The sequence below is a fragment of the Bidens hawaiensis genome, unplaced genomic scaffold (assembly GCF_021521415.1).
Source record: "Bidens hawaiensis isolate Kalapana, Puna unplaced genomic scaffold, B.hawaiensis_p1.1 tig00028457_1, whole genome shotgun sequence".
Lineage (NCBI taxonomy): Eukaryota > Viridiplantae > Streptophyta > Magnoliopsida > Asterales > Asteraceae > Bidens > Bidens hawaiensis.
This window is the reverse complement of record NW_027494639.1, coordinates 80,342-150,479: the sequence shown is the minus strand read 5'-3', so window position 1 is coordinate 150,479 and position 70,138 is coordinate 80,342. Positions and strand designations below refer to the sequence as shown.

The window sequence follows — 70,138 nt, the reverse complement described above, 5'->3', positions numbered from 1 at the left end:
ACACGCGAAAGCAATAAATGAACACGAGGATTTAACGGTCTAAACTGACCTACGTCCACGGGTGGCAACTAGATATTCTTTATTGAGTGACAATGATTACAAGTACATAATGTTGTTTATATAGAGACTGAACTAGGGTTAGTAAATTATTATGCAAGAAATCTAAACCGGGCCGGGCTTCGTTCTGGCCACCCTACACCCATCTGCCCTTTGGACCTCAAATAATAAATCGGGCCAACAAAAGGTCTACGAAACCCAACAATCTCCCACTCGGAGGCCTTGAGGACTCTCGTCTGCACTCCTGATTGTACTTCTGTAATCTGAACATTAAACTTCTTCTAGTTGCCACCGCCTTCTCATCAATGAACCTGAAGGCCCGTTAAAGCTCCCCGGAGCTCCAACACGTTAGTCACGGCTAAAACTGCCCCTGACCCGTTCTCTGTCCCTACCGGCTCCTACTGTAACGAACTACCGGATCCTGAGATAACCTGAGAACAAACACTCTCCATAATCAGCAAGTAATTCACTGGAGAGACTTTTACAGCTGGAAATCTGGTTTTCTTAATCCACTGTCGAACTGGAATTGTAACTGAAACACGGCCTGTGCTCCCACTGTCACGATGTCCCCCAACTAATTTAACCTTCCTAGCTCGTTCATCCTGAATCTTCACTTTGGCTCTAGGTTTGTTACTTGCAAAACAAACCTTCTTCTGCCCACGAGATTCTGTGAACCGGATTTTGTCTTTCACCAAAACTGGATCCACTCCTTTCGGTGACATGCCGACCATATACAATGAACCCATTTTCTTGCCACGAGCAACCACGAGATTCCCTTTGACTACTTTCCACTGCCCATTCCCGAACTTAACATCGTGCCCCTGGTCATCCAACTGCCCAACTGAAATCAAACGTTTCTTCAAACTTGGAATAACCCTCATGTATTTCAAAGTCCAAGAACTACCGGCTGAAGTTATCAAATCAACATCTCCCATACCCGTAACCTCTAGAATATCATCGTTCGCAAGTCGAACCTTTCCAAAATCCCCAAACTTTAGATTCTTCATCGTTTCACTACAGTGAGTGGCATGAAACGATGCACCAGAATCCATCACCCAAGCATCAACATTACTCTCAACACTGCAAACCAAAGCCTCATCACTACTGACTCCGTCATCTGTGTCGTCTTCTGTAACGTTCACCTCTTTCTTACCATTCGGACATTGATTCCCGAAGTGTCCCTTCTCTTTACAACCCCAGCATTCAATATCTTTACGAGTCTTAGACTGACTCCTCTTCCTGCTCCCACTGCCTAGCTGTTTTCCCCTACCTCTACCTTCTGTGACTACCATATTGCCTGATGATTCACCTGAACTTCTGCGTCTTGAATCTTCTCCCAAAATCAGGTCCCGAATCCCATCAAAAGTAATCTTTGTAGACGAACTACAAACCGCAGTCACTGTTTGCGATCAATTGTCGGGTAAAGAGGACAATAACAATAGGCCTTGAACTTCACCATCAAACTTAATGTCAACTGACACTAAGCGGGACAGGATCGAATTAAGATTATTGATATGCGTTGTAACTGACCCACCATCTTTCATTCTAGTTGTCACTAGCTCTCGGATAAGATAGACCTTATTCACTGCCGAAGGCTTCTCATACATGTTAGATAGTGCTTCCATCATACCACGTGCTGTGGTTTCTTTCATGATGTTAAACGCCACATCTTCCGACAACGACAAAGTAATACAAGCCCTAGCTTTCTTGTCTAACTTCTTCCAATCTGCTTCTGACATCTTTTCTGGTTTTTCATCCTTAAGCACCACATCTAAGTCTTTCTGACAAAGTAACGCTTCAATCTGCATCTTCCACCAACCAAATTTCTGTCCATCAAACTTCTGTATCGAAACATTTCCGTCTTCTGTCATGACAATGACTAAAACGGAAACCTGGATAACAAACAGAGACAGACACAACAATGGCACGGGCCTGAACTTAACAGCTGTTCTACTGAACTCTGTTAAATAATCAACCTATTTAAAACCGCAGCGGTATGATGAACGGTAAATCGGAAACTTAAACTTTAAACTAAAACGATAAAACCTGACAAACGCGGTTGGCACTTGTTACCCGTTTCTTTAAACGATTTCTTCTGATTTGATGACTGTTCTCCAACTAAAATAGGATCTTGATTAGCGCGTTCCCGGCTCGTAATTCGCCAAAAGTTACTCGACTCAAAATTATTTCGGTGCTAAACAAACCCAAGACCTTGGACCACACAACTTCAACCAAATTGGGTATATGGCCCTTGTATCCAGCCCACTAAATTAAAAGAAAAAACAATATGGGCTACTGCCCTTTGATTCACGAGGCCCAAAAGAAAATGAAGAAACACTTGCTCTGGTCCATTCATTTTAATTTGTAGCACAAAAACTAGGTCTTCTTGTTCACGCCTTTCTCACCAAAAAAAATTTCTCTGCCGCAAACTTTCAGCCGACGACCAATTATTCCACGGTGACTGAAATCTACGTTTGACCCGACAACTAAACAACAATACACGGTAGTAATGCGCTGGTAAGTTGTTTTTGAAAAATAAACAGAACCTGAAAACGGCTGAGACAAAATTAGTGTTGCGACGATGGTTGTCTGCCAACGAACACTCTGCTTTCGTCGGCGACCGAACGGTTCAACGTGTTCTTCGTGTAATCTCGAACCTAAGCTCTTGATACCACTTGTTAGGATTAAATGCACACACGAACTGAACACACACGCGAAAGCAATAAACGAACACGAGGATTTAACGTGGTTCGGTCTAAACTGACCTACGTCCACGGGTGGCAACTAGATATTCTTTATTGAGTGACAATGATTACAAGTGCATAATGTTGTTTATATAGAGACTGAACTAGGGTTAGTAAATTATTATGCAAGAAATCTAAACCGGGTCGGGCTTCGGTCTGGCCACCCTACACCCATATGCCCTTTGGACCTCAAATAATAAATCGGGCCAACAAAAGGCTACGAAACCCAACAACCACTGCTCTCTTACATTGTGATCTAATGACTCGTCATATTTTGTCAGTTAGGGTTTCAAGATGACGGTAGTTGCAGGGAGGTGGGAATGGGGAAATAGAAGACTGATATAGTGTTTATGAATGAAGAAGACGACGACACCAACGGCTTCCCCCACTGCAACTCCGACAGCCTCACCTTCGTTGCCTTTTTCTACAAGATCCACATCATCGTTGACAAAAGCTCTGCGTAGCGTCTCCACCAGCTCCTCGTACTTCTCTCGCTCCGTCTTTCACCTGTTACACCCCAAGCTACGGCGGAATATGCCGGGCACGACTTAGATTATTTAGTAGCTCAAAAGACACTATTATAAAGTGGCAAAAACTATTTAATTTATTGACAGTATTCAAGTACACATTTACATTAAATATATAATCAACAATCATACAAAAATCTTTTTAATTATAACCTAAAGCCAAACTAAATAATCTTTTCAAACTTCCAAATCTTCAACTAGCAAACTTGCAGCATGCGTAAAAATAGATATATTTGTCAATAAAAATGTCGACTGAGCAAAACACAAGATTTAATAAATAATAGTAAAAGACAATTATTATGCAGATGCGGTATTAAAAACAATTAATTAAACAAATAATAAAATAAGTCTTTTCACCATGACACTACATCGATCAAGATACTCGAACGACGTATGATCATACTTAATGAGCATACAGATCAGGATGAGGATGATGTCACTAAACAATCAATAAATAAACACCTAGACAATTAAGCATATAACAATTAATCATGCAATACACATAAAGGCATAAAATAGAATTGTGGTTGAGGAAAACATTTATCATAAATCATGAGGTTGTGGTACACATGTTACCCCCAAAACAAATAGAAAACAACGTGAATTACTCACCTTGATTTAGGCGAGAAAGGTTAAATAGAGAAGAAGATAAACAAGGTGACAAAACCAAACTTTAACGCCCAAAAATCCTAACACAAAATATTATGGAATTAAATAATGAGGAATTATAAATGGTTGACTAAAACTTGGGTTTTAATTGAAAAGCGAAATTTTTGTGTGTTTAAGCGAGTGTTCGGTTTGGGATGGGTCCGAATGTCGATATGAGATCAGATTCTGAACCGAAATCGCCAAATATAAGAATTATTATGAGATGAAGAAAAAACAGATTTGAAATACATTAGAATGTTAAATAAACAAAAATCCCCAAATTAAAGAAATAAGAAACCTAAAACGAATTTAATTCAATTGGATGTCAATATCCCTCAATTTATCAAATGTGAATGACGGCTTTTGATCCAAGGATGGTTTCGAACAACTTTTATGTACAAATTTACCGGGATTCGGAATAGCTTGGAGAATTGGAGAAGAGAATAGTTGACTTCCAAAAGTCAAAGTATGAAGAACACTTGATCTTGAGCACCAAACACGAAATTACAAGTGAATTGACTTGAGATTATGACTTAGCAGAAGACCAGGTTCGTTTATATAGGTGCAAATGCGCTTAGGGAACACAAAATCGTTTAATTAGAATATTAGGGTTTTATGACAAGTTGTGAAAAAAATCAATAATTAACGATTGGGGGCTAAAATTGAGGAACAAGTTAGAGTTTTTCAATGGAATATGCTTTAGGATAATCTAGATACGTTCCAATCATTCAAACAAAAAGATTCACGAAACCAGGTTGCCAAATTAACAGAAGCAGCCAAAAAACGAGTTTGCTGGTCTGAGCACCCATTGCATAGCATGACGGCTGTCAACTGAAAACCAATGTTTGATTTTGACATATTTGAACCCTAGACTTTATTTAAAAGTAATTATGACATGAAATTGTGTAACAATCGCAAATTCCGAAACCTAAAAATCGACCTGTTGTTGTTCATAAATTATTTATTAATCATTTTGGTCATTAATCTGAACACGCCACTCGATTTTAATTTCTTTATTTAATAAAAGCTTATAATAATCACATATGTGCAAAACCCAGCCTTAACATTTGTTTTTACCACTTCTGACTCCACAAACTTTGGACCAAATTGCAAAATTTTGAAATATATTTATATTTTTTTCTCCTTCTTTCGGCCGGCCACAAACAATCCCCCCCCCCCCCCCAATTTGATTTTGATCTATGAAGCAAGCTGTAATTTACGGAATTTGCCATATCTACACGTCGGTCGGTCAATTACGCGTCCAATTACCTGTTAATTATGTTAAACATCCAACTAGTGGACAACCAATTTGATGATTTACGAACCGTGGCTCTAAGGACCTCAAAACCCTATAAATACATGTTGTTAATTCAATTAACTCGTCATACACCATCTCTACATACCTCATAAATCGTTTAAGATCAAGAATTGTATCGTGTTCATACCGGAAGCGCTAACTTGCCATTCTCATTCAATCTGAATTCTTAACGGGTAGTTGTTAGATGTTTCTTGGTCAGAATTTTATGCTTAACGAAATCCCTCTGTTAATTTGGATTGACAGAGGGCAATCATGTTCAATTTTGGGATTTATCGAATTAGGGTTTGTTTATAAATTAGGGAATACTTTGTGTTGTGTATAAAATCAATTGTTTTCAACATATAACCATGTTAGCCACTGGCCCAGATGGCCAGTGCATTTCTTGTAAAAACTTTGACACAGCTAGGACACGTGTTCGAACCCCCTGGACCGGTTTTGGATGCTTTCCTTTTCCTTTAATTTTCTTTAGTTTAATGTCATTTAAACTAAAAATTAAATATTATTTTCACATGTCTCAATGAACCGAACACTATTTATATCTCAACATAAATCACCACTTAAACTTTTATTTATTTTTATCCTATTTAACTTAATATATTTTTTTACAAATGGTTTTTCCTTGTCTAAACGAACCGATCACCATTAAACTTTTAAAAACAAGTTTTTCGTTTAACATATAATATATAATATTAGATTCGCATTTTATTTAAAAATCCTAAATGGTTTGTAACAGTATTTAAAATTTCTTACGCTTTTAATACAAACTTTATGATCTATCCCAATTCCCAAATCCGTTATAAACCCTTGCAATCATGTCTTGTTTCGTTTATGTTGTTAGGTTAATTATTTAATCATACTTTTATAATTAGAGCTTATCGTTGAGACTCCTCGTGGAACTAACTAACTTATATTCGCCGTAAGCGTTACCATCTTCTCGTTACCACCTGCATTATTTTAAAGGTGAGTAATCACATCCTTTTTCACTATTTTTGGGGCATTATGCGTATCAAACTAATATTACACTATTATACTCAAACAAAATTCCATTAATTGTGTGGTTGTGATATTGCTCGATTAATTGCTATGCGAATTGTGTGTTTAAAGCTTTATGGTTGGTTGGTATCGCATCCTCATCCTCACATTATGATCATACATCGTCCGAGTTGACATGTCCGAATCTAGTGGCATGTTCGAAAAGACACATTTGTTTATTTGTTGCGAACTTATTCGAGTAAACATGTCCGAATCTAGTGGCATGTTGAAAAGACACATCTATTTGTTTATGTTAATTGATGCTATTCACTAACGAAAGGAATTGTTTTATTTCTCAATATTATTATTATTATTATTATTACACCAAACTGTGAATTACTCGCTCAATATATGTTGTTGACAAATTATTTTTACGCATATTGTAGGTTGTTGTTTCAGATGATTTGAAGTGAAGAACTTAGATCAGACTTAGGATAATTAATAAGAATAAATCAATTGTTGTAATTTCTTTTGTTTTAAATACTTTGTGTAATTTGATATGAATGAAATAAATTAGATATTGACACTTATTATTATTTTAGTGTGTTCCCCGGCATGTTCCGCCGCTAGGTTGGGGTGTGACAAATTGAGTTTATGAAATATTCCAACAAATTAAATGAACTTGATTTGATAAAAAAACATAAACAAATACGAATGAAAATCCAAAAATTTAAACGGGTCAGGTTTCGGGGTTCAGAAATTGACAAATGTCACATCACCCACCTCTCCGACTGATTCAACCCAACTCGTCACCTTGCTCTGGTACCTTGAACAGAGTCACGGTCACTGGGTCTGTAGTCATGGTTCTTTTAGCCACTGCGTTTGTTTTCTAGAGTTGTGCTCCGGTTAGGGTTTGTGGATTTTGGGAAGTGATAATATTCTTTATGGTGTGGGGTGAGTGGTGGCGGTGGTGGTCGGTTGACAGCGATGGCAGTGATGGATGATGGTGGTAGGCTAGGGTTTGGCAAAGATGGTGAAAGGGGAAGAAGATATTATATTTTAAAAATAATTAGAATTACAAGACTATCCTCATGTATCTTGCATATGATCGGATATATGGGGAAAAATTAATAGGGTTATGACTAAAGTTCAAATGTGTAACATTTAGAAACATCAAACACATTTCAGTCAACTTTGAAGATAAAGGATAATCCTGAAACTTGATATAAGCATAAAGAACAATCCTTGTAATTATGTCTTCTTTTTATCAAACTTGCTTCTCATCCATATGAAAGTAGCCCATATGGTAGAGGCGTAAACCTCTTAAATTATACGTAATGGTTAATGTCTCTTAAGGGACATTTCCGTCACATAATCATCTTTCTTTTAGTAAAAAACTTGTGTAGCGTTATTGTCTGTTAATGCCCCTTCAAATATTACCAATTCCAGACACGTAGGCTTTTATTATAAAAAGCTATTGCCCCTATAACATCTGATAATGCCCGGGGTTATGATGTAGGAATTTTTTATATGATTCTATAATGCCCCATTACAAATGGTCTTAGATGAGAGGTCTTGGGTTCAATATCAATCAAGTAGAAAAATTATTGAAATTTAGAAGCGAGTAGGACAAGAAATTTGTCATTAAAAAAAAACTATCAAACTAGCTTCTCGTGTAAACAACCATAAAAATTTATATAATGTTCTTAGAAATAAATGTTTTATAAAATTTATTAAGCTGCCTTTTTTTTAGAATGACCAAGGGATAAAAATTTGTTGACAATTAAGAGATTATTTGATGATTAAAAGATATATATTTTTATATACATCTTATGATATTATAAATGACTTATTGTGTCTACGTTTCTATCGATGTTGTTAGGCTCGGACGGGACTCGAATCACCTAAACAATCAATCTGATTGAATATATTTGAGCTTATGGGTCGCTCTATTGAACCGAATTGGATAGATGGTTTTACCGGATTTTCAAATTTTATATTTATTTGTTCTTTTTTATTCCAAAATTTTATTTGTTGTTAATTTACCACTTCAACTTTCATAATTTATATTATATCAAACTCTAACTTGTTAACAATGCAAATCCACACCATAATATAATTTAGTTTTATATTTTGGTCTAAATTAAATTCATAAACCTTAGCTTTTAACTTATTTATTATTGTGACCCAATTTTTTTTAAATCAGATTCAATATCCGGTCTGGTTCTGAATAATATTTTGTATGAACCTGTTGACCAAAGGATTGGTTTCCACCGAATTTGATTTATCTTTGATTCAGATTTACGTTGCTTTCAAATATTAGATTCGTGATGGATGTTAAAAGAGTGTAATACGTGGTGCTTCAACAGTCAACAATAGCCATTCGTCTTGTAACAAGATTCGTGTGCATAATATACAACCTATATCATCTAGTGACACGTGGACATGTGTTTGTGTTTGCCTTGATGAGTTATTCTATTATGAGTCATAATAGAATTGACAAATGTTTTATTTATTTAGGAAAAATAAATGAAAAGAATATTATTGTTACTTTAATTATACTTTAATTAAATCACATTTAGGAGGGTGATGGAAATGATGGAGTAGGATTTAAGGGTCAAATAGATATCACTTTGAGTGTAGGTGTTTGGCATGTGATGGTTGGAGTCATTTTCAAGAAAGATGAATAGAGTAGAGTGTTTTTGAATTTTAATTAATTTAAACATTTAATAAAATTATAAATAATCAGGGCTATTGAAATTAGATTATCTAGCTTAGCTCTATAACCTTTTCTTGTTTTGTTAGGTTATTTAAGTTTAAACCACACTCAAGTTTAAGTGTATCCGGATTCGTTTATACCAAATGAAAAAAAAATAGTTAAAGATGAAATAATTTTAAATTTTTATTATTCAAAGTAAATGTTTTATTTTATAAAATAGAAATAAAAGATAGCGCACCTTTTATCTTCGGTCTAACAGTATCATGACCTTAAATAACACATTTTATCTTTTCAAATGGTAAAAATGATAAGAGTTCAAGTTTCATGAAAAACTTAATTTTGTAAGGGATTAAGTGTTAAAAAAAAAGCTTGAGTTGAAATAGAAAATACAATCTGTTTATTTATTTATTTAGTGACGAATATTTATAAAAGTTAAATTACAACAAACTAACATCTGAACCCTCTCACGACCACGTTCCTTTTTATACCGAACTAGAATTGACACCCGTCCGTTGCGGCGACGGGTGTAAAACCGTTATTTACATGTTCATTTCATTTGAAAACATGAAATCACCACCATTGCCATCACTTAACATCCCCTTTTTCGCGGCGAGTAACTTTCGTGAACCATTATAAAACCCTCTGCGTTGAGGCAAGGGCTTAAATTGTTCCAAGTATCACCAATGCCACACCACCGCCATTGACCACCAACACTGGAAGGGTTCGTATAAAGAGAAATAAATAAAAGAAACTAAACGTAGAAAGCAATAACTATGTTAAAGTAAAATCGAACGAAAAGTAAATGTAAAAGCGGTGAACCAAGCACGTGAAACACATAATGTCATACCCAAACCTAAGGCGGAAATGCCGGGGCGTGATCCGATTGCTCACAGCTCAAAGATACTATCATAAATGTAAATAACAATCTCTAATTAATTATTTCGTTCAAATAATACACACAATAATTAAATACAACCAAACAATTCAAATAAATAAATACAATCACTTAAATCAAGTTTGTCCTCAATATAACCCTAAGGTCTTTCTAAGTGTCCATCCTTCAACTCAGACAACCTGCATATGCGTAGAAAATGGAGTTTTGTCAACAAATATGTTGAGTGAGATGATCACCAATTTTGACACCACAAATAGTTATATAATAAATAAATAATAAATGATAAGTGTTAAATGCGCAAACCAATCGATGTGGTAATAATCAATCAAACATTAACAAACCAAAATCAAGTATATTCGTGTGCTAATGAATCGTTGCCAAGCGAATCGGGCATTAATTACAATGACTAAATTATCGGTTTACCTTTGCCAAGCGAATCGAGCTCCGGTTACTAAGACGGTCGTATGATCATACTAATGAGAACCCTATACAAAAGGGGATATGTTGGACCTCTCCAAAACGTTATCAAGTAAACAATTAAACATGTAGCAATTAGCAAATAGCATTCAACTGATATTCACACAATAATTATGTTTGCGATTTTTGAGTATATATATAGAATAGAAAATATGAGTAAGTACGCATATATCCCCAAAACATTTGAAAACAGTGTATAAAAAGGGGAATGATCAAACTCACCTGATCGATTAAGCCTAACGGGAATAATTACAACCAGAAAGCGATAATCACGATCTTCGAGAATTACCGACAATAATCCTAATTAAATGATATTACGAGTGAATTATAATAATATAATATGCATAACGAATTTAAGATTTCGATGTGATTTGAGTTACAATTATGATTGGTATATTATGGATTGAAGGATTGACATCTACTAATTATTGTTATTATTGAGTTATAAAAATCATTGTTTGTTATAAAATCGGGTTTACGAATAATTAGTTTAAATAAATATAAGTTAAGATATTGTATAACGATAAACGTTTATTTATCATAAAATTTATATTCTTGTAAATTTTAACGAAGATTTAATGATATAAATATAGATAATGCGTTCAATACGTTTGTTATAATCATATGTATATATATAATAAATAAGTTTATAAAAGCGTTCAACGACAAGAAACCTCCGTATTGGCGTTAGATATTAATAAAATAATTGTTGGTTCTTTAATAATAATGTATATTATTTATAATATATATATAGGGGATGGATCATGCGAGAAGTGATATTAGAGCGAGAAGCGCGAGAAATGAATCTCAACCATTCAATACGCAAATCAATGGCTTAAAACACAAGATGGCATTATTGTAAATACTTTGAATATTTGACCAGATATTTTAAGCTTAAAAGGGTAAAGTCGTCAGAATGGTGTAGAGTTAAAATAGCTAACTTATGCAAACCCTTGTTTCACTCCCAAATCTCTTGACATAACTCTGCATGAAATTCGACTTTCCATATGAGATTGATACACATGTGCATATTGATATAGATACGTACCTACATGTTGATATGCGTACATACACCTGTGCATATTGAGGTAGATACCTACATCATGTATGAAAAGAATAAATTGATATAGTAAGCGTATGAAGAGAATGTACATGTGTAGGTACCTACATCATGTATGAAGAGAACATATTGATGTAGGTAGCTACACATGTACCTACATGTTGATGTAGGTACACACGTACCTACATAATGTATGAAGAGAATAGTAAGTGTTTTGATTTTCATGTACATGTGAACGATATATCCTTTGTCTTGTAGTATATATTGATGTAGGTACCTACACACATTATCAAAATCAGTTACCACTTCAATAATAATAATAATTAGCCATTTTTAGAATAAAATGATTTTAGATAAAATAGATTCCAATGATTCAAATTTCATATGAAATAGAAAATAATAATAATAGTTTGTAACTTACCATTTGCTAGTAACTTATCATTAATTATTAAACCATTAATGGGTATAAGTTACAAAACAAAATACTTTATATGTCACTAATATACACTTGCAAATAAATAATTAGAAAATAAAAAATAAATTATGTGATTGGTTAGAATCTCTTCTCGCACTTCTCGCTATAAGAAACACGTCTGAAATTAACCTAATCCTATATATATATATATATTTATGTGTGTGTGTGTGTATACGAAAACTTGTAACGAGATTATTTGACACGAAGCGTTACTTTATGATGTCGGTTTAATAAAATATCTTTTATTGAGTATTTAATACTAATTATAATATATTATAAATCATGAAAAAAAATTATAAAAATAACCCAAAAATTTCGGTGGCTGAGAATCGAACCCGCGACCTCAGCCGGCCGGACCTTGAACACACACAACCTAGCCAACTATGCTAGGTTGTCAGTTGATTATGGAATGAAAACAATCTTTTATATACAAAAGCTTATATAAACCCAATTTGATTATAAACCCTAACCACTCAATTGATTAATCCGATCATCTTTCGTTCAATTAGTGTTGGGTTATTGTTAAACGCATCAAAACGAACAAAACCATATAATTAATTACCTATATTGTTGATTAAACACGGGTTAAATTTGAGTTGTCAGGGCCGATGAACAAGACGATGAACAGGCAACACCAAGATTCAAGGATCCAATTAACCATAGGGGTTCGACTTGCGCTGGTATTAGAGAGGTGCAGACGTGATGAATTGCATTATGATCGAGTCTAGAGTATATAATCGATTATAGGGTTAGTTGGTTCATAAATATATCAAATACACGTTAGATTTGATCCTGTTTCCTAATTGGTTACGACGGTTAGGCTGATATTGGTAAGTACAATTACAAAATTGATTCAATTCCTAGTTTAGATCGTTAATTTAGGCTCAAGTAACCTAAACGGGTCACAGTTAGGGTTAAATGGGTATATGGGTCATGGGTTAATGGGTTACGGGTTTGGTTAAATCCGGGATGTTACAGTCTCCCCTACTTTAGGGAATTTCGTCCCGAAATTAAGGAAAACCAACACATCATCATTTTAAAAATAAATTAAACTTTTAACGAAAATTTCATAACATAGAACTTATAATAACCAAAGCAACGCTTCGAATGGCAATCAGATAAGGGCACTTATATATAGGATGTACAAGCGGCGTATCCACCATATTCTTATCATATCATCATTCGTACCGTTACTCAAATTACTTTCGGTTCTAAATCATGACACACAATTGTACGTATTATGCTTTCCATGCGAGGACTTTGGTAATTACGTGTCGACCCATAATTACTTAGATCGTCAGATGGTCCGTATAATCCATTCAATCATGTGGGTTATAAAACGTTTTAAATAAAAATTTTAAGATAAAGCAATTGTTTTGATAATTCTAAATATAATTTCAAATTATAATTAATAGATGTTCGAGTTGAATTAATAAAACCGTGAGATTTTAAAAACCTCCTTTTCTTTTAAAAAGTACAATTTTGAAAATTGAAGATAACAGATTTGGTGATTTAGATGTTATTATGATAATTGAGATTAAGGAAATAAGATGAAGGTACAAGATCCTAATAGATTAACTTCGATAAAGAAATTTTATTCAGGGGATGAATTACGTAAAGATTTAATTTATAACAAATAGTTAATGGCATGCAGAGTCCTTAAATATCGTATTCTTTAGGAATGAAGTTCTTAAGATCGAGAATATAAGTTTATTTGGCGAGTCGAGTTTAGTCAGTTGAGAACCTATGAGATCCAAATAGAAGTTAATATAAAATTATAGCCTTTCAAGTTTGTGATTTTGAGATGAGATTAATTCGATTAAGATATTCTAAAATGTTATAATAGTTAATAATTTAAATATCAATGATAATGCAAAAATGTACGTATTTGAATCAAATTGTTATTAGATTAAATTGAGAAACGGGTATTCCCGAATCACTGAGATAGTCCTATTTCAATTAAACCTTTAAAAGTATATAAAATATAAGGTAGATAATTAAATTAGATTAAATTGGGAATTAGTGGATTTTTCCTTTTTCATAAAATCGTTATAAGTATTAGGAAGTAAGTAATTTGAATTATCAATAATGAAAATTTGAGTAAATAATAAATTCTAAATTAAAGTGAAGCATATAATAAGTTGAGATAAATGCGAGGCTAGAGATGCATGAACCACCATGACTATTCTAACAACTACGAATTTATCAACACTTTCAAAAATCAAAGTAGGGAGTGGAAATATTTATGATGAAGGTTAAATCAAAAGGTCTATTTAATAATAAAAGTTAAATTAATTAATGGAAATTTTTAATTTAAAAATAGAAATTAAATTTAGAGAATACATAATTAAGTTTAATTAATAATAATAAAATTTACAATAATTGAATCCTAATAATAAAGATTTACAAAGTGGAAAATAAGTTGTGAAAATCATCATTACATTGAGAAAAACAAGAGATAATAAAATATTTATAGTTTAGAGTTGAGGATAGGGATTTAAATGTATTTAGAAATTTTATAGTTTGAGGATATGGATATAATTAAGAAAACACAATTTAAATAATATTTTAACGAATATGAGTTAGTATAAGATTTCTTGTTCGAGGTATATTAGTTTTGTCGAGGTTGACGGTCGTTTTGGTTAACGGAATACAACAGCAAATTCTTCTTCGATTCTAGTAGTCGAACAACAATCACGAAAAGCAGGTGAACGGCGTTGATTACAATGATTTCCTAGGGAAGACGTTCTACGAGGATCAAGGATGAAATTTTAATGAAATGATGGGTAAGTTGTGGGAATGAGTTGATATGAAATAATGGGGATGCGTATGTATATGTATTAGTATTAGTGAAGACTCGATGACGAGTCAAGAATTAAAATAATTTGTATAATTTTCTTGAGATATTTAATTTAGTAAATAATGTTTACAAAAATTCAAAGGTAAAAATGTTATTGGGTTGGGCTTTCCATGGGCTTCCCATGGTAGCTCAAAAACTCAATTTAAATCACGAAACATGTTTAATTAGTTGGCCTCCCATGAGCTTTTCATGGCAATTTGAATGGCCAAACTAAATAAAGCGACATAAATCTTGTGAATTAGGCCTCCCATGAGCGTTCCATGACAATTTATTGGCCTAATTAAAATAACGAGTACTAAACAATTGAGTTGGTCAGCCCATGAGCGTGTACATGACATTTAACTGACCCAACTAATTAACGAATTATTGAATCAATGGAGTTGTTCGGACCATAAGCGTTACATGGCATTTAACCGACTCAACTAAATATCGAATCAACGAATCAAATATAAGTAGTTGGTGTATCTCGGGAACCACCCCGGACGATACGTTTCAAACCAAAAATCGAATCGAAAATGGTTTTAGAAATGAATAGTTGGAGTGCCCATGGATTTCCATGGATTTTTTCACCCAACTAAGCATTTAAAATAATTTAAAACAAAAAATTGAAAGTATAACCGTTTAGTCGGTTATGTTTACCACGTAACCGTTCAGCCCATTACGGGTACCACTTAAAGTTATATGGTTGTACGAGATTTGTCATACCAACATGCTTCAAGGTGAAAGAGCAAAACATAGGAATTCTTAAGGAATTTCCCATAATAAAATATAATCTACCAAAAATTAAGATGATTTAAAAATATTTTGAAAGTTGAGGCATAACTTCGGAATTTGTGTAACATAAATAGAAGTAAAAGAAGACATGTACACTTCAAAATGATCTGTATATGTGTAAACTAATATAAACAATATAATAATAATAATACAATCAGACAACTTTGTTACGTAAACATGCAAGCAAATAAATAATCAACAATCATGATAACCTATATGGAAGAGAAACCCTTGATTGGACAAATGCATTCACCACCATTGACTTTTTCAACCTACCTTACTAGTATCCTTCCCACATCAAATTTTGCAGACAGGAAATGATATGTGTTGGAGCATCTCTAAATAATTGCATCTTTGTCAAAGATATTTTATAAAAGCCAAGACTTGCTTCATCTTGCCTCACAACATTCCTTTAAACACCTGTTTTTCTTCAAGTCTGTGATCTACATGACAACCATGTTACCACCTCCGACCAAACCCCTTACTTGCACTTAACCCAAAACAAACTCTACTACTCGTCACCTCCATTACGCGCCACCACTCAAAGGCCACCAGAAATATTAATCATTCCCTCGCCACTACCGAAACATTTTCCGACGAATATATTCTCAACTCCAGAGGCCAAGGAATGTAAAGCCAAACACATCTTCTGTTCGTCTCCACCCTTACCATTGTCCACAGCGCGCCACTACCACCGGAGTGACCATCACTGCAGCGCCGCCAAACCAAGCACCGACTATTCCATAAGTAGTCCTCAAAGCCTTTCGAATCTTGGTGTAGAATGCTAAACTTATGATCTATGAATCTATGATTTGCAAAAGTTAGTGTTTTTAAGTTTCTTTTTTTAGGGAACCTGCAACCAAAATTTAAAATTTAGGAGGGTGGAACTTTGAAAAAAAAATGATTAATAATTAACTACTTACTTAAGAATAATTAAGACTTAGGTTGCTAGTAACATATGTAAATAAAAACGAGGTTCAGAGGTCGTCAGTTATTGTAGCTCTGTTTTTGTTATTTTGCTTTGCATATGGTCCACTTTCATAATGCATCAAGTATATATAGTGTAATAGTTAAATAATTCAAAAGGGATATGTATATTTTTTTTACTAACTTAGCATTTAAATCGTTTGTTCGAATATATGCTCAGATCCACTAAAGTTATAAACATAAAGCATTTAAATCGTTTGTTCAAATATATGCTCATATTCACTAAAGTTATAAATATAATAATCATGTTCTAAATCCACTGTACTAACACTTTTAAAACAAACTTATAATAATGTTCTACAAAACTAACAACAATATATAATAACATATGTTATACAGTACCGAAGCTTACAAAGAAAATTTAATAAGACACTTAAATAAATTTAGAGCTTATAAATGTTAAGCCTTTACAAATATTTTATTATTACTCATTAATAAAACAATAGTAATAATAATTATTATAATATACAATGAAAAAAAATGTTATATCTCATCAAATATAAATTACTTGTAGGTTATCACGACCCCTAAAAGAAACAAGTCTAACAAAATTGTGAATTGTTATTCAAGGTACGGATCCTAAACCCCCCTCCTTATCATTGCTATATTATATCCGTTTGTTATAAACCCTGTTGTTATTATATCTATAAACCTTTGGAACTCCTGGCGTTCTTTGGCAACTCGAATCATTTGGCCGTCCGTTCGATTCATGTTCTGATTATGATTTGTTATTTGACTTAATAGCATGCGATAGAATTATTGCTACATTGTACTCATTATTGCATGTTTCGATGATAATGATATGATTAGGTATTTGCTTTAACGCTTCGAGAGCGTGCTTTTGGATATGTTGTAGTATTGTTTCACTTGTTATATTCTGTTACCCTGAGCATGTTCCTACTTGTGGGGTGACCACAAGCACGACATTGCGGCATCGATGGCGTGGCACCGGCCGTGACGGTGAGCCTAAATCACGGCGTCTCCTTAGTACTTGTGAGGTACATGAGGCCATTAGGAGGCGTATGGACTGGTCCTAGGATATATGCATATGATTATGGAGGATGGTGTGTGATGCCCACGCTCCATTGCACGTTCGACACATAGGGTCAGCAGCTCTATGTGTATGTTTGTAAGTAATAAATTAAGAATTCGGCTCACTGGTACATCCATATGATTTACTTTATTGGTTAGCTTTACTGTGTGTCGTATCATCTTATGTTATGTTTTTGTTTGATTCTTGTTAACTCATTATTATTGTTAATTGTGCCATTTTATCCGTACTAGGCATTTGGCTCATCCCGTAAATCCTTTTTCTTTAGCAGGTTCACAGGTTACTCTGGGCGGGGTGTGAAGAGAGAAAAAGAAAAAAAGAAAATTGAGCACTAGGACTTTTGGATGACGTTTATTTATGTAATAAATAATTAAACCTAGGGCTTTGTAATGACGTTTAACTTATGGAATTATGTCTTATGTTTTGATATCTATGGTAGTGACACGTCACCCTTTCGGGGTGGGGTGTTACATATATAGAATAGAAAATATGAGAAAGTACGCATATGTTCCCAAAACATTTGAAAACAGTGTATAAAAAGGGGAATGATCAAACTCACCTAATCGATTAAGCTAAACGGTAATGATTACAACCAGAGAGCGATAATCACGATCTTCGAGAATTACCGACAAAAATCCTAATTAAATGATATTACGAGTGAATTATAATGATATAATATGCATAATGAATTTAAGATTTCGATATGATTTGAGTTACAATTATGATTGGTATATTATGGATTAACGATTGACATCTACTAATTATTGTTATTATTGAATTATAAAAATCATTGTTTGTTATAAAATCGGGTTTACGAATAATAAGTTTAAATAAATATAAGTGAAGATATTTTATAACGATAAACGTTTATTTATCATAAAATTTATATTCTTGTAAATTTTAACGAAGATTTAATGATATAAATATAGATAATGCGTTCAATACGTTTGTTATAATCATATGTATATATATATAATAAATAAGTTTATAAAAGCGTTCAACGACAAGAAACCTCCGTATTGGCGTTAGATATTAAAATAATTGTTGGTTCTTTAATAATAATGTATACCTCCGTATTGGCGTTAGATATTAATAAAATAATTGTTGGTTCTTTAATAATAATGTATGTTATTTATAATATATATATATATGTGTGTGTGTATATATATATATACACGAAAACTTGTAACGAGACTATCTGACACGAAACGTTACTTTATGATGTCGGTTTAATAAAATATCTTTTATTGAGTATTTAATACTAATTATAATAAATCATGAAAACAAATTATAAATAACAAATTATAAAAATAACCCAAAATTTTCGGTGGCTGAGAATCGAACCCGCGTCCTCAGCGGGCCCGACCTTGAACACACACACACTAGCCAACTGTGCTAGGTTGTCAGTTGATTGGGGAATGAAAACAATCTTATATATACAAAAGCTTATATAAACCCAATTTGATTATAAACCCTAACCACTCAATTGATTAATCCGATCATCTTTCGTTCAATTAGTCATATGACAGTCCAAATATTTTATATAATTTAGTCATAAGATTATTTGGGTAGTAGAACTTGTGAAATCATGATTTTATTTGCATGAGTATTGACAAGTGACGCTATGATAATATATTGGAGAGTATAATTATTGTCACGGGTGTAACGTGGTGGGGTTAAATCACAGTTATGTGATAAATATGCCATGGGTGTAACATGGTGGGAGTTAAATCACCATAGTGTGATAATTATTGTCACATGTGTAACGTGGTGGGGGAATAAATCACTATTATGCAATAAAAGTAAATATAATTTTTAAATAATAAATTGCCATGAGGAGAGAATATGGTGGTTGATTGGTGGTTAAAATTCTGATGTGAAAAACATTATTATATTTTGATAAATGAACTCACTTAGCTTTGCTAGTATTATCGTAAATAATGTTTTTCAGGTAAATCACCGGTACATGAATAGAAAAGTTTGGTTAAGCCTCGATACGTTGAAAGATCGAACATTATGTTTATAACCCATGTTTGGATGTATAAATTATGGGTTAGTTAAATAAATTTGATGATGTAACTTACTCAACGTATCGGATTTATATATAATGTGAATTTTGAATATATTTGTTGTGTCACATTATTTTAATAAAATGCTTCCGTTGTTTGAAAAATCTGGGACCGATTTGGAATATATTATTAAAATAATAATATAAAAAGAACGTTTCAAAATAGGGTGTTACAGTTTTAGCTCTCAAAATTTTGACCAAAATGTAATACGAATAATTTGTAAAAGATGAAAAGTATAACAATAATTAAATTAATCTAGGACCCGTGGGTTGCGGCAGAGCCCATTAAACGGGAAAAATATGTGTAAAAATGTTGAACCACACACTCACGTTGCTGCGTTTTAGCTCTCAAAATTTTGATCAAAATGTAATGCGAATAATCTGTAAAAGATGAAAAGTATAGGGACCAAAATTGAAGGTGAAAAGATGTTGAGCTTAAATTGTAAAAGATAAAAAAAGTCTTAAGGGTTAAAAAGTAAAATTAAACTAGTATGACGGGGAGCCTTGCAGCAGGTGTTAACATGTGTAACGCTCATTTTTCGGCAACTTTTATGTACAATAGTATAAAGCTAAGTAAAACGCCAATACATCACTCACTTCTTCAACACAAACAATACCCTGCTAGTGTATATTAAACCAGGCTTACAAAAAATCATCCTTCTCGAGCAACTTCAATACATTAGCATCATCATTATCCATAGAAATCACTATTGATCTAAACTCATACTATCTGTACAACTCACTTGTTGCTAGTGTGCACCATAGACACCATACGTTGCAACTGCACCATACATGCTTGGTGGTTGCATAGCATGCCCATATCCACCGTAAAACTGACCTCCATAGTACGCTATGTCCCACTAAAAATACAAATTATAATATATATATATATATGTAACACCCCAACCCGGAGCAGGCTGACGTGTCACTATTACAGATATCAAATCAACGCCACAATCCAAAATACAACAAAAATTAATGCAACCTATGTCGTATTATTAAACCAAATGAATTTACTCCTAAAAGTTTGAACTTCGTTATTCTCTCTCATCACTAATTTCCCAGAGTCCCGGATTACCTGAAAACAAAATAAGAAAAACAAAACAAGAAAACACGGCTGAGCCAAAAATTGCCCAGTAACGGAAAGAACAATAGTATAGGTAAGGACAGACGTAAGAGAATAAATATACGAACTTCAATTCAAACTCGAAACCAACCCTTTATACCTAAACATATACTTAATAAAATTCGGATGTATGATCCGACACTTGGCCAGAACATGGTCAAACGCATGCGGAAATATATCAGAACTATAACAAAAACACCCAGAGCCAGAAACATATAACTTGTAACATATAATGTGTGACGTGTAACATATAACGTGTAACATTTAACTGAACTATAATTAAATGCGAAACATAATCCGATACACGATCGGGACGTAATCTGAATATACTCAAATTTAATCAAATGCATATACACATATCAAAACGGACCAGAAATATAGCGAAACAAAATATAATTACTAAAATACACGACGATGATGTTAAAATAAATAGGTCGTGTAATACGGAAGCACCCAGAGCCTAAACAGAGGGGTACACAGCTAGCTAGTCCATGCACCAAAGAGACGGTGTGGGTGGCGTGCACACATTGTTCCATCTCAAACAGAAGTCAGGAGTCAGGAGTCGAAGCTAAGATCGATCTATACGCCTCTAAGTGGCCAAGGTACTACATGAGTAATTTCAGAGACGCCGTGAACTTTGATTACGCACTGTCACGATAAGTGCCATGTCAGGAGTCAGGAGTCAGGAGTCGGAGCTAAGATCGATCTATACGCCTCTAAGTGGCCAAGGTACTACATGAGTACTTTCAGAGACGCCGTGAACTTTGATTACGCACTGTCACGATAAGTGCCATGTCGTTGACGCCCCAACGACAAGTCAGAAATGCTCGGGTAACAGAGTACTGAACTAAAGTCGTATAACTAAAAGATATTTAAACAGGAACATGCAATAATGAATTCAAAATATATATAACCTATTGCATGCTATAAAATTAATATAACCATATCACACGAATAAACCGAACTAGATAACAAAAATCCGCACTACGAAGTGACGGACATCGAATATAAAATGGACTAGAACCCATACTATGAGTGAAGAAAAACAGAATCCGTACTACGAAGTAACGGAATATAAATAATACTAAGAGGAAACAAAGACGGAAACCGTACTACGAAGTAACAAATATATTAATACTAAGAAGAAACAAAAACAGAATCCGTACTGCGAAGTAACGGAATATAATTAATACTATGAGTGAAAGAAACCAGAAACCGTACTACGAAGTAACGGAATAGAGTTAATATACTATGACTAAAAGTAAACAGAAACCGTAGTACCAAGTAACAGAATATAATTAATACTAAGAGAAAACAAAAACAGAAACCGTACTACCAAGTAACAGAATATAATTAATACTAAGAGAAAACAAAAACAGAAACCGTACTACGAAGTAATGGAATATAAATAATACTAAGAGGAAACAAAAACAGAAACCGTACTACAAAGTAACAAAATATAATTTATACTATGAGTGATAGAAACCAGAATCCGTACCTTAGCTAATGATGAGCAAGCAAGTGAAGTCGAGTCACGCTAAGTTGTACTAACGCCTACATTTTATTTATTTTTCAATCAAATTTACTAAACTTTATTGGTTGCTGATTTTCCGGCGACAGGGCTTTTATAATCTTCACTATTTATTGTAGAAACTTATTGTCATGCTTGTTTTAGTAATTATTATCAAGAACCTTTAAGTTTCCAAAAGGTGACAACTTTACATATAATCAAAATTTTATTTAGCTTTGTTTATTCGTGTTTTGAAGTAATAAAAAGAACAATACATAAAGCTCCAATTCTCATTTAAAAAAAAAACAAACGACACTCTTTATTTAATTAAACAAACCCTTACTAAAACTCTTAAATTTGATCCAAAGTCAAAACGCAAAAGTACCTATTTTGGTGAATAACTGTTTAATTTATAGAAAATAAATAAATAAGCTTGATTGTTATTAAATAATAAAATCTTTAACATTCACAAGCATTCACACAGAACACCTACAAACACACACATCCACACAAAGTACACCTACAACCGCCCACATGCACTCTTCACCACACACACCATACAATATAAGCATGCATCACACACCTCACACACACAGCACACACATACGAGACTATATTCTTCGCGGAACCAAAACGAAACGAACCGCGGTCGCCAGAACAAATCAAAACGATGCTGAAATTTCTATCTTTAAAATCAAATCAAGCGGAGGTTATGATTCGGTACCTTAATATTACAACAAAACAGTTAAGAGTGCGAGACGAGCGATGGCGCACAAGTGCGGGGTGGCAGCTAGCTCAGGCTGATGGCTAAGAAGGAGGAGTGCGACGGTGGTGGTTCATCGACCTCAAATGGTGGCACAGGACAACAGGTGGTTAGAAACAGCGGCGGTAGTGGTTGTGACTGGCGGCAACCTCCCGTAGTGGCGTGACAAGCGGCGGCGGCAGGAGATGGTGGCCGTGCAGTGGCGGTAGAGGTTATGGTTGGCTGTGTCAATATGGCAGGGAGGAAGGAACGGATTTTATATGTATTTAAACGGTTGGCTAATCCCAAAACTCGCTTTAATTGTTTTTTTAATAGGATTAGAATTAAGTTACGGATGAAACTCGTTTTCCTCGGAAGTTATAGCGGAAGAGATAATGCTAATGCATGGTTTTCAAATCAACTTTCAAGATATAGCAAAATTCACCCTTATCATTGTTTCATAATTTATTTCCACATTTACTTAGCAAACATTTTACTTTAGTGTTTGTTTTAAGTAACTTTTTACTTTTGGTTATTATTACTCATGTGTATGTTAAAATAGTATTTATGTTAAAAAGTTTAGCTTATATTTCATTAACGTTCTACCCATTTACGAGATACTAACACTTTTAATTAATGATGTACTTGGAGGTGATAAGACTAGTTCAAAAATTATATCTTGAAATTTTAGGATTAGGTGTGCTTATTATCTATCTATTTATTTAAATTGTTTATTTATATGAGTTTGCAACGATATACTACAATAATAATATTCAAATTCTACTTAATGGTATCTTTACTCAAATCATAAGTGATAATATATATATATGTATATATATATATATATATATATATATCGTTAACAAGTTAACCCACGTATATATATTATCTTACCTCTAATACCATTTGATTACATATCAAATTTGAGTTCCCAACGAAATTCTAAATTCAATACAATTTCCATTAAACCATAATCATTTAAATAATCATCTTATTTTATTATCATAAAATTTAGCTATTATAATTATTATCTGAAAAATTCGGATATTACAATATATATATATAATGACGGTGATCAGAAGAGAGAGACGTCGTCGGATGTAGAAGGAGAGAGAGGAGTTTCCGAGCATAAAATGTAGAGAAGAAAAATAGTGGTGTAGATGTGTAGACAGTGTAGTGCCAGCTGCCACTTACCCCTGGCACGTGTAACCTTTTTGTGTGAAGGTAGATTGTATAAGTATGGCAGCACAAAGTACAAATTATAAAGCCTTATATCAAGAAACAGTGTTTTAGTGTGTAGAGCAGAAGTTCAAAATTATAATATATGTGTATATATAATTATAAAAAAAAATGAAGTTAAAAGCAAGTACAATCAATTAAGCTTAAGTTACAGCTATGTATGCACTCTTAAGTTGCTAATTATATATAAACTATGAAAAAAAATCATTTAGATAGAAAACAAAGCAATCAAGTTTTAGCAATGTATGCCCGACTAATCAACATTCAAATATATTTTGACACAAACCTTACATTTTACGTTCTTATATAAGCAAGTTTTTTTTAATGGTACTTAAGGATATATATCAGTAAGATAAATTGCAGCGCAGACAATTAAACCACATCAAAATTGCAGCCTTAAAAACGTTAAACCATGCATACACGTTAAGCACAGTAATTCCCGTGTGAAATATAAAAAATTCTCCATTAGATTGTTATTAATTTTTTTTAATTAAGGAAATAAAACTTTTATCCGGATGGTTAATAAACTAATGAAAAGTATTCATTTTTAGCATGAAACAAAAAAACAATTGATTTGTTTAAAAGGAAAGTTGCTCAGTAACTCTAATGAACTTCAAAATATTTATACTTGTATTGGTAATTAAACAATGAAATAGTTTATATAAATTTGAGTGGTTTTTTTTTTTTTTTTTGACAAGAAAATTTCTATTAACACAGCCCAAAAAAAGGCAAAACCACACACAAACACCAATTACATAAACGTAAACCGACACCACGAATCCCAAGACAGGGAATACTTATCAAACCTATTAGAAAACCAGAAAAAACTTAGGGATTTAATCTCACTAATTAAATCACCCACCCTAACAATTTTACGATCAAAAACACAATCATTCCTAGCTTTCCATATTCGCCAACAGCTGACAATCACAATACCTTGAAAAGCAGATTTAGCATATCCTTTAAGCCCAACATAATTATGCACCTCCATCAGATCCTCCATGGAGAAGGCAAAAAAATTATTAATACCACACCATGACGCAATAGCTTGCCAAATAATCGAAGCCACATAACAAGACGTGAACATATGCTCAACTGACTCGTCACCAGACTCGCATAAAACACAATTCGAGCGCCCCACCGAAATCTTCCTATACGATAACGCGTCAACAGTCGGAATTTTACCCAAAACAGCTCTCCAAGCGAAAATATTACATCTAACCGGAACCCATCTACACCACCGAAACGACCCCGAGCCACAGAAACCACTCTGGGCCCGAATAAGATTTTTAACTGTTCCGACAGAAAAACCACTAGACCCACCACCGACCCACCTCCAATAATCCTCTCCATCCGGAAACACCATCGGTGTAATAGAAGCTTCCATACTGCCAATTTCATCCAACACTATCGAATTCCTCTCACCATCTATCCAACTCCAATCAAACACCAAACCATTCGGCCCTTTAAAAACCCGATCCGAAACCAAACAATTTTTGAACCTTTCAAATTTAAAAGCATTACAATATACGTCCTTTAAGGGCACTGACGTCATCCAAGGATCCAACCAAAATTGAATCGTATCCCCCGAACGAACTTCTCCCTTAAAGAAATTCCGAAAAGGAACATTTCCGACTGAAAGCTTATTCACCTGTTTAGCTATATTAGCCCACACCCCATTACCCAACCTACCAATTGGTAACCCAACCCACCCAACCGACGACCTATGAATAGCGCAAATAACCCTCTTCCAAAGACCATTTTCACTCTTATACCTCCACAGCCAATTACTTATCAAAGCAACACTGGAAACACCAGTACTACAAATACCAAGACCCCCTTCCTTTATCGGCACCGCAACTCTCTCCCACGCAACCCAATGAATTTTCTTAGACTCCACCGAGCCTCCCCAAAGAAACTTCTTATACAACGAATCGATCTTCTTAATAACCGCTTTAGGAACAACATAGAGAGACATATAATACACCGGTAAACTCGAAAGAACCGACTTAATAAGCGTAACCCTACCTCCAATCGATAAAGTTTTCACCTTCCAAGAATCCAACCTATTATGAATGATCTCCACCACAGGATTCCAACTAACAATCCGATTCATATTCGCCCCAACTTTGAGCCCTAAATACTCAAACGGAAACTCACCTTTCCTACACCCAATAACGTTCGCCATGCACCCTATCTCTTCATCCTCCACACCCACACCAAACAAAGACGATTTAGCCACGTTAATTTTCAACCCGGAACATAAATAAAAACACCTCAACACTCTAATAACACACTTAATATTATCAATAGACCACTCCCCCAAAATCATGGCATCGTCCGCATAAAACAAATGAGAAAGAACCGGCCCATTGTTAGGAAGTTTTGAGTGGTACTCGGTCCAATCATCAAAACTAATATCTTTTAATATATGTGTAGAAAAAAAAATATTTTTAAGGTGTTTATAAAGATAAAAAAAAGATTGCATCATGTACAATCTATAGTCCACAAACTAAAGTACAATATAGTAAGCATAATGTAAAAGACTACATGCACAATATAAAGTTTATACGAACTTTGTAAGACATCTTTTTTTTTTAAATTTGTAATATATATAATATAATATACAACTAATTAAATCAAGAAAAGAATGAATATATGCGTGTCGGTATCAAATTCCACTTCCTTCTAGAGACGTTACGTTCTTTTAGTTTTTTAATCGGCTAGAGTATGACTCATTAACGAAAAAACCTGTACTTAAAGTTTCAAATAAAAAAGCTTATAATCATACTAATTATTATATTAGCATTATTATTTTATAATCTCGAATGAGTTCTCCTAGAGAAAGTTTAGATAACATATTATAAAAAAAATATGCTCGATGCCTGGATCAATAATGTACCTTTAGCTAGATTAAACTAAGAAAGTTTATAAACCATATTGTTAATATTCTATATAATTTTTCAAGGGTAATTCATTAATATTCAAAAAATCAAACTCTAAAAAATCAAAATATAATTTTTATAGCAGCAACTATATATTTACCGATTGTTTTGGCCCAAACTGTAAAATCAGAATATTTTTTAAAACATCAAGAGCCAAAAATAAATTACCATGGGGTCCATAATCCTTAAATTTTATTCAATAGTATGGTTTATATAATAATTTCATATTAATAGTATGGTTTATATAATAATTTCATATTAAGTGATGTCTCTTATAGATAAAAGAAAAACACAAAAGTACCAGATATAATCCCACTTATAGTAAAGATATTAGCAACAGTGACACTCTCACTCAAGAGGAAAATAATACTTTTATTTGGATTATTTTCGAATTCAGAAATGTTTATTATTAAAAAAATCAATAAATCATTCCTAAATTGAGTCTTAAAATCATCTTCAATTCTTCATCTATGGTCACTTCTAAGTTGTATCTAGGCAAAACAAATGCAATTATCAAAGTTTGATGGGCCATATGAACGTTTATTATTAAAACACGTTTGGTTAGTTTGGGTCCAAGGATTCTTCTAATGGGCTTATTATATCATGTTTGATTATTTTGGTCTCACTACTAATGGAGTAATGGGTCATTGTAGGCTGAACTTAAAAAGGAACAAAAAGTCAGTCGGGTCAAGATGAGCTACCTAAAGGCCTAAAACCATTTCGCTAACTACTCATCTTCTTATTATGAGATGGGCTTTTGAATGTTGAGTCTATCCTTTTAACAAAAAAACAAACACACAAGCCATTTCGCTAACGTTTCGTCGGTAGTGTAAAATTTTTTTTTTGTCGTTTTCATGTTTCATTACCACTGAAAAAAGATAACGTTACCCCTATGTATTTTAAGCTCAACCAATTTAATATTTAAACTCAACAAAAGACCACTTAAATTATAAAGCTCAAACCAAAAAAACCCAATAACCCAAATAATCCTTTTAAGTTTAACAAAAAAAAAAGGCAGGATACTGTGAATACAGGCACACTCTCTGTCTCTCTAGACTCTGCTCGCCACACACCACCAGTTCACCACGGATGCCGCCACCTTCCGCCACCTCCACCTCCACCTCTATCCGCCACCAGCCACCTCCTGACCTCACTCGACCACTCCACCTCCGACCTCTCCTTTCCGGTAAGATTTCTTGTATTTAGGGATTTATGGTTATGTTTAAATGGGAGTTAATTTGGGATTTAGGGTTTATATTTAAATTGGAATTGATTATGTATTTAGGGTTATATTTAAATTGGAATTAATTAGGGATTTAGCCTTTAGTTTTATGTGTAAATTGGAATTTATATTAGGTTTTGGTTCAAATTTTACTTAGGGAACTTTGAAGATGAGTAAACAACCTTTTATTAAACGTCAAAGAAAAGAAAACGATGACATCGGTTTATCACCAAGTTTAAATATTCAAACTTCAAGTTCAAACATGTGCGACTCTTTTATTTTCTTATTTAATTAAATATTGTGTTTATCAATATTTTTGTTGAGTAAACTTTAAAACTACTCATTAACAATATGTGTTTGATCCGATCGAAAGATATCAATAAAATCATTGTATCAGTAAGTTAATAAGTTTGAATAATTCTCAATATCATAAGGCAAACAAGTTTAGGTTATTTTGATGCACCCAGTATAAACCAACTTGTTTTGATCCACTATTGCAACCGGGTTAACCGGGCGCCGGTACGCTTGCAACACGAAGCCGAGCCTGGGACGCGTCAAACGCGTAACTAGACACATGCACGAGCAAAACGCGTTACTGGGCTCCACTACGCGCGAAAGGTAATCAGGCCTCATAAACGCGAAACCGGTAAAACAAATTATTTTTCCTTAATGTACGTTTAAAAAAAAATTACGCTACCCTTTAAAGTAGTTTCTAGATCCGCCACTGCAACACTCTCACTCAAAAGGAAAATAATACTTTTATTTGGATTATATTCGAATTCAGGAATGTTTATTATTAAAAAATTCAATAAATCATTCCTAAATTGAATGTCTTAAAATCATCTTCAATTCTTCATCTATGGTCACTTCTAAGTTCTAAGTCCTATCTAGGCAAAACAAATGCAATTATCAAAGTTTGATGGGCCATATTGTAACATTTAGGATTTTCCAAACTCGTATTCGTTTACGATTAACCCGACCCGAATCATTTTTAGTTCTTTAATATTAATCAAAATCAAATATTTATAAGTAAATAAGTTTCTAAAATTAATTTTATACCCTTAAAGTTCTTAAAGTTATTTATTCTTGGTTTAAACTTTAAAATAGTCAATAATTAAACATTTCAGAAAGTTTAGGGACCAATATCGCCAAAAAACCAAAGTTCCTTCCTTAGCTAGCCGGAGCGCCGCTCGACCAGCCACCCTCTTGGCCACCGCGCGCCGCCATGGGTTATCTGCACATTTCATTTTGTCTTTGATCGTTTCCTAGTTCGTTTTTAGGCCGAAATCGTTTATTTTAGGCACGTTTGAGTGAATTAAGGACCAAGTAAACATCCTATAACTAAAATACATGTTAATATACTTAATCCCTTGTCCAAGAACGAAATCTACTGATTTTATAATTGATTTGATCATTAAAACTCGATTTGGTTTCCTAAACGGGCCAAAAAGCCCATAATGAGTTCGGTTTATGTTTTTCTATATAAACACATCATAATTCCCTGCTGTAAACCTTAATCTAACCCTAATACACCTCCTCCAGCCGTAACTAGCCTCTACCATCTCGTAAACCCTTCGGTTTTTGCATATTCGTTAAAGATTCAAGACTTGTTCGTTGACTTTGCAAACTCAAGGACATTTGACTTCCGTTTCTCATCATTCCTTTCACTTTCCGGGTAAGTTATAAACTGTAAAATCATTCATACATATTCCCTAGTCAATAACCTTCAATCAATTTCGGTGGTTGAAGGGTGCTGACTGGTCAATTGCTTTAAAACCAGATAAAGGGTAAAACAGTCAATAAGTTTGACTTTACGTTTTCTCACACTTCTGGTCGGATTCAACATTCGGTCCAGAAGACTTTTATTCTCGTAACATAATTTTAAGGCTACTGCCCAAAACCTGACTTCCGACTCACTGTTCGGATTCTAGTCAGTACCAGCTCGTTTAAACATTTAATTCAACATAACTAGAGGTCTACTCATCCATTTGGATTGATTCCAGCGAATTAAGTTCGTTTTTATTTATAGTTTCATATCACAAAGTTTCAGGTTCTGATCAGTTATCTCATTTGACGCGTATTGGACGACTCGATTATCCGTTGACTCGTTTATTCTTAATTATACTCACTTGCCTTTAATCTAAGGTGATTTTGATCATTCCCCTTTTTATACACTGTTTTTTGATGTTTTGGGAACATATGCGTACTTACTCATATTTTCTATTCTATATATATACTCAAAATCGCAAACATAATTATTGTGTGAATATCAGTTGAATGCTATTTGCTAATTGTTTCATTTTTAATTGTTTACTTGATAACGTTTCGGAGAGGTCCACCATATCCCCTTTTGTATAGGGTTCTCATTAGTATGATCATACAACCGTCTTAGTAACCGGAGCCCGATTCGCATGGCAAAGGTAAACCGACAATCTAGTCATTGTAATTAATGCCCGATTCGCTTGGCAACGATTCATTGGCACATGAATATACTTGATTTTGGTTTGTTAAGGTTTGATTGATTATTACCACATAGATTGGTTTGCGCATTTAACACTTATCATTTATTATATACTTACTATATAACTATTTGTTGTGTCAAAATTGGTGATCATCTCACTCAACATATTTGTTGACAAAACTCCATTTTCTACGCATATGCAGGTTGCCTGACTTGAAGGATGGACACTTAGAAAGACCTTAGGGTTATATTGAAGACAAACTTGAATTTAAGTGATTGTACTTATTTATTTGAATGGTTTTGTTGTATTTGATTATTGTGTGTATTTCTTGAATAAAATAATTAATTAGATATTGTCATTTATTATTATGATAGTATCTTCGAGCTGTGAGCAATCGGATCACGCCCTGTCATTTCCGCCTTAGGTTGGGGTGTGACACATATGAACGTTTATTATTAAAACACGTTTGGTTAGTTTGGGTCCAAGAATTCTTCTAATGGGCTTATTATAACATGTTTGATTATTTTGGTCTCACTACTAATGGGTCATTGTAGGCTGAACTTAAAAGGAACAAAAAGTCAGTCGGGTCAAGATGAGCTACCTAAAGGCCTAAAGCCATTTCGCTAACTACTCTTCTTGTTATGAGATGGGCTTTTGAATGTTGACTCTATCCTTTTAATAGAAAAATAAACACACAAGAAAATATTGGAAAGTGTCGATTTAACTTACGTCTTAACAATTACACGTTCCCAGTCCGTCCATCTCATTACTTCTTATATTAATTGTCAAATAGTTGTTATCAAGGGTTACCCTTGGTCCCGGCTTCAGTCTTTACTAACGCATAAAGTGCTCCAAAGGTAATAATCATAACAGAATACTCAAAATAACAAAAATAAAATATTTATATAATTTAATTTAAAGAAAACAGAAACAAAAAACCTTAACCATCGCATATAAAACTCCAAGCTTAATTTGTGGTAAATCACTTTAATATGGTTGTTATATAAGGTGAGATCTAGTATAAATAAAATTAACATACTAAACATATAAATAACTATAGTAATTACAGTTTTAAAAAAAATAAAATAGTGATGTAATAATAACTTTAGTTCAAAAGTTATAAAATATTAATAATTACTCTAGTTATTTATACACACGATTAGAGGTGGGCAAATAAACTGGTTAACTGAAGAACCGAACCGGTTTGAAACCGATTATGTAGAAACCAGTTCCGATTGAAACCGTAGGTTCGGAACCGGTTTGTAATTTTCTCCACCAAAACCGGTTAACCGAACCGAACCGGCCAAAACCCGAACCGAAACTGATCAAAACTAGAACCGAAACCGATCATAAACCGGTTTTGACTTTTATTAACAAAACCGAACCGGTTTTAACCTGAACCGGTTTTAAGTTTTAAACCGGTTTGTACACCTCTACCCACTATATTTAACTCAAAGAAAGAGTTTGAAATTTGTGGTTAAACTTGTGGACCCAAATCAGATTTAGAATCAAAAGATCCAACAAGGCATAATCCAAAGTAACATGTTTGGCTGTAATCGCTAGTTATGTTATGTTATGTTTCCTCCACCCAAATCCTATGGCAATCAGACAGAGCTCCAAAAAGTCTGGTGAAAGAAATAGTAACAGTAACGCTCAACATAATATAATATGTCAACGCTCACTACTTCTCTTCACCTCTTTCCCAATAATCCAATTTTACGCACAAAACTACATTTCCCATCGTTCTCCACAAGGATTTCATCAACCTCTTACCCAATTAACAGGTAGGTATATGAAGAAACACTAATCGACCCCGGGCAGATTATGGACAATCTGGGGGTTAAATAGATGTTTCCCACGAGGATTATGTCCGGCAAAGAAGGTTGTTCTTCAGGTGACCTGTAAAACAGACACCGTAAGCTCGTCACTGAGAAGGGGGGGGGGTTCCTCCTTGTGACCACCCTCCGGCGTGAGAATCAGACTAGATTGCTCTGAATATAAGTGTATATTAAGAGATTGCCAGAGAAGATAAGATGATAATACCGTTCCAAGGTGTTGGAGTATTTATAGCCGAAGGTAGGTTTCCAAGCAGGTACAGCCAGCTGTATAATATTCCTGTTCCACCAACTGTGGGCTGCGTACGTGCCATGCTGGTTGGTGGATAGGCAGCGGCTGATAGTGACATGGCCGGTAGTGTACTATTCCTATTCCACCAACTGCATGCTATGTACGTGCCACGATGAGGGTTGGTGGGTAGGCAGCGGCTGATGGTGACATTTTGTACTAGAGCATGCTCCTCCTCGTACTGTTGTCGGTGAGCTGTCACCCTGTGATTGGATCATGGGCTGCTTTGGTCAGATCTTGTCTATTTTGTCCATACCTTGGCAGGTATAGTACAACAGATCTTCCAGAAGCGTACAGACTGGATCATTTGGGCGGGAGTATTCCCGCCTTGCTCATTCCTTCAGGTGACTACTGAATTATTGAGAGTTAGTGCCTTGTGTGTGTAGCCTTGCTGTTAGTGCGGGTAGCCTTCCCTGATGGCTTGTATCCGCAGCTGCGGGAACAGGCGGGGTACTTCACCATTGGGAGGATTTTCCTGCGGGAACAGCTTACGTACTGCGCATAAGGAGGTCATCTCTCTGAGCGTGGTGGGTCCTGCGGATCCAGCTGGTCTTTGCGCAGACGTCCCTCTAAGGTGAGTCTTGCGGGTTCAACTGCGCAGACGTCCCTCTGACGTCCCTCTTCGACCCAGCAGAGCCCAGTTGGAGGGGTAGGTCCCAGCAGATCCCAGTTGGAGGGGTACGTCTGCGAAGAGGTAGGTCCCAGCAGAGCCCAGTTGGACCCGCAAGACTCACCTCGAAGAGGGACGTCTGCGCAGTTAAACCCGCAATACTCCTCGAAGAGGGACGTCTGCGCAGTTGAACCCGCAAGACTCACCTTAGAGGGACGTCTGCGCAAAGACCAACTGGATCCGCAGGATCCACCACGCTCAGAGAGATGACGTCCTTATGCGCAGTACGCAAGCTGTTCCCGCAGGAAAATCCTCCCAATGGTGAAGTACCCAGCCTGTTCCCGCAGCTGCGGATACAAGCCATCAGGGAAGGCTACCCGCACTAACAGCAAGGCTACAGACACAAGGCACTAACTCTCAATAATTCAGTAGTCACCTGAAGGAATGAGCAAGGCGGGAATACTCCCGCCTAAATGAGCCAGTCTGTACGCTTCTGGAAGATCTGTTGTACTATACCTGCCAAGGTATGGACAAAATAGACAAGATCTGACCAAAGCAGCCCATGATCCAATCACAGGGTGACAGCTCACCGACAACAGTACGAGGAGGAGCATGCTCTAGTACAAAATGTCACCATCAGCCGCTGCCTACCCACCAACCCTCATCGTGGCACGTACATAGCCTGCAGTTGGTGGAATATGAATAGTACACAGCCGGCCATGTCACTATCAGCCGCTGCCTATCCACCAACCAGCATGGCACGTACGCAGCCCACAGTTGGTGGAACAGGAATATTATACAGCTGGCTGTACCTGCTTGGAAACCTACCTTCGGCTATAAATACTCCAACACCTTGGAACGGTATTATCATCTTATCTTCTCTGGCAATCTCTTAATATACACTTATATTCAGAGCAATCTAGTCTGATTCTCACGCCGGAGGGTGGTCACAAGGAGGAACCCCCCCCCCCTTCTCAGTGACGAGCTTACGGTGTCTGTTTTGCATGTCACCTGAAGAACAACCTTCTTTTCCGGACATAATCCTCGTGGGAAACATCTATTTAACCCCCAGATTGTCCATAATCTGCCCGGGGTCGATTAGTGTTTCTTCATTGGCGCCATCCGTGCATAAAAGCTAGAACTTATTCTCTTTCAAGCTTTTTCAAAACTTTTAGAAAGATGGTTAACGTTACTCCGGTCCCAAGGCCAGCAAGTAACCAAGAAACCCCGGTAACCACAACCCCAGCTACTGGGGGGAACACCGGCGAGCATACACATTTTACGAACACTACCCCGGTTACCCAAGCCGGGGCAAGTGCAGTAAACAATCTCTCCCTGGGATTCACCGATGCCCAGTTGGAGAGACAACAGACGAGGCTTCCCCGCCAAACACTCGATCAAGTTAAAGCGTGGGCCGAAGCACGTCAAAAGGAATTCCAAGCTGAGTTGGATGAACGCTTGCGTTCAATCCAACAGGCTGACGAATTCGGAAGCACTCGACAACAGCTCAATATGAGCAGTGAGTGCGAGTACTCAGACGAAAATCGGGTGGAATCCGACACCGACGCAAACTCTCGCCATAGGGCGAAAGGGAAGCGTAAGGAAACGGACTTCCAACCAAGAAGGAATTTTGGAGAAACCTTCAAACCGAGGAACGCGGGGGGAAACCCACGTGACTTCTCCAGAACCTTTAGACCTACTGCTGCAAATGCGGGAACGTCCAAGTTTGCAGGGGACATTGCGGAAGCAATCGCCCCGAGAAGTGCCAAACAGATGTCCAACATCGGCACTTATGATGGTCTATCCGACCCAGACGATCACTTGAACAGATTCATAGCGGGGGCAACCGTCAGTAACTGGACGGAACCCACGTGGTGTTACATGTTCCAGATGACGCTGGTTGGAGCGGCCAGGGCGTGGTTTGATCGCTTACCAGTCCACCACATCTATGATTGGGCGGACTTCCAACATAAGTTCAGCCAGCACTTCAGTCAACAGAGGAAATACACTGAAGAACAGTGGACGATCCTCAACTGCGTTAGAGAGGAGGATGAATCTTTACTAGACTTCATCACTCGCTTCAACTCAAAGAAGCTTAGCCTGGGCAACATAAGCGAAGATCTTGTTCAAGCCGCTTTCATCCAGGGTGCTGAATACCCAGAGCTTATCCGCATGTTGACGGGTAAAGACGGCATGCCATCCACATGGGATGCCATCATGACGGCGGCCAAGCGCTTTGCCGAAATGGAGAAGCAACTGGGTAGGGATCTTCCCCAGAGTACAAACCTCTACACGCAGAGGACTAGAGAAAACAACGTCCGGACCGCCCGGCAAAACAAAAAGAGGAAGTTGGGTATCTGGCAGTCAAGAGTAAAGTTTGACACCTCATCCAGCTCTCGCACTCTAGTAGGCGGAAGGGATAACACGCACCCATCAAGCCGACAACACCGATGGACGCCACTCACAAAAAGCGTCACGGAGATATTTGCCACCGAAAAACTCCCATGGCCAAAAGCTCCAATGATCCGGCAGCGACCTAATGCCGATTAGAGCAAATCCTGTGACTTCCACGGGACAAAGGGTCACAACACTGAGGAGTGTACATCCTTGAAGGATATTGTTGAAACATTCGTCAAGGATGGAAGACTTACGCACCTCGTGGCATCAATCAAGAATGGAGGGAGGAATGAGAAACGATACAAAGGCAACGGACGAAAGCCCGTTGACATCAGCATCCACATGATTCATAGTAACATCAGAGGAAGAAAAAGACGAACGACAGAACCATGCGCGTGGAAGGAAGCTGATGTGCGCTTCCTGCGAGTTCCAGGAGGACCCAGCAAGGAAGGCCCTATCATCATCAAAAGCCAGCTGGGGCACTACATCACTTCCCGCACTCTTGTTGACAACGGCGCCTCGTCAACGGTGATGTACAGGCAGTTCTTCGACAAGCTAGACGACGAAGACAAGGAACGCCTGGAAACGGTCTGCGCCTCGATGGAAGGGTTTGACGGCAGCACAAACACCCCCTGGGAATCCTATCTTTCCCCGTCATTCTCACGGACGGGAAACACTCCCGCACAGAAGATGTGGACTTTGTCGTGATGAGAAAGCCACACCACACGTACGACATTCTCTTCGGGAGAGACGGGATGGCAAGATTCAATGCCGTGGTATCTTCAGTCCACGGCATGATGGGATGGCCAACAGCGGAGGGTGTAGCGATGATCACCGGCATTCCCCAGGTATGCATCGCATCTGTCTCATCTAAACCCAAACCAAAGATGGCTAAACCAACCATCACCGAACCAGAAGAATGGGCCTTCAATGGCAAATACCCTGACCAGGCTGTTACCATTGGCCCAACAATCACTGATCCTACGCGCACCTAACTCAAACGCTTACTACAGAAAAACGCTGACATCTTCGCGTGGACACCGGCTGACATGACTGGTGTACCTCGAAGTAAGGCAGAGAATAAGCTCAAGTGTGACCCGGCTTTTACGCCAGTCATACAAAAGCGCAGAGTAATGGGGGCGGAACAAGCTAACGCGTGTAGAACCCAAGTCAAGGAACTCCTTGACGCGGGCATCGTACGCGTTAGCAGATATCAAACATGGGTTGCAAATCCCGTTATGGTACCGAAGAATAACAAACAATGGCGCATGTGCATAGATTTCAAAGACTTAAACAAAGCATGCCCCAAAGATTGTTATCCGTTACCCGAAATTGATCTTAAGGTAGATTCGTTAGCACAGTTTCGCCTTAAATGCTTCCTGGATGCGTATAAGGGGTACCATCAAATCCACATGGCCATTGATGATCAGGACAAAACCGCTTTTCGGATGCCCGATGGCACATTTTGTTATCAAATGATGCCATTCGGACTTAAGAATGCCGGGTCCACATACCAACGCCTGATGGACAAAGAGTTTCATGCCCAAATTGGGAGGAACTTGGAAGTCTACATGGATGACTTGGTCATCAAAAGCCTTGACGCAGAAGCGATGTTGAAAGACATCGAAGAAACTTTCAACACACTCAGGAAGATAAACATGAAGCTCAACCCGAGCAAGTGTTCCTTTGGGATGGAAGAAGGGAAGTTCTTAGGAGTCATCGTTACCAAAGATGGCTTCAGAGCGAACCCTGAAAAGGTTGAAGCCATTATCAAAATGGAATCACCTACTACCATCAAGCAAGCTCAGACACTGAATGGACGACTAGTCGCACTCAACCGCTTTTTGGCAAACCATGCGGATAAGTCGTTTCCATTGGTGTCAACATTGAGAAACTGCTTAAAGAAAACGCACTTCCGCTGGACACCAGAAGTGGAAGCAGCTTTTCAGGAGATTCGGTCACGCTTGATCGAACTCCCAACGCTCACAGCACCAGAAGCGGGGGAGGAATTAATCCTATACCTTTCCGCCACAGATAGAGCAACCGGAGCAGTCCTGCTAGCAGAGCGGAAAGGCATCCAGATGCCAATCTATTATGTTAGCCGTGTCCTAACAGACGTAGAAACCCGGTACTCTACCCTGGAAAAATTAGTCTTAGCACTTGTACAGGCTTCACGCAGGCTAAGACGATATTTCCAAGGTCACCCTATCACCGTTCTCACCAACTTCAAACTTGCAAACGTTCTAGGCAAACCCGAATTGTCGGGACGACTAGCCAAATGGGCAATAGAATTGGGAGAATACGCGATAAAGTACAAGCCAAGACCAGCCATAAAGGGCCAGGTCTTGGCCGACTTTATTGCAGAAGTCCCCGCTTCGCGGGAGAAAGAGTGCCAGGAGGAGGCTCAACCCTCCCCAGCACAGGGCATCCATGAGGTCTGGCGATTCTACACTGATGGAGCAGCCAGCAACGAGGGTTCAGGCGCAGGGTTGAAACTAACCAATCCAGCAGGCCAAGAATACACTTACGCTATTCGACTGGATTTCCCAAGTACGAATAACGAAGCAGAGTATGAAGCATTCTTAGCCGGGCTGAGAATTGCGCGTAAGATGGGAGTGAAAAACTTGGAAGCCCACGTGGATTCCATGTTAGTAGCCAACCAAATAAACGGGACGTACACAGCCGTGAACGACACAATGGCCCTGTACCTCGCACAAGCAAAAACCCTTATGCGCGATTTTAATGATTGTAAAGTCATACACGTCAAGCGTAGCGAGAACAAATCTGCGGATGCGTTAAGCAAGCTTGCATCGTTAGCCTTCACCCACTTGGGAAAGGATATCCGCATTGAACTTCTTGGAGCACCATCAGTCCCGCACAAGGAAATCTGTGTCATCCAAACCGACACAGAAACGTGGATGACACCAATAATAAATTACCTTGCGGCGGGTATACTACCAGAGTCAAAAACACAGGCAAGAAAAATACGTTGTAAAGCACTGAACTATCAACTCATCGATGACATCCTTTACAGACGTAACTTTCTTGGCCTACTCCTAAGATGCGTAGACAACCAAGATGCTGACTACCTCCTAAGGGAAGTACACGAGGGCATCTGTGGAGTACACGCAGGTCCACGCGCTGTTGTAGCCAAGCTAAACAACGCGGGATACTTTTGGCCGGGGATGCATACGGATGCGCTGGCATACATCAGAAAATGTAGGTCTTGCCAGCTTTACGCACCCAACATGCATCGCCCGAACAATGAATTTGTTCCAGTCACCTCTTCGTGGCCATTCCAGAAGTGGGTCATCGATGTGACAGGCCCATTTCCCACAGCAGCAGGAAATGTTCAATTCCTAGTGGTAGCCATCGACTACTTCACCAAGTGGATAGAAGCAAAACCCTTAGCCCAAACAACCGCAAAACATATCAAAAAATTTATTTGGGAATTTATTATTTGTCGTTTTGGACTTCCACAGACTTTGGTGAGCGACAACGGCACCAACTTTGCTGACAAGAAGCTACAAGAGTGGCTGGAAGAACTTCAAATCACCCACACCATTACCTCAGTGGCGCACCCGCAGGGTAATGGTGAGGTGGAAAGAGCAAATAAAAGCATCGTTGACTGCATAAAGAAAAGACTCTTGGAACACAGATTCGGCTGGGTGGACGAAGTTCCACACGTCCTTTGGGCAAACAGAACGCTGAAAAAGGCTAGTACGGGAGAAACCCCGTTCAGCCTCACTTATGGCACTAAAGCCATGGTCCCGGTCGAAATTGGTTTACCCTCACCAAGGGTCTTGATTCAGTCGGAAGACAATGATGCGGAAAGACGGTTAGACCTTATGCTAACCGAAGAACGCAGAGACTTAGCCGCAGTGCGTGAAGAGAACTACAAGCGACAAATGCAAAAGTACTACAACACGCGGGTAAAACTCTGCAACTTCAATGTAGGAGACTACATACTGCGTAACAACGAGGCTTCGAACCAAGAACGCCCAGGAAAGTTGGCCCCGGTCTGGGAAGGGCCATACATTATCAAAGAAGTTTTGGGAAAGGGCGCATACCGGCTCGAAAGGCTCGATGGCACTCCCATCCCAAGAACATAGAATGGAGCTCAATTACGCAAATGTTACATGTAGATCAATTCCAAACTTGTAAAGAAAAGGCTTAGAGCCACTTCTAATGGAAATGATTCTCCTTTCACATTGTGTTGATAGCCTTACCTTTATACTTATGAACTTCCCACACTGATATGCCGGTATTCACTGCATAAATAAGTATGGAAAGAAGTAAGTCGTTGCGTGTGGAAGGCGGCAAAACCCGCATAAACACATAAAACGGTAAAAATTTCTAAACAAAAGATAAGGAAAACCTTCACGCAGGTCAGTTATAGGTAAAGTTTGGTCATCCCACTAAATGAAAGTGACGGTCCTACCCGCACAATCATGATAGAGGAAACTTAACACTAACCTATTAACAACCGCGCGTCCAAAGGTTAACTTATTCAAAATACTTAGAAAATTTTTAAGGAAAAGATGAGGAAAACTTCCACGCAGGTCAGATATAAGTAAAGTTAGCCATCCTACTAAGTGAAAGTGACGGTCATACCCGCACAATCACGAAAAAGGAAGCAAAACTTTAACTTATTATCTGCCACGTTGAAAAGTTAACTTATCCAAGTACTCAAGAAATTGCTAAGTTAAACCAAAATATGCGTGAAAAAAAACAAGGCGAGGCATTAGCAAATAATCTTTATTCCATCGAAATTCAAATATTACAAGGATTGCTGGGTACATACCCGCATACAAGAGAATCTATACAAAAATAAAAATCTACTCTAATGGTGGAAAGGGATTTAAAGGATCAAGCTTCAGGACCACTTCCACTTGGACCCGCACCATCAGTAGAGTGTGGCGGTTCAAGGAAAGCTTTGAGGATAGCTAGCCCATCATCAGCAGCAGCAATCTCGTTTACCTTCTCCACCACCGGATGCGGGAAGGCAGCATACTGATTCACTGCTTGGTCATACGCAGCTTCAGTATCCACATTGTAAAGAGGGAAGTTGGAAGGCGGGATGCCTTGTTCAACAAACCCTAGACCAAGCAAGAAGCCAGCCTTTTCCCCATCCTCATGAGAAGCGTTGAGGGCTGCGCTCATCGCATCGTCATATGATGTGTTCGTGAACACCCGATGCACAACCTACAAAACAGAAGTATATCAAAAACTCAAGTGTAAGGAAAAGCGTAAAGAAGTTAGAAGTTAGGAAGCTGCGCAGACCTGCAACAACGCTTCTCGAAGAAGCCATTCCTTAGTAACCAGAGCCTCCTGGAGGGCAGCTTGAGCTTCATTACGGGCGCGTTCGGCTTCGTTCTTTGTGAGGTTGGCAAGCAACACATCTTTGGCTGCAGCCTCTTCGACGCCCTTTAGCTTACGCTCAGTGTGGTCAAGCACCCCCCTCTGGTCCAAGATCTCTTGGAGCTTCTTGGCATCTTCCATGGCCAAGGCATCATGAGCCTGCTGGAGCCTCTCTAATTTGGCTTTAAGTTCCTCATTCTCGATGCGTAGAGGCTCAGCAACAGCTTCAGCCTTGGTGGCCCTCTCGGTTGCGTTCCATGCAGTTTCCCTGGCCAGCCGAAGCTGTTCGTTAACAGCTTGGGCAGCCTTGGAACGGGCCTCGAGCCGGGCCTGAACTTCAACCTCGAGGGCCTTGAAGGACTTCTCCTTTTCCGCAGCAACGGCGGCAAGCTTCGCATTCTCCTCCCGGATAGCCCGCGCCTGAGCCACTTCCAGGCTACGAGCTGCCTTTAACTTGTTGTTTTCACGACAAAGCAGCTCGACGCGCGTCTGCATCCGGGCAAGGAGAATCCGAAGCTCGTTGGACAGCCTACCCTCCTGGTAGCTGGCCATGGCCTCTCCCAGCGCACCAGCGGGGGCGGCGTGGCGTGTCCACTCGACACAATCCTCAGCAGTCCGGAGGGTCGTTCCCCGGCGGATATTCCACCGAGGAGCGTACACCTCGTTGGAATCACGAACTGCAATAAAACAACAAACAGTTAGCAAAAAAAAAAAAAAAAAAACGATAAGGATATCAGGCCAAGATAACCCTACGCACCTGTAGGGTCGACAACAGGCCGATAGCCACCAAACCCATCACCTGAACCTAAGGGATATCCATCCAAAAGGTCAGGGAGATGAGAAGGAGGCAAGGATTGGTTAGACACCCCAACCCCGTGCATACCTGATGGACCGGCCGTAGTCTCCGGCGCCGGAGGAGGCGTGGGGGAGGCTGCCGCGGTGGAAACCAACGGAGGTGAACTCACAACCGTGGCCGCGGCTGCGGAAGAATCCACAGAAACACTCACCGCCGGCTCAGTGAAGGAATCAGTGAATATGGCACTGACAGCCGGCGGAGACGTCATCACAGTTGGAACAGTTGGCTCAACCGGGTGAGCAACTGAACCAACAACTGAAGCAGGCGCAGTCGCCTGGGTCATCGCCTCAGGTAGGTTGACCAAGCCTACCGTCATGGGTCCGAAGGTGCTCCTTCCCGCTCCACCATGGAATGCGGTAGCATCCACGCCTACACAAAGAAGATATATAAGTATAATGGCGGAAAGCTATGCAGTTAAAGGAAGTTTATACTTACGGGTCCTTTTGAGCTTGAAGGTGCGAACAGGCGGGGATGAACCCGATGGAGCCGGCCTCTTCATACCGGTCACCGTCGTCGTCCTGGGCTGCTCAGAGGTGACAGTCGTCTCAGCCTCCGGAGCAGTGGTCTCAACACCACCTGGGTTCCCCGCCGCCTCCTCGCTCTCGGTCTCCGAGTTAGACCGGTTCCCCTGATCGACGGTGAAGGCAACCTTCGCCTTGCCCTTCCCGCCAGCAGCCTTCTTCTTCCGTGTGAAGAAAGGACCGTCTGCAGATTCCTCATCAGAAGATGACAGAATTAGAGGAATTCCAGCAGAGGTTTCAGCATTGAGAGGGCGAGGGTTAAATAACTCCTTACCTGGCCGCGTGGCGCTCAGAATCGGGTGGCCCGGCGGGTAGACCTCCACAAACCGATCCCTCGTCTGCTCCAAGATGGGAAACTCGTTCTCATCAAGAGCATGGGTACCCATCCGAGCGGGACCATCAGCTTCCCGCGGATGCAGAAGCGATTGCAAGTCATTCCCCTCTGAAAAAAAAGCAGTTAGAAGAAAAATCCTAAATCAGCAACGAAGACGGAGCATACCGTAAGGGATAAAGTTCAAACTGTATTCAAGGACGATGGGAATCTGTGGCGTCTCCGCCCCAGCATCCTTCCACACCATGCTCATCCCGAGCATCACCTTCCCGGACTCCGCAAAGCGGTAAACCGGAGACTGGATCCGGGAAATCTTGGAAAACCATTCCGCCTCCTGGTAGTTGGAGGCGTGAAGGCTGGGGAGTGCTCTCCCGTTCTTGAATGTCATCGCTATGGGGACGACACGGGCAGAGATGTAAAAGAACTCCCGCTTCCAAGACCGAAGACTGCGCTCGGTAGCGCAGATCTTCAAACCCTTGATCCGGGTGACCAGGGTGTACCAGCCTTGGATGCACCTCCAAGAGTAGAAGGTCATCGGGCGGTCGACATGGGGCTCCACCCCAAGAATGAGGCACACCCATTCAAAATGGCGGATCTTGGCGATCGCCATTGGGTGTACCTCCGTCAGATGTACACCGTGTCTCTCCACAACACGGTAAACAAACTTCGTCAATGGGAACCGGAGATTCCCATAGACGAAGAAAGCAGCATATACCCCTATCTTGCCTTTGGGGGCATCGTACACCGTCTGATGAGGCCCGGGAAACTCAGGCTCGAAAGACTCGAGCATGAACTTCCTGACAATGTACTGATACGCCTCGACGGTAAGAGCACACTGGCACTCGCCAGCAGTACTCTTATCGTCCTTATCAGACGATGACATCGGGTTCTCCGTGTACACATCAGACTCCTCGCCAGTAGCCTCAGGATCATGAGCAGAAGACATGTTTTGGATGTAAAGAAGAACGATTTCAGGAGAATGCTCGACGGAAAAGTTAGAGTATTCGCCGAAAATCGTTTAGAAGAAGAAGAGAGGTGAAGGTGTGGATTAAGATGCACCCTCTCCCCCTTTATATACTCATCGCAATAAATGCGATGAATTTAATGCGGAGGAGAGAGAAAGCGCATGTGCAATGAAACTATGACACGTGGCAAAAGCAAGCTGGCAAAAGCTGTTGACAGGACGCGTGCCATAAATTTCGCGGCCACGCGCCCGAAAACTCGCGCCTGAAAAAGCGTCTGGAATGACCATATACTGTTACGTCGCCATAACTTCCTGCACGTCCTGAAACTGTCAGAAGAAACCATCGGACTACGCAACCGTCCCTTCAACAGTTTGGACTGTTCTTATCCTTTCACCAACTCTTCGAATTTCAAAAAGATTCAAAAATATTCAAAGATTCAAAAATAAGAGGGAATATACCCCCTTACCTTGGTACCCAAGAAACCGTAAGACAAGTGCGGGTACAGTATCAAGGCGAAACCCTTCACAAACCTAGCACTTGCAGGGAATTGAAGCCAAGAATACCTTGGAAGTAAAGAAACTATAAGACGAGTGTGGGTACAGTGTCAAGGCGAAACCCTTCACATACTTAGCACTTGCAGGGAATTGAAACCAACAAGGATCTTCTGGCCATGCTTGCGGAAAGGGAAATAACATCCCCGCAGAGCGAGAACGTTGAGGACTAGATTGTCTGAAGCTCCAAGATGGAATTGGTTGTCTGACATAATTGATCACTATGTCCAACTACCAAAACCTCGTGGAGAATCTACACAAGTGAAACTTAACGCTCCTGACTTGCGAGGAGGTTACACACCTACCCGCATCATACCCAAAGATCAGGCAGAAAAGTCGGGAATTTCTGCGAGTGACATTAGGAAAACCGCGGGAAGAATCCCCAAGGAAAACCTTAAAGCTAAAAACCCTTTTCAAAACCCCTTGCTTAAGTCCAAAAGTTCACCTCATTAACAATTCATGAGAAGAACATTGGACTGGGGGGACTTGAAGAGGTAGGTCCCAGCAGAGCCCAGTTGGACCCGCAAGACTCACCTCGAAGAGGGACGTCTGCGCAGTTAAACCCGCAAGACTCCTCGAAGAGGGACGTCTGCGCAGTTGAACCCGCAAGACTCACCTTAAAGGGACGTCTGCGCAAAGACCAACTGGATCCGCAGGACCCACCACGCTCAGAGAAATGACGTCCTTATGCGCAATACGCAAGCTGTTCCCGCAGGAAAATCCTCCCAATGGTGAAGTACCCCGCCTGTTCCCGCAGCTGCGGATACAAGCCATCAGGGAAGGCTACCCGCACTAACAGCAAGGCTACACACACAAGGCACTAACTCTCAATAATTCAGTAGTCACCTGAAGGAATGAGCAAGGCGGGAATACTCCCGCCCAATTGAGCCAGTCTGTACGCTTCTGGAAGATCTGTTGTACTATACCTGCCAAGGTATGGACAAAATAGACAAGATCTGACCAAAGCAGCCCATGATCCAATCACAGGGTGACAGCTCACCGACAACAGTACGAGGAGGAGCATGCTCTAGTACAAAATGTCACCATCAGCCGCTGCCTACCCACCAACCCTCATCGTGGCACGTACATAGCCTGCAGTTGGTGGAATAGGAATAGTACACAGCCGGCCATGTCACTATCAGCCGCTGCCTATCCACCAACCAGCATGGCACGTACGCAGCCCACAGTTGGTGGAACAGGAATATTATACAGCTGGCTGTACCTGCTTGGAAACCTACCTTCGGCTATAAATACTCCAACACCTTGGAACGGTATTATCATCTTATCTTCTCTAGCAATCTCTTAATATACACTTATATTCAGAGCAATCTAGTCTGATTCTCACGCCGGAGGGTGGTCACAAGGAGGAACCCCCCCCCTTCTCAGTGACGAGCTTATGGTGTCTGTTTTGCAGGTCACCTGAAGAACAACCTTCTTTGCCGGACATAATCCTCGTGGGAAACATCTATTTAACCCCCAGATTGTCCATAATCTGCCCGGGGTCGATTAGTGTTTCTTCAGTATATATAATATAATATAATATAATATAATATAATATAATATAATATAATATAATATAATATAATATAATATAATATAATATAATATAATATAATATAATATAATATAATATAATTGTTTTAATAAGGCTTTGTTATTTATTTAAGACGGGCAAACGGGTCACATGCCGGAACGGGTCGATTCAAAAAAAGGGTTACTTTGATTCGGGTCGAAAAAAATTTCATAGGTGTCGGAAGAGGGCCGGTGTCAAAACTTCATAGGGTCGATAAGGAATTTAACATACACACACACACACACACACATATATATAGGATTTGGTTCTTTTCAGAAGTACTTTTAGAGCGAGAAGTGATTAGAACTAATCATAATTTTTCTTCTTATTTATTTAATTATTAATTATAAGGGCATGTTAGTCAAGTGAACAATTTTCTTTTTGTGGTAACTATTAATTACTATTAGTAAGTTACAAAAAAAAATATTGTAACTTAAATTTTATTTGAATATTAACATGTATTTACTTTATTTTGTTTGTTAAATGACACATATATCTTACATGAATTTTTAATAACTATTACAAAATTATCGAAATTATCATGTATATTCCAATTAAATGAAACTCATACGTACGCCATACACTTTATGAATGTATGTACTTACATAATTACATAGGCATGTACATTCGTAGGCACGTAGGTACCTACGCACGTAGGGACGTACATACGTAAGCATGCAGGTATATCCGCACATAGGGATGTAGGTAGGTACGCACCTACGTATGTATGTGTGTATGTGCGTACATAGGAGCGTACACATGTAGGGACGTAGGTACGTACGTACCTACGTATGTATGTGTGTACGTACGTACCTACACTTCATATGGATATAAGAGGTTTTTACCAGCTTCACTGTACACCTGCAAATAATAAGATATTCATCATCCATAAGATTAGATAAAGCATTTGTAAGCCTTCAAAATGATAATAAACCAAAAATATTAAATGATTTTCAAAAGAAAAAAATTAGTTGTGGCTTTAATGGGAAGATTTAATTAACTAGTTAAGTAATTATGAGTTACATATTTGTTTTTAATGATAATACTTAAAAATTACTAGCATACCCTTTTTGGTATTAAAGTTCATTAAAATGGTGAAAATAAATTACAAGAGTGCCATTTTGAGTAATGACCATTGATCAAACAAAATCAATGGATGAGATTCACTTCTCGCACTTCTCGCTGTAATATCACTTCTCGCAAAATCCATCCCCTAAATATATATATATATATATATATATACCTTTTAAAAAAATTTCACAGGGGTCGGCCGACACCTACACCAAAGGTGTAGGTCCGCGACTGGTTTTGGCACCGGTTACGCGTGTTCAGGCGTCGGTTATCAAAGAATACAAATATTCATATAATTCAAAGTTTGAAATCAGTCCATTTGATCTTCAATGATGCAGCAATGCTTCATTATCTTCCATTGCTCCTCTTGAAGCGGTCCTTTTCGACATTGATGGAACTCTTTGTGACTCGGATCCTCTCCATTACTATGCCTTCCGTGATATGCTCCAAGAGGTACTTTATTCAACCGTTTGATCTCTGTTTTATCATTTTGAGTCTTAAAACATACTTATAGAGCATTTGGTTTTTGTTTTTATAGATAGGATTTATTGATGGGTCACCTATCGATGAAGATTTTTTCATAAATAATATTAGTGGCAAGCATAACGAAGAGCTTTGTAATGTTCTTCTCCCTGACTGGGAGTTTGAAAAGGCCATGAAGTTCATGGTTGACAAGGAAGCTTTGTTTAGAAGGTAATTTGTATCAATACTAGTTTAAGAGCATTCTCATCCGGTTCCCTAAATTTTTGTGAGGGGAGTTTGTTTATACGATGAGGTTTTAAGTGGTTGTGAGTGTAAATTATAGGGTGGAGAGAGAAAAGATAGTGACTTTTTGTAAATTATAGGGTGGAGAGAGAAAACTGTAATGGTTAAAGTACAAAAAAAATATTATTTAATTAAACAGAAGAGAGATATGTAGTGATTTTAAGTGTAATTATAGAGATTGGGATAGAGGATCGGTTGAGAATGCTCACCTGCTTTGACTTTTGAGGTCAAACATTACGTTCTAAGTTTAGAATCCATATGGATCAAGCATATGACTAAAAATCTTTGTTTAGAAGGTAATTTGTATCATTATATAAGCAAAAACTCGTAAGTTCTCCCTTAAAAGGTCAAATCTAGAAACACTAAAAAGACGTGTCTTTTGATGAGTTAAACATGTCGTGTCGTGATACTGACCAGGTTATATTAATCGTGTTAAATGGGTCGTGTTACACATTCATAAAAGTTCCGGTGTTTGTGTTTCAGGAAACGACACATTTAGTTAATCGTGTCGTGTCTGACCCGTTTAACACGCTTAGACCTGTTTTGCAAGCCATCTGAGGTAAAGCAGCCTTTTAAAGTTATTTATAATTATTATGGTATCGTTCTTTCTGCATAAATATTCATATTAGGTGTCAATTTGAAGTTATTCAAGTCATTTTGACCTTAAAATGCATCTTTCAACTCTTGTTAGTAAATAAATAGATTGGCAGTTGAACAATTGGAACCTATAAGTGGTTTGAACAATGTATGCAAATGGGTAGAAGATCTTGGCTTGAAACGGGCTGCGGTAACAAACGCTCCAAAATCAAATGCTGAGTTGCTGATTTCAATGCTTAAACTGCAAGATTTCTTTGAAGTGATAGTTTTAGCGGAAGAATGTGCAAGGCCAAAACCTTTTCCTGATCCGTACCTTAAGGCTCTAAATGCACTTAAAGTTTCTCCAAATCACACGTTTGTGTTTGAGGTATGAACTCAACTCAATCATCTGTTAAAATAACCAACTGTTTCAATACGTATGTCAATTTCCATGTTTTTCATGCGTAACTTTTTGTGTGTTGCCTAGGATTCTGTTTCTGGCATAAAAGCAGCTAATGGAGCCGGGATGCCGGCTATTGGTATGGCTACTAGAAACCCTAAACAAACGCTACTAGATGCCGGGGCATCGCTCGTTATCAAGGATTATAACGACCCTAAATTATGGGAAAGTCTACAAGGGATGATACAGCAAAAGTTGCCTATTTGATCCAACTAATTTCTGACAACAAAGTGTGTTATATATTTGTAGCTTAGTTGGTTCTTCATAGTGAATAACCATTTCTTTCATTAAATTGTGTTATTTCTGATAATATTTCATACACATGTCATTTTCAGTCAATTTAAACCATAAATCTGTAATCAACTTTGTTGTTTCATCTTCCAAGTTTCCTAATTTTAGAAGGGATAAAATTTAAACCATATGTATGGCCAATATTCTATATTGTTTTTAGAGTTGTATATGTCGTTTTAGTTTGCTTTTAGTCGGTGTAGTACGTACTCGGTACGTTTAGTTTGTACGTTTATTTTGTAAGTTTGGAGAAATGGGGACCCTATAAAAGGTCACCTACCCATTTCTCCACACCAACTCTTTCATTTCAAGAAAAACCCTTTAGAAATAAAGTTTCTCTCACCTACTTCTCCTTTTTCTCTCTTTTAGAATAACAAAACTAAGATCCGAGATCCGAGTGTTGTCGGTGATTTCCGCTAACCGAAAACACGGATTGATCCGAGTCAAATCTTTAGATCCATCTAGAGGACCTACAAGTGGTATCAGAGCTTTCGGCGCGACTTTTTGTGGTTTTCGGGTCAAACTTTTCGGGTTTTGATCTTAGTTTTTGTTGGATTTCAGGTTGATTTCGTGTTACTCATCTCTTTTGGAGTCCCTTACACATTGAAAATACACGAGAATCACCAAATCTAAGTTTTTAGTGTTTTAAGTTTTTGTGTCCGTGCTCAGATTCGGCTTAAAAACTCATATCTAGGCCGATTTATTGATTTTTAGACTAAAGTCTTTGACTTTTTGGAAGTTTGGGTGTTACATTCTCAAAAAAAAAAAAAAATCGCATCGGGTACTATAGCAGTCGCTTTCGAGGTACTGTAGCAATCGCGGGGGGGGGGGGTAGCAATCGCATTACCGAGTACTGTAGCACTTCACACGGGGGTACTTTAGCAACTCGGCACTGTAGCAACTCATGCAAAAAAAGGAATTTCGCATGCACTATAGCAACTCAGTACTGTAGCAACTCATGCGAAACACTGTAGCAACTCGGTACTGTAGCAAAAAAAAAAAAAAAATTCTATCGAGTTAAATAAAAAAATGTCTTACGAACCTAAACTTGGAGGAAATCTGGATATGGGAGAAGGCCGAAAAATGTTAAAAGGAGAATTCGACATGTTTACACACATTAAAGGAGAATCGGTTGGCTCTCTCATCAACAGATTTGAGTCACTCATCACCAAAATGAGTAGTGTCAGTATCATTATTGGTTTGTTTGAGATCAACATGAAGTTGTTGAATTCATTACCTTACACATGGAACATCAATGTGGTTACCATCAAAAGAACCACAAACCTGTATACCATGACACTCTTAGAGTTGGCTTCTACCATCAAGTCTTTTAAAATAATGGAAGATAAGCTTCAAATGAACAATCAGTCCAAGAAAATAAAGTTGGGACAAGTAATAAAGTTAGGACAAGTGCTGCCGGTAAAATTAGTCATGCATGTCCTATCATTAGACACATCACCAGCTGATGAGGTAAATCACAATCTTTGTTCTCAAGCATGCATCAACAAAGTCACATACTATAGATATCATCAAGACGAAATTTTGAAAGAAAATGCAAAACTTCGTCAGTTAAATACTGAATATGTAAAAGCTGACAAGATGTATGTTGAAAAAATTAAAACTCATCATGATGATGTTGCAAATCTTAAACTTAAAATCTTTCAAGAAGAGCACAATGTCATCTATTACAAGAACATAATTAACAATTTAAAAGATGAAATTAAAAAGTTAAAACTTGAAGTTTTTGACAAAAAGGAAAATGAAAAGCAAGTTGAAAGATTTGAAGCATCATCTGAGAAATTAGATGATCTTACTGGAGCCCAAAGAAGTTCTAAAGTTAAAGTGGGGCTGGGGTATGATTACACTGCCGTACCACCACCATTCAATGATAACTACACCAGCTTTCCCCACTTTAGCTATAATACTTTTCCAGACGAGGAAATGGAATACGGGGTTGGTAGAATACCAAAGCCTGTGAAATTTGTTCATGCTGCCTCTCAAACTGCAGCTCCAGTCTCATCATCTGAAAATCTGACATCGATATGTCTTGTGTAGCAGGTGATTTAAATGGTGGTGAATGTGGGACGGTTAACCTGGGTTGTAAGCTAAAAAGAAAGTTAGAACCACGTTTTGAATCATGTGTGGATCTAACCAAAACTATTAACAATCCAGTTTGTAATAAAGTTTGTGAATCCATGTTGGGAAGTTTAAAGTCAGGGTCAAATTATGTATTTTGTGAAAATTCAAGTGATGATAGTTGTACAAACGTTTGCAATGAAAATGAATGTTCTTCCTCTGAATCAGATTATAAAACCATTTGTGATGAAACTTTTGTTGAAAAATGTGTCAACGAAAGTAGGCCTGTTGAGGTGAACATATCAAGTTGTCCATCATCAAGTTGTGAGACTGAGGATAATTCAAGTAAAAGCAAAGTTTTTGAAAATGAAAAGGCAAGTACTTCGTGTAAATATGTTTCACCAAATAAACGATCATTTTCTCAAACAAACAATCAATTTAGAAATCCTCAGCCATACAAATTCTGTGACCACAACTACTATGGTCATTATCAAAAAAATTTTGTCGATCCATATTACACAAATGTGTTTTATAATCATGTTCCTTTCCAAGGATCACCTTTCCCACCACACCAACCACATTATAGTTCAGATGAGTTCTTTGGTACTCCCAGGAGAAAGTGTTGTTTTGTGTGTGGTCACTCTTCTCACCTTGCAAGACATTGCAAGCACTGGTTCAAGCAACAACTTGATATTCAAAGGCGGCTTAGTCAGTCCCCATAAAGAGCTTTTAGTAGCCCTAATTCAAGGACTGATCAAGCTGATAGTAAACTTAGTGAAATGGATGTGAGATCCAAAGTAAATAAAGTAAAACACAAAAAGAAACCTTTTGGAAAACCAAGAAGGATAAAATCAAAAAGGATCCTAAGACTATAAAGTCTGAGGATTCACCAAAAACAGTTTCAAAATCAAGAAAAGAAAAGTCCAAAATTAACAAAACCAAGGAACAAGTTTTTGCTTGGATTCCTAATGACTGTTCTTCATCAAGTGAGGCTCCACCAAGAAATAAATGGTTTTCAGGAAATAAAATTAAGTTCGGTAGGTTTACGGTTGACCTTCCTGGGACAAAAGTGTGCCGGGAACCCATGTCTATTTAAACTCTTAGTGTCTATTTAAACTCTTAGTGCATGCAGGGTCAATCAAGGAGGACTATCAATAGTATTAGGTATCTAGATAGTGATTGCACCCGGCATATGATGGGAGATGAACCCTTGCTATTTGATGCTAAACCATTCGATGGCGTGTTCGAGTCTTTCATAAGCGACATGGGAGGACAAACTTCAAGGAAGGGAAGCCTTGTTTAAATGGTTCAACAACAACTTTCGAGCGTTTCTCAACTAACCTCGTCCAACTACTTCTCTCAAGTGATGGATCCAGCATCAGCTGTTGGATCTCGGTTTGAATCTCTTCAACTTTGTCATACAATGTGATAATGCATGCTTAAGATAGTTCATCTGACAACAACTTTGCTGACCTTTTCACTAAAACCTTTTCACTAAAACCATCGATCATGCTCGATTTGAATTTCGGGTCGAATAGATCGGCATGATCAATTTTGATTAAAACAAACTATCTATCTTTTTGTATATAAAATTGTAAATGTTTTTCAAATATGTCACAATTTTAGAGGGAGAAAATGAGTTAAGTTTAACTCACCAAAAAGATTTTCAATTCATCTTAAGAAAAGCAAAAACAAATCATTTGATTTACCAAAAAGATTTTATATTACTTTTAAGAAAATCTAAAAGGAATTGTCCCGTTTAGAGGGAGCTCCTGCTTAGAGGGAGTCAGATATTTAAAATTTTTAAAATTTTGAGAAAATTGATCCGATCATTGGAAAATGATAAGAAATTATCTCTAACGATTCTAGCACATGAAAAGAGTAGATCAAAAGCCAACAAGATCATTGCTTGATGTGTAGATAGGCTTGACAAATGAGTAAGTGTCATAGTGATATAAACTTAAATATCTCAAGCCTATGCTAGTGGTTACACGTTATGAAGCGGTTGCCGACTCCAACTAAAGTCATATTAATGAAGGCTGAAATGCAATTAAACATGTCATACCCAAGCCTCTCTTTACCTTATCATAGTTGTCTTATGAAAAATCAGTGTCATTTTTAAATTTTATTGAGTCAAGAAAAGAGTCAAGTAAAGCGTCAAGAAAAGCAAGAAAAAGAAAAACAAAAGAGTCAGAAAAGAAAAAGAAAAATCAAGAAAAAGAGTCAGCTCTAGGAATTTTAACTTCTGCGTTATTTCTTCATTTATTTTGATTCAAGCCTTGGACTTTCTCCTGCGCGATAATATGGTATTATCCGACCTGATTGTTAAGGTCCTGAATCTTCTGCTTTGTTTTATTTTCTTTCTTTTGTTCAAGCCTTGGACTTTCTCTGCGTGATAATATGGTATTATCCGACCTGATTGTTATGGCCTGAACTTCTGCTTTATTTTAATCTTTCTAGATCGAGTTAAGTGTACAAAGTTTCAAGTGCACAAAGTCAAAGTGTCAAGTGTGTTAATAAGATTACTGTGATCAACTAAAAGGTTTAAGTCAAGTTGAGGTGACATGTGAAAGCAAATTAAGCCCGAGGTATAATGGAGTCTGTAATTTGTCAGAGTAAATGGGGACCACACAAGCATTGTGCCTAATTGTACCTTAACGTATCATGTTGACATCAAAATACTTGTTAAGTTTAAAGTGGACAAATTATATCTACAATCGACTTTGGGTTCTTAGCATAATAATGTCCAAATAAAAGTGTGATCTAGAACGTTAACAGATAATGTGATTCATGTTGTGATCTTTCTTAGAAAAATAATTTAGTAAACTTTTTAAAGTAAATATTTTTGATATATAATATTAATTTCATCTTTACTCCTATCTTATTTTTGTTTTATTTTTTGTTTCAACTTCAAAATATTATGTATATATTTTCATAATATTAAAATATATGAAAATGCCAAAAAGATTTTAAGTTTTTATTATGTTCGTACATATTTTATTAAACCTTGTTTTATTCAAAATCATGTGTTTTGTTGTCAAGGTCGTTCATGCAATGTTTGTTGGAAACCTGGGACTTAAACAAATCATTTACAAGTTGAGAGATTGAAAATAAAATTTCAGATTATTCTGCAAACACTTCAAACCAAGAGCTTGTTTTGAAAAGTAAAATTCTTCTTTGACCCTTGAGAGGGTTTGTGAACGAATCTTATTCGTTCTAAGTTTTGTGCAGGTGTAGATGGGCAGTAGATCAAGATCAAGTCTGCTTGGAGTTGCAGATGCTGAAGCGCTTAAAAGAAGACGAGAACGTGAAAGTTGGTGGTTGAACCTAAAGATGAACTGATTGTGTCTGAAGACAAGGAATGAAACCTGCTGGCTTAAGAAAGTCAACAAGAGAAAATTAGATGTCGAGCCTCCCGCATCTGATGTTTCTAAAATTTTCTGTTGCGATCCTTCCCAGAAAATAAGATTGAAGTTCAAGTCTATAAGACTGGAAAATAAAGAATTGTTCAAGATCCAATCTGGTTCAAATTCCTGGATCAAGACAAGTACAAAGTTTCAAGAAATAAAGACGAAGCAAAGAACTTGACGAAGGTTCCTCGACATACTCAATCCTAGAGGGAGATTGTAGGGCCAATATTCTATATTGTTTTTAGGATTGTATATGCCGTTTTAGTTTGCTTTTAGTCGGTATAGTACGTACTCGGTACGTTTAGTTTGTACGTTTATTTTGTAAGTTTTGGGGAAATAGGGACCTATAAAAGGTCACCTACCTATTTCTCCACACCAACTCTTTCACTTCAAGAAAAACCCTTTGGAAATAAAGTTTACACATAAACCCTAAATCTCTAATCAATTACAATCTCCAATATCGGATAAATTGGATGTGGCTCAATGGTAGAGCACTCACTTTACAAGTGAGAAGTAGGGGGTTCAAACCTAACTATCATCAATTTATATGGGAGATATGACGGATGACCCTGGCTTGCCAGGGTTTGAGTCCTGATCTCATCCGGTTTTACCGGCTCCTTGCTGTTGTGCTGTTTGGCGGGCGTGGGGGTCAGGTTTTATCCGGGGACTCCCTCAATAGGTGGATCGCTAGGGGCTCCGTCTGTCCGGACTCGTGGCCGGCTCGGGCTACCTTTAGCCATTGGGGGCCGCATACAGAGTACCCGACGTTACTTAGTTGGTCGTTAAAAAAAATATTATCTGAATATCCAACAAACCATAATCAATCATACAATTGCTACCAATGGGGTGATACTCCATTTCCAAAGACAAAACCTTTAAAACACCTAGGTTTTGATGGGAGGTTTTGGATTCAAATCCTGAAGACAACAAAAATTAAAAGTTCACTGTAAAAAAAACCCATTTAATTGCCCATAAATAATTCCAAATTAACAATTTATATAAACAAATAAACAATTACAATTTTAAGTAGAAGTAGAAGAATACCTAAATTGAATAGGTAGAATTCAAACCGTGGACGAGGGAGTGAGTGACCGAAGGAGTACCGACCGTTGGCTACTCAGGCTACAGCATGCGGGGTTGGGGCAATGCGGGGTGGAAGCCACGACTGAATGAAACTTTGTTTTGTTGAATGTTGATGTCCGACCTAAACCAAACGTTTAAGCATGAAGGACAAACAAACAAATGGTTTAATTAGTTTGTGCTTAAATTTGGTTGGGCTTTAATTTGTTTCGGGTTTTAATTTGGTTGGCTTTAAACAAACAGGGGTAACGTTATATTTTTTCAGAGGTAGTGAAATACGAAAACCGACCAAAACGTATAAAATTTGTACTTCCGCTACCCCTAGTTGTATACTAGGTCCGCCATTGATACCACTATGCATTGTCACTATACATTGTCGATTCATGTTATCTATACCGTTGTTTAGGGAGACAAAATAATGTTTATAAATGAGAATTTAATTTCATTTATACCAAAAGCACCCCCTACCAAATGATCGATTTAGTCCCCAATATTTATTCTTTAAATCCACCAAATTAGATTTTCTTTATTGGCACAATTTATTGAATACTAATTTTAACTTTAAACTATATTTGTTATAGTAGTTTGAGTTTCAATTTATTATAAAATAAAACTAACAAGTATTATCTAGTCTCTAATTACGATTTATAAGAAAACAATACAGCTTATAGATTGTTGGAATTGATAATTTAGATTTTATCCCAACTATTACGTAATTAATAGAAATTAAGGCATTATTATGTAATTAGAATCAAAATGTATTGTTTAGTGTGGACCTAATTAATTCCCCAAACAACGCGTCGCTTCACCAAAGGGTTTGCACCCTTTCGAAAACTATAAATAGTGATGCAGACACTCATTTGTAATAGAACGATTGTGAATCAAATAATTAAACTTTTGTGTCGTCTCGCCCCTTCATAGACTATCTATTTGTCTATAAATACACAAAGAATTTAAGAAGATTCTTAATTACAATAGCTACATTTATTATAATAGCTGTATTCATAAATCGATTAAATGTAAATGAATTTATGTTTTAACCTTTTCATTTATCATGACATTGATTTCTATCAGCTAGGCCAGGGTGCAAACACGGTGGGTGTATGAAATACAATGGATACAAAATTCATTACATCATAGAATTAGAAGACTTTGAAAAGTAAACCCAAAATAATCAAAGAGAGATGGCCCATTTACGATCCAAGTTGTTGCTTGTAGGTTTCTTGTGGCTTTGAAAATTAGTAAACCTAAATTAAAGAAATAGGTCCCATTTATGATCCAAGTTGCTGCCTATGGCTTTCGTGGAAATTATATTGCTTGGATTATTTGTACTAAATTTTGAGGATGATGTTTAAGTGTTGTCTCTGGGTTTCATGATCTTATTTTGGCTTTGAAAAGTAAACCCAAGTAGCGACGCAACTTGTTGCCAGTTTGCCTAAAAATATGTGTAATGATGATGTGTAAGTGCAATGAAACTAAGTAGTTTCTTTGAATTAAAATTTATTACTTTCGGTAAGACCTTATTAAGTTTCATGTGGGAACTTAAAAGATATAATAATTGTAAATTAAAAATAACAGTCATAACTATTTGTTTTTATTCAAGTGATCTGATTTAATATCTCCTTGTGCGTGGTTCACATCTTGCCCAACCTTATCATCTTTTCTTTTGCAACCATTCTGCACTTTAAACATTCCATACATCATATTATCTTTGCAACCATCAGGTGAAAAATTCTTCAAAAAAAGATTTGATCTTTAGGGATCTGTCAAGCATTAGCATACTTCCAATGGCTTCTTCAAGTTCATGCCTTCAAAACAAGAGCTACCAGTTCGACGTGTTTTTGAGCTTCTGTGGTGAAGACACGCGCAGGACCTTTGTTGGTCATCTTTATGCTGCTCTTGAGCAACAAGGTATTAACACATTCAAGGACGACGAGAGACTTGAGAAAGGAAAAAAGATCAATGATGAGCTCTTGCAAGCAATAAAAGACTCGAGAGTCTACATTATTGTTTTTTCCAAAAACTACGCATCTTCATCATGGTGCTTAAACGAGCTTCTGAAGATCATGCGGTGCCATAAGATGAACGAGCATATTGCTTTCCCCGTGTTCTACGATGTGGATCCATCTGAAGTTCGAAAACAAACCGGACCAGTTAGAAAAGCCCTTGCCATACATACGGACAGGAATGAATCAGAAGTTAGCAAATGGAGTGAGGCTCTTAAACAAGCAGCCAATTTGTCTGGTTGGGATTTGAGGAAGACCGCTGATGGGTAAATTCCTTCAATACCTGATGTTTTATTGTCAAATTATAACAGTAATTAAGTCTTGTATGAACATTGAAACATGAATATGCACACTTGCTTTTGCAAATGGTGCATTATAGACCTGAACAATAATTATTCGTGTGGCTTCTTGTGCAAGTTAATTGAATCCCTTTCTATGATATACAGGCATGAAGCTAAAGTCATAAAATTAATTATCGAGAAGGTTTCACTCGAGTTACGTCCCATTAATACAAACCTTGATGAAAGTTTAGTAGGCATGGAACAAAGGGTGCAAGATCTTGACCAGTATTTATGTGAAAAGAAATAGTAATAGTAACGCTCAACACAACATAATATGTCAGCGCTCACTACTTCTCTTCACCTCTTTCCCAATAATCCAATTTTAGGCACAAAACTACATTTCCCATCGTTCTCCACAACGATTTCATCAAGCTCTTACCCAATTAACTGGTAGGTATATATAATATAATATAATTGTTTTAATAAGGCTTTGTTATTTATTTAAGACGGGCAAACGGGTCACATGCCGGCACGGGTCGATTCAAAAAAGGGTTACTTTGATTCGGGTCGAAAGAGGTAAGGTCAAGATGGGTTTCGGTTGAAAATGGGTTGGTTTAAAATTTAGTTTATGAAACTACTGTACATTTATGCTTTGCTTCTGGTTTTGGCCGGTGGCAGACCCAGAAAAAAAATTTATAGGGGTCGGATGTCAAAATTTCATAGGGTCGATAAGGATTTTTAACATATATATATATACCTTTTAAACAAAAATTTCACTGGGGTCGGCCGACACCTACACCAAAGGTGTAGGTCCGCGACTGGTTTTGGCATCGGTTACGCGTGTTCAGCCGTCAGTTATCAAAGAATACAAATATTCATATAATTCAAAGTTTGAAATCAGTCCATTTGATCTTCAAGTCAACTTTACTGATGCAGCGATGCTTCATTATCTTCCATTGCTCCTCTTGAAGCAGTCCTTTTCGACATTGATGGAACTCTTTGTGACTCGGATCCTCTCCATTACTATGCCTTCCGTGATATGCTCCAAGAGGTACTTTATTTAACCGTTTGATCTCTGTTTTATCGTTTTGAATCTTACTAAAACATACTTATAGAGCATTTGGTTTTTGTTTTTATAGATAGGATTTATTGATGGGTCACCTATCGATGAAGATTTTTTCATAAATAATATTAGTGGCAAGCATAACGAAGAGCTTTGTAATGTTCTTCTCCCTGATGGGATTTTGAAAAGGCCACGAAGTTCATGGTTGACAAGGAAGCTTTGTTTAGAAGGTAATTTGTATCATCATGTCAAGTGCACTAGTTTATCACGTGCTTTGACTTTTGAGGTCAAACATTACTTTCTAAATTTAGAATCCATATGGATCAGGCATATGACTAAAAAGCTTTGTTTAGAAGGTAATTTGTATCATTATATAAGCAAAAACTCGTAAGTTCTCCCTTAAAAGGTCAAATCTAGAAACACTAAAAAGACGTGTCTTTTGATGAGTTAAATGTGTCGTGCCGTGATATTGACCAGGTTATATTAATCGTGTTAAACGGGTCGTGTTACATATTCATAAAAGTTCCGGTGTTTGTGTTTTAGGAAACGACACATTTAGTTAATCGTGTCGTGTCTGACCCGTTTAACACGCTTAGACCTGTTTTGCAAGCCATCTGAGGTAAAGCAGACTTTTAAAGTCATAATAATTATGGTATTGTTCTTTCTCCATAAATATTCAAATTAGGTGTCAATTTGAAGTTATTCAAGTCATTTTGACCTTGAAATGTAACTTTTAACTCTCGTCTATAAACAAACAGATTGGCAGCTGAATAATTGGAACCTATAAGCGGCTTAAATGACGTATGCAAATGGGTAGAAAATCTTGGCCTGAAACGGGCTGCGGTTACAAACGCTCCAAATCAAATGCTGAGTTGCTGATTTCAATGCTTAAACTAGAAGATTTCTTTGAAGTGATAGTTTTAGCTGAAGAATGTGCAAGACCAAAACCTTTTCCTGATCCACACCTCAAGGCTCTAAATGCACTTAAAGTTTCCCCAAATCACACATTTGTATTTGAGGTATGAACTCAACTCGATCATCTCTTAAAATAGCCCAACTGTTCAATACGTATGCCGTGTGTTTCATGTGCAACTTTTTGTGTGTTACTTAGGATTCTGTTTCAGGAATTAAAGCAGCCAATGGAGCCGGGATGGCAGCTGTTGGTATGGCTACTAGAAACCCTGAACAAATGCTACTAGATGCAGGGGCATCGCTCGTTATCAAGGATTATAACGACCCTAAATTATGGGAAAATCTTCAAGAGATGGTACAGCAAAAGTCACCTATTTGATCCAACTATGACAACAAAGCGTGTCAAAAGTTTGTAGATTAGTTGGTTCTTCAAATTTAATAACCATCTCTTTCACTAAATTGCAGTATTTTTTAAAACATTTCATTTTCTGAAAAATATATGCATGTGATTAAGAACAATAAGAGGATCTGAATTTGGGTTTTTGATTGATAATTTGTGGGTGCCACTCAATATTGTCAATCACGTGATCTTTCTTTAAGAGTAAAAAAATAAAAAAAGGAACAGATCTTTTTTTTAACGACCAACAAAACTTATATGATAAATCAAAATAGCTGCTAGGTTGGCAATCCCCAAAACACCTTAAAAAGAAATGATTCTACATGATGAGAGAATGCAATTATAGCTTAAAAGGTAAGTTAGAAGATAGAATGGCAACATTAATCGACTCATGAGAGAAATTTAAGAAAAGTCCGAGATAATTAAACGAAAGAAAGAAAAGGAAAAGAATCCTTTCCTTTCTCTTTCTTTTCATTTCCTTTCCTTTTCTTCACTAACTTTCTTTCCATCCAAATAAAACCTTCCATTTTACCCTTACTTTTCCTTTCAATTCCTACCCTTTCTTTCCTCTAATGAAACTCGGAAACACACATTTTCCTATTTCCTTCCCTTTCCATCCTTAAATGAAACTCGGGAACACAACCAATCTTATTTCCTACCTTTTCGTTTCTTTTCTTTCCCTAAATGATACTCAGGAACACAGCATAAGACAATATAGAGGAATTTGGTGGATGACAACATTGTCGACTCATGTTGTATGTATATGTTATGGAACACCAGCTTATGGCCTTAAAACCAATAAAACTAGACACTTATTGGTATAACATATAACCTTTAGTATACTTAACTAGATGACATAGAATCATTGAGAGAGTTTGTTTCAATTTTCAGAAGGTAGATATCTTTATAAAACAATATCACATTGCATGATAGATAAAAAAAAGTATACAAAGTATGAGAAGAAAAAATAGGCAATGCATCAACCAAGTAAACAAGCATATGACCAATTAACATGCCAATCAGCCAATACATAATTGTATATCATTGACTTGTAGTTGTACATCAACCAGCTAAATAATCCCCAATTTTGATAATGATGTAATAATGCTGTAATGTAAATTTCTTATTTCTTGTTTCGTAAACTATAATGAATATGAATTTTGCTATAGCAAATTCCGGTACCATAACTAATCGAGCCATACCGATCGAATCTTAGGTTCTCTGCTGCAACGCGCGGGCACTTCCACTAGTCTACTAAGTTACAGACTTCTTGTGTTAGCTAATTAATATGAATAAAATTATGTTTAATTTTTTTATTTAACATGTCACTTATTTCTGTCAGGGCTAGGGTGCTTTATTTGTTGATTATGGAATGGAGATGGTTGGGTGGGTCAGTGACCCGTATGATCCAAATTGACTGTTAAAAAAAATATGCAACGGGGCCTTCTGGTTTAATGACATAGAGTGATAGTTAAGGCTTGGTATCTTTGAGGTCTCAGGTTCAAAGTCTGACCCAGGGGGATTTTAGGGTTTTCTTCTTGATGGTGTTCATGGGGAGTCAAGACTGAAAAGTCAAAATCAGTATGGATGGTTGACATGCCGTTTCTGAAAGCTCACTTAGGTATTGAGGTAGTTCCAAACGTTGTTGAAAAAATTAGCTATGCCGCGAACCAATCCTTCCAAAGCCACATTTCAATTTTCTTTATTAAAACCACACAAATATAAGAAATGAAAGTAATTAGAAATATATATAATTTTAGGAATTAAAAATAAAACAACATATAATTTTAACACATTTCAAAACTCATTACATCATTCATAAATCATGATTCATCCTATTGACCCATTCCATTATGTGTAATATCATAGTCCATAAAAAGATACTTTGAAAAGTAAACCCAAAACAAAAAGGGTATGGCACATATACAATCCAAGTTGTTGCATGTGGTTTTCGTGACCGCGTGACTTCTAAAAGTAATCCCGAAACAAATAGATAGGGCCATTTAGATCAGTGTTGCTCCTTGTGGCTTTCGTGGAAATTATATTGCTATTTAATTTTATTACTTGGATTGTTTGTACTTAATTTCAAGAAATTTAAATTTATTAATTAAAAAGAAAAGAGTTAATTACACGAAAGTTTTATGTGATATGTTTCAATAATGGATTGGGTGACTTGAGTCCCTACTATACCAATAACTTACAAGAGTATTTTAGATTATTTTTTACTTACATGTTCCATAAATTGACTAAGTAATTAAAGAGTTCAATTCAATCACTAATTTAAGATATATTATTCATAAAACCTATTAAATAAAGATATAAATGAACTTTTGTTTAATATTTTTATATATCAAGTCATTAATTTCTATCATGTCTAGTGTGTTTTAAAATGGTGTGAATTAAAATTAGAAGACTCTGATAAGTAAACCTAAAATAATCAAAGAGAGATGGCCCACTAAGAATCCAAGTTGTTGCCTATGGGTTTCTTGACTTTGAAAACTAAACCAAATTAAAGAGACAGGCCCCATTTTGATCCAAGTTGCTGATTGTGGGTTTCCTGGAAATTATATTGCTTTGATTATTTGTACTTAACTTTGAGGATGATGTTTACGTGTTGCCTGTGGGTTTCTTGACCTTATTATGGCTTTGAAAAGTAAACCCAAGTTTAAAGAGATAGATTCTGTCTATGATTCAAGTAGCGACGCAGCTTGTTGCCCATTTACCTCCATATGTAATGTAATGATGATGTTTAAGTGCAATGAAACTAAGTATTTTATTTGAATTAAATTTATTACTTTCAGTAAGACCTTATTAAGTTTCATGTGGTAACTTAACAGATATAATACTATTTGTTTTTATATAATACTATTTGTTTTTATTCAAGTCTAATTTAATATCTCCTTGTGCGTGGTTCACACCTTGCCCAGTCTTATCTTAATATGCATTCTGCACTTTAAACATTCATTCCATCCTCCTATTTTCTTTGCAACCATCAGGTGAAAATTTCTTCAAAAAAGATTTGATCTTTCAGGATCTGCCAAGCATTAGCATACCTTCGATCGATGGCTTCTTCAAGTTCATGTGCCAACAACAAGAGCTACAAGTATAACGTATTTCTGAGCTTCTGTGGTGTAGACACACGCAAGACCTTTGTTGATCATCTTTATGCTGCACTTGATCGACAAGGCATTTACACATTCAAGGACGACGAGAGACTTGAGAGAGGAAAAGAGATCAGTAAAGAGCTCTTACAAGCCATTGAAGATTCCAGATTCTATATTATTGTGTTTTCCAAGCGCTACGCATCTTCATCATGGTGCTTAAAAGAGCTTCTGAAGATCATGGAGTGCCGTAAGACTGGCGGGCATATTGCTTACCCCGTGTTCTACGATGTGGATCCCTCTGATGTCCGAAAACAAACTAGATCAGTCGGAAAAGCCTTGGCAAAACATAAAAATAACAATAAGTCAGAGGTTGAAAAATGGAGAGAGGCTCTTAAAGAAGCAGCCAATTTGTCTGGTTTGGATGTGAGGAACACTGCTAATGGGTAATTCTTCATTATATCTATACTCATGTTCTATACTCTATTGCCAAATCATGAAGTAAATTTGAGTCTCGTTGAAAGATGTATATTTAAACCTGAAATATGTTTTAAATCTGTGTGTATTATGCCACACAAACGGACTTGCTGGGTCTGGTCATAGCTGGTTTTAATGAAAACGAGCGATGGAGAGGTGGCAACAACGGTATTACCGACAGTGACCATAGTCATGACCGCAACAGTGGTGCCGGTAGTGGTGATGGAGAAGGCAACGACAAGAATGGTGGGGTAAATGGGTTGTATGCGACGGTGCCGGTTAGGGTGGTGATGCAGACGGCAGTGGTTGCTCACCCGGGCCCATTTAATGTTTTATGAGCTGCTCGTTCTATCCCCTTGTATAATTTGAGTAGACCCAAATGAACCCAAAGTTACTATTTTTAACCCAAGTCATGAGTTTATTGGTTATAGGGTCAAATTGGCATGCTTAGTGCGTATAGACGTGAAAAATAATTATTCATGTGGGTTCTTGATCAAGCTAATTGAATCTTCTTTTATGTTCTATAGGTATGAAGCTAAAGTCATTGACTTAATTATTGATTGGATTTCGCTCGAGTTACGTTCCATTGATATGAACGTCAATGAAAAGTTGATAGGCATGGAACAAAGGGTGCAAGATCTTGACCAGTATTTAGAGATTGGTTTGGAGGATGTTCGCATGGTAGGGATTAAGGGCATGGGAGGTGCAGGGAAAACAACTTTATCCCGAGCTATTTTTGATAAAATATCCACTGATTTTGAAGGTAAAAGCTTTGTTGAGAATGTGAGGGAAAAAGCTTCACAGTTAGGCTTGGAGAAGTTGCAAGAACAAATCCTTAGAGATGTATTAAAGAATACAGGCATTAGTGTAAGTGGTATCCAAGTAGGGAAAAACTTAATGAAAAATAGGTTGTCTAGCAAGAAAGTTATTGTTGTTCTTGACGATGTGGACTGTAAAGAACAGCTTGAGACGTTAGCCGGAGATCCTACTTGGTTCAAGCCAGGAAGTAGAGTTATAATTACAACTAGAGATGGAGAGGTGCTCGAAGAACATAACGTGAAACGGATACACGATGCCACTCTTTTAACGGATGAAGAAGCAATTCGCCTTTTCAGTAGGCATGCATTTGGGAAAGAAATTCCAACTCAAGGGTATGAAAAACATTCAAATGAAGTTGTAAGTTATGCTGCTGGTCTTCCATTGACACTAAAAGTTTTGGGTTCAAAATTATGCGGTAAAGATGAAAGGCAATGGAGATATACACTAGAAAGACTTAAAACAATTCCATTGAAGGAAACTCTTAAAAAATTGGAATTAAGTTATGAAAGCCTTGAGGATGAACACAAGGAATTGTTCCTGAATGTGGCATGCTTCCTTCGAGGGTGGCAGAAAGAAGATGCCATTCGTATGCTTGAAAGTTGCGGACTTTATATTGAATATGGTTTAAGAGTTCTTGAGCAAAAATCTCTAATTGTAACTTTAAAACGCTATAATCGTATATTCATAGACATGCATGACCACATAGAAGAAATGGGCAAGAATATTGCAGGTCGTGAGCATTTGGACAAGCCCCACAAGCGTAGCCGATTATGGGTTCAGAAGGAAATTGAAGATATTTTGGCTGAAAATTTGGTAAGAGTCCAATTTATTTGTACGGTGGAGACGAAACTCGTAAAATTTTCATCCGTTATAACTCAACTTTTATGATTGTTTTTGAATTGCAGGTTCGTAATGGAACAAGATGTATAGATCTAAGAATCACTCCTAGTATTTTTTTGGAAGGTCTTGGAAACATGAAAAAACTTACTTGCCTTATTGTGAACAACAGGCGGTTCAAGGATAGTTCTGCTATTGACGAAGCTTGCCTACACTTTCCAGATTCGTTACGATATTTGTATTGGTACAACTACCCCCACTGGTGTTTACCCAAAACGTTTGAAGCAAATAATCTTGTTGCAGTTGATATGTCTAACAGCAAAATCAAACAACTTTGGGAATGCCGGGGAAAGGTAAGATGGTTGATTGGTAGTTCTATAATGTTATAAATATATATATGTATATCTATCACAATAAAATGTGTTTATCACAACAAAATCTTGTGATAGGTTATGAAGAAGCTCAAATTCCTTGACTTGAGTGAATCAAAGGTGAGGAGCCTTGACCTTGGGCTGACTCCCAAACTCGAGAGGTTAAATCTTGAATATTGTTCTGATTTGGTAAAAGTTGACGTGGACGGGGGATGCCTAAAAAGCCTTGTCTACTTAAACTTAGATTACTGCAGCAATTTGAAGTCTGTATCTTTTATCGAGGAGTTGGAATCACTTGAGGTTCTATATATAGGTGGATTAGGTCTGAGGGAATTCCCGGGTTGTATAGTCACAGGGCACTCCAGCAATAGTTTGCAAGTGCTGGATCTTTCAAGTAATTACTTAATATCAAAAATACCCTCATCAATTGGAAATCTTCATAACCTTGTCTCTTTGAATCGCTCTTTTTGGTGGAGTCTTACGAGACTTCCAGGAAGCATTTGTAGTCTACAACATTTGACAACTCTTGACCGCAATATATCAGAAATACCCTCATCAATTGGAAATCTTCATAACCTTGTCTCTTTGAATCTCTCTTTTTGCGAAAGTCTTAAGAGTCTTCCCGGAAGCATTTGTAGTCTACAACATTTGACAACTCTTGACCTTCGAGTCACTGGAATAGAGGAATTGCCAGAGGACCTTGGCCAATTGGAATGTTTAGAATACCTAAATTTAAGAGGTACAAAAGTTAAACATCTCCCTAATAGCATTTGTATGTTGAAACGTCTGAAAACCCTAATTCTTGATGAATGTACATTTCTTGAGAAATTACCTGAGGATGTTGGTGAATTAGAGTCGTTGGAGGAACTGGATCTATATGATTGCTCTAATTTAAGAGAAATTCCAAGCAGCATCTGTAAGTTGAAACGTCTGAAAACCCTAATTCTTAGATTTTGTCGTAGTCTTGAGAAATTACCTGAGGATGTTGGTGAATTAGAGTCGTTGGAGGAACTGAATCTATATAATTGCTCTAATTTAAGAGAAATTCCAAGCAGCATCTGTAAGTTGAAACGTCTGAAAACCCTAATTCTTAGATTTTGTCGTAGTCTTGAGAAATTACCTGAGGATGTTGGTGAATTAGAGTCGTTGGAGGAACTGAATCTATATAATTGCTCTAATTTAAGAGAAATTCCAAGCAGCATCTGTAAGTTGAAACGTCTGAAAACCCTAATTCCTACATTTTGTCGTAGTCTTGAGAAATTACCTGAGGATGTTGGTGAATTAGAGTCGTTGGAGGAACTGGATCTATATGATTGCTCTAATTTAAGAGAAATTCCAAGCAGCATCTGTAAGTTGAAACGTCTCAGGGTGTTGAATCTTCAAGCATGTGAGAATATTGAGAAATTGCCTGAGGAACTGGGTAATTTAGGATGTTTACAGTGGTTAGATATTAGGAGGACTGGCATAACTCATCTTCCACAAAGCATTTATTTGTTGAAAAGTTTGAAAATCTTCAGATGAACCATCTGAAAATCTGATTTTGAAGATGAAGTTACACTTCGATTAAAAGGTACTCTCTCTCTCTTTCAGCTAGTTAACTTTGTGTTTGATATTTGAAATAAAACTAGTGTAAACATTATTTAACAGAATTTTGACTTTGCCTGTTATCTTATATTGAAATTAACACGTTGGAATTTGGATACTAGGGGAGTGCATAGGTCGGTTCGGTTTTGGGCTAAAACAGAACCAAAAACCGAAGTATCGGTTTTTGAGTTTTTGAAAACCAATTGGTTTCAGTTTTTCAGTCAGTGGTTTGGGTTCGGTCCGGTTTTAGTTTTTTCGCGTTAGCCAAAAAATAATGAATTTTGGCCTAAGTTTTTTGTTAGTTAATTGATTATTATACATCTGGGACAAAACTTTTGGGTTAACTAATATTAAACTATTATAAATCATTAAATTTTGGGTTAACTATCTATTAGTTTGGTTCGGATCCGTTTTTTCGGTTTTAACTACATGCAAACACAGAAACCGAATCGAGAGTTTGGTTTTTTAAGAAAACATAAAACCAAACCGTCTTAGCTTGCTTCATTTTGGTTATTCGGGTTTGGTCTTTCCATTTTTTTTCCTTTTTTGGATAGATTTTTTTGGATTCATGCACACCCCTATTGGATACAAGTACTCTAGCCATATTTTGTTTTCAATATTTGAAATTGATATGATTATGGATAACTTTAATGTAAATAATTGGATAATACAAATAAAGGTAGTGAAAACATTATACATCAGAATTTTGACTTTGACAGTCATCTTGTATTGAATTAGCACATTGGATAGTTCCAGGGGTGTGCTTGGGTTGGTTCGGTTCGGTTCGGTTTTGGACTAAAACTGGACAAAAACCAAAGTGTCGGTTTTTGAGTTTTTGAAAATCGACCGGTTTAGGTTTTTCGGTTATTGGTTTGGGTTCGATTCAGTTTTACTTTTTCTGGTTAGCTAGAAATAATGAATTTGGGCCTAAGTTTTTTTGTTAGTTAATAACTAACTAATTATTGTATATTTGAGCTAAAACATTTGGGTTAACTATATATTAAACTATTATAAATTATTTAAATTTTAAAATAAATCTATTAGTTTGGTTTGGTCCCGTTCCGTTTTTTCAGTTTTAGTTACATGCAAAACCAAAACGAATCAAGAGTTCGGTCTAACCGTCGATTTATGATTTGGTTCGGTTATTTTGGTTGGTCTTTTCGGTTTTTTTCATTTTTGGATCGATTTTTTTGGATACAAGTACTAATTGTTCAAAGTTATTTTAATTTTCTTATTTTTAACTGGCATCAGGGGCATTTTTGTAAATATTTATGCAATCGATCTGAATTTGTAACATGTTACTTGTGCTTCTGATGTATCTGAACTGATCACAGATCACCTGCGTCTACGTTCAAGAATTCAAAGGTTGACCAAAGGTCAACTGTCAATTGATGAACCCTTAATGTTAAGCCATCCTTTTATACATAACATATCTGTTATATTTAAACTAGTGAACACAGTTTGACTATTATGGAAAGTCAAACTACTGTGATTTTCTTTGAATTTAATCTAATTGCAAACATTACATTATACTTATTTCTAGCTTGCTCATGCTTAAACATTTTTGGAGGATATTTGTTTCTCTTATTCTAACTCAACTAAAAATATAACTGGATGAATAACTTAAATGACTTGACAATGATCTTGAGATTATATATTTTAAGCGTCTATGTTTTTCTGTTATGTTGTAGGATCTATTATGTACACCAATGCAAAGAAACAGTGGACAGTCCACGGAAATGAAAAGGTGCTTGCTCATATGCTAAGAGACAACAGGTCTACAGCTTTCAAAACTTTTTTGTTCTATAATTTTTGTTGAACATTAGTATTAATGAATCTTCTTGTAAGTTGATGTATGTTTTGGATAAATGAACGAAGCGCTATGTTTTCTTTTACATTTGAATAGACAACTTAATGTATAATAATGTTTTCTTATAAAGTTTTACACATTAGAATTAGTTGACTTTCATTAGTCAAACATTGCAAGTTTGATTGACTTCCTGCGTTAAGTAACTCAATAGATTTTGCTTAGCCACGCTAACTTGACAATAAACAACCACTTTGGGAATCATGCTTCTCTGTGTATCCGATACCATACCAATATACAATGACACGTTTGACCTGATCCTTCCGAAATATGCTTCTGCATATCGGTCAAATAATGGGTCTGGACCAGGTGGGCTTCTGCAGTCTCCATGTCAAGGAGTGAGCCCCATTTTGTAAGTTCCGGAAAAAATTGACGGTCAGATATGAAGACTCCATGTTTACTAGTCTAACAACTGTCTTTTTACTCTCTTCACGAAACTTTTCCAATGCTTCACCTGCAGCAGCAGGGAGACGGTTTGCAGAGTAGGAAACCACCTTAAATCCTGTTTTTGTTATAATTTAGTGAAAGAG

The 70,138-nt window shown here is 37.2% G+C and overlaps 2 protein-coding genes and 2 pseudogenes across 4 annotated transcripts; all 4 read left to right on the top strand.

The window, feature by feature from the left end:
- The first annotated feature begins 32,546 nt into the window (after nt 1–32,546).
- On the top strand, nt 32,547–49,349 carry LOC143577034 (haloacid dehalogenase-like hydrolase domain-containing protein Sgpp). The gene is made up of 5 exons (XM_077060984.1): nt 32,547–32,662; nt 47,577–47,691; nt 47,777–47,931; nt 48,706–48,967; nt 49,067–49,349. The coding sequence occupies exons 1-5, from the start codon at nt 32,547–32,549 to the stop codon at nt 49,244–49,246; spliced, it is 828 nt and encodes a 275-aa protein (XP_076917099.1). The 3' UTR covers nt 49,247–49,349.
- A 7,991-nt stretch (nt 49,350–57,340) lies between these two features.
- On the top strand, nt 57,341–58,487 carry LOC143577040 (toll/interleukin-1 receptor-like protein pseudogene; annotated as a pseudogene). The gene is made up of 2 exons (XR_013143047.1): nt 57,341–58,165; nt 58,346–58,487. The product of XR_013143047.1 is annotated as a toll/interleukin-1 receptor-like protein pseudogene (transcript).
- A 27-nt stretch (nt 58,488–58,514) lies between these two features.
- On the top strand, nt 58,515–60,534 carry LOC143577035 (haloacid dehalogenase-like hydrolase domain-containing protein Sgpp; annotated as a pseudogene). The gene is made up of 5 exons (XR_013143044.1): nt 58,515–58,630; nt 59,117–59,231; nt 59,320–59,473; nt 60,002–60,262; nt 60,355–60,534. The product of XR_013143044.1 is annotated as a haloacid dehalogenase-like hydrolase domain-containing protein Sgpp (transcript).
- A 2,938-nt stretch (nt 60,535–63,472) lies between these two features.
- Nucleotides 63,473–67,678, top strand: LOC143577029 (disease resistance protein Roq1-like). The gene is made up of 4 exons (XM_077060977.1): nt 63,473–64,099; nt 64,658–65,762; nt 65,855–66,139; nt 66,236–67,678. The coding sequence occupies exons 1-4, from the start codon at nt 63,615–63,617 to the stop codon at nt 67,676–67,678; spliced, it is 3,318 nt and encodes a 1,105-aa protein (XP_076917092.1). The 5' UTR covers nt 63,473–63,614.
- The last annotated feature ends 2,460 nt before the right edge of the window (nt 67,679–70,138 follow it).

What these genes read in the sequence shown, in the direction of transcription:
- LOC143577034 (XM_077060984.1), top strand. Translation starts at nt 32,547, where the DNA reads ATGTCAACGCTCACTACTTCTCTTCACCTCTTTCCCAATAATCCAATT. An exon ending in ACCTCTTACCCAATTAACAG is followed by an intron (nt 32,663 to 47,576) that starts GTAGGTATATGA and finishes TCAATGATGCAG; the next exon opens with CAATGCTTCATTATCTTCCA. An exon ending in TCCGTGATATGCTCCAAGAG is followed by an intron (nt 47,692 to 47,776) that starts GTACTTTATTCA and finishes TTGTTTTTATAG; the next exon opens with ATAGGATTTATTGATGGGTC.
- LOC143577029 (XM_077060977.1), top strand. Translation starts at nt 63,615, where the DNA reads ATGGCTTCTTCAAGTTCATGTGCCAACAACAAGAGCTACAAGTATAAC. An exon ending in ATATTTTGGCTGAAAATTTG is followed by an intron (nt 65,763 to 65,854) that starts GTAAGAGTCCAA and finishes TTTGAATTGCAG; the next exon opens with GTTCGTAATGGAACAAGATG. An exon ending in TTTGGGAATGCCGGGGAAAG is followed by an intron (nt 66,140 to 66,235) that starts GTAAGATGGTTG and finishes ATCTTGTGATAG; the next exon opens with GTTATGAAGAAGCTCAAATT.